The sequence below is a fragment of the Carassius gibelio genome, chromosome A19, assembly GCF_023724105.1.
Source record: "Carassius gibelio isolate Cgi1373 ecotype wild population from Czech Republic chromosome A19, carGib1.2-hapl.c, whole genome shotgun sequence".
Classification (NCBI taxonomy): domain Eukaryota; kingdom Metazoa; phylum Chordata; class Actinopteri; order Cypriniformes; family Cyprinidae; genus Carassius; species Carassius gibelio.
The window spans coordinates 23,455,626-23,525,181 of NC_068389.1; the positions used below are offsets into that span (position 1 = coordinate 23,455,626).

Sequence of the window (69,556 nt, forward strand, 5' to 3'; positions counted from 1 at the left end):
GACATCATGAAACTTCAAGAGGTTGACAGAGGGGTCTTTAGAGGTGCACTCATTGGGTTAGAGAGAAAAGAGCAGTGGGGAGAGGACACAACCCTGTGGGGCACCAGTGCTGATGGGACAGGTGCTGGATGACAATCTTCCTAGCTGCTGCCTGTCTGTCAGGAAACTGGTGATCCACTTACAGACGGAGGTGCACAGAGTTAATTTGGGAAGGAGGAGGTTTGGGATGATAGTGTTTCTAAAACATATTAAGGTGATACAACTCATTTATTGTAATTGACAGGTGTGATAATCAGTGGGATTGAATTTTTACCTCCATCATTAAAGCATGGGCAAAAAAATGGATAGAGATTGTCAGCAAAACACTGGCCAGTGAAAGAGTAGATATGAGAGCTGGAATCCACATCATAAAAGGAGACCAGACCCTCTTCATAATCCACAAACACACCGACCCGCTGCGGCTTCACTCTCAGAGACAGAGAAACTGTAGTATGACCATAGGCCCAATATTCATTCCCATTCCTCAGAACCGCGGTCCAGTATCCATTACTGGGATTCAGCTGGATATCTCCTTTCCTGTTAATAGATTCTCTGACTACTCCTAAATTCCATTTAGTCTTTCCCTTCACCTGCACCTCGAAATAAAATCTCCCTGAGGAGAATCCCACCTTTCCCAGGACACTTACAAGGAAATCAAATCTCTTTGGGATGTCTGGGAGTTTCTGTCTAATGTCTCCATGTCTCACTTGTTTTCCATCATCAGACAGGATGAGGTCTGGATGAGCTGTATCAGGATCCAGAGTCACATCCACTGAGAAAACAGATTTCATGGTGATGCTTTTAATCAGACCGTACTGAAGCTTTGAGAATGTAATCTATTGTAACAAAGACAGCGAAAACTGTACCTGCATACTGCTGCATCCATCTCAGCTCTGACACTGTCTCAATAAAACATCATGAGATTTTTAAGATGTTTTAATATGTGGAATTATAGACCATCTTTAAGGTTATATTTAAAAAAAAAGTGTAGATCATTATGTTTTTATCTGATCAAAGAGTTGACATACTAGTTTGAATGAGTTTGCAGTTTAGAGTGTCCTGAAGTTGAGTCAGAGCTCTGCTCAGAGTCTCCCGACTCTCCTGAGTCTTCACACTGATCTCAGAGCAGCTCCTGGTGTCTGTAAGGCTGCACAGGGATGAGTAACTCTAAAGCAGGAGACAGGAGAAATCCTTCAGCATGGGGAGTGTTATGGTGTCATGTACTGCATTATCACTGTTCAGAGAGATGTTCACTGACCTGTAGGAGAAGGAGGTGATCTTCAGTGTGTGAGAGCTGCTCCAGCTCAGTGTTTCTCATCTTTAGCTCAGTGATCTCCTGCTCCAGCTCTTCAATCAGCTCTTGCTCCTGTTTCTCTGCTGCTTTCTGCCGCTCCTCAATCATCTCCATCACTTCAGTCTGACATCTCTCAATGGAGCGGATGAGATCAGTGAAGAGTTCAGCACGGGCTGCTTTCTCCTCCTCTGTGTTTCTCTGCACAACCAAGTCAATCAAAAATTATCAGCAATGTTTGCTAAGGCACAGTGGCGGATCTAGAAAAATATTGATAGGGTGGCGCGAAGAGGGCAGGAATTTTTGAGGGGTGGCAACATATGGCAGACGTATATATACTAAATTTAGTCACAGTTATCACAGTTTGATGATAAATATATGTGCACACTACAAAAGGACACAGGCTGCCATTTACAAACTTAATCTCATGCAATCAATGTCTTGCATTTGAAACAGTTATAACAAACATTACAAACATATAAGGAATAAGTGACCATACCCCATAAGCACCACCACACTCACTAATGCATACAGTATGCATCAACATGTAATTGAGAGCATTATAAAAGGTTCAGTGTTATCAATATGTCAATTTATCATAAGAAACACAAGATTTTAACAGCCAATGACATTTTCTAGCTGGGGAGACTCAACTGATTTTCTACTGTTTAGTGTTAATCATCATCTAACTCAACCAGTCAAGAGCTACATTTAGCCTTAGAAGTTATATGAATATGGTCTCTGAAGCATAGGTTTTATTAGCTGACAATAATAATAAATAAATAAACATTATAGGCACAAATACAAATGTACTTTTAGAAATTGTTTTTGAAAAATATGGTGTTATTGTTTTGGCAAGCTTAAATTAAAACTTCTATGAAACTGTGTGTGATATTCCTTTAAAATAATGTCTTAGTATATCTTTTTTTAAGTATATTTTACTAAGCAATTTCTTACATCATTTCTTTGAGTTAGACCAAACTTTTATTTTGGTCCTCTAATATGCACTGACGTGCACATGTGTAGCATACAGTACATCATTCATCAATATAGTGAAGAGCTGAAAACACCACGCGTGCTTCTGAGTGTGTGTGTGTGTGTGTAGTAGAGCACACATTCCCAGAGACGTGTATAACAACACCTTAAGGGTTCCCATAAACAGGATTTATTGTTGTGCCCCCCTTCTTCAAATATGATGATGGAAAAAAAACTACTATAGGGGTGAAAAAATAACTTATATCAAATAAAAATTTATTTTTATTATTTACAAATCACAATTGTAGCTCTCGACATTTAGCTGTGGCTATAACTTTATTGTGACTCTAATTTATTTTATAGTCTCAAGCATTCAGAATTCATGCAAAAGGAAACTAAGCAGTTTTACTATGATAAAACCATGGTTTATTTTTGTAAGGGATGTGATATGCACGTTTTTTGTTGAAGAAATTATAAAGCCTGTGTCATCTATAGCAAAAAGGTGGCCAAAAATGAAAGATTAAGTGAATATTTGAAAGAAATGTTTGGTCAGTAGCCTAAACAAGGATTTGATTGTCCTGTAAGTGTAACAGCAGCAATCACATGGCATTTGTAAGAACATGTACATAAATTGTTTATTTTGTATTTGCCTACATTATGTATTTTAACAGTGTTATTATTAACCAATCATTATTGCCTCATTCTTTTTTTATATAATGCATTTTAAGCCATTTTAAAGGCTATCTGTTTTTATAGCAACAACAACAACAACAACAAAATATTACATTAATACTTTGTATATTATTAGAGTTTGGGGATTGCAAATCATTTTAATCAGTTCGGGAGTTCGGAGCGGGTTCGCGAATCATTTGAGTCAGTTATGGGGATTGCGAATCATTTGAGTCAGTTTCGGAGTTCGGAGCGGGTTCGCGTATCATTTGAGTCAGTTTGGGGATCGCAAACCATTTGAATCAGCTCGGGAGTTCGGAGTGGGTTCGCGAATCATTTGAGTCATTTCGGGAGTTCAAAGCGGGTTTGCGAATCATTTGAGTCAGTTTGGGGATCGCGAATCATTTGAATCAGTTCGGGAGTTCGTAGCGGGTTCGCGCATCATTTCAGTCAGTTCGGGAGTTCAAAGCGGGTTCGCGATTCATTTGAGTCAGTTTGGGGATCGCAAATCATTTGAATCAGTTCGGGAGTTCGGAGCGGGATCACGAACCATTTGAGTCAGTTCGGGACTTCAAAGCGGGTTCGCGAATCATTTGAGTCAGTTTGGGAGTTCGGAGCGGGGCATTTGTAATAACGTGTACATAATTTTTTTATTTTGTATTTGCCTACATTATGTATTTTAACAGTGTTATTATTAACCAATCATTATTGCCTCGTTATTTTTTTATATAATGCATTCTAAGCCATTTTAAAGGCTATTGATGGCTTAGGTCTGTTTTTATATCAACAACAAAAAAATATTGTTACAGGATATAAATACTTTGTAAATTATTAGAGTTTGGGGATCTCAAATCATTTGAATCAGTTCGGGAGTTCGTAGCGGGATCGCGAATCATTTGAGTCAGTTATGGAGATCGCGAATCATTTGAGTCAGTTTCGGAGTTCGGAGCGGGATCGCGAATCATTTGAGTCATTTCGGGAGTTCAAAGCGGGTTCGCGAATCGTTTGAGTCCGTTTGGGGATCGCAAACCATTTGAATCAGTTCGGGAGTTCGGAGCGGGTTCGCGAATCATTTGAGTCAGTTCGGGAGTTCAAAGCGGGTTCGCGAATCATTTGAGTCAGTTTGGGGATCGCGAATCAATTGAATCAGTTCGGAAATTCGTAGCGGGTTCGCGATTCATTTGAGTCAGTTTGGGGATCGCAAATCAGTTGAATCAGTTCGGGAGTTCGGAGAGGGGTCACGAATCACAAAAGATTCTTGCTTGTAAATTTTCAAATTGGCCATAACCTTTAATTCGTTGCTGCCAACTGGGGTTGCCGCCCCTGCTAATGCAAGAATCAGTGATACTCTTCCTCATGCTTCAGTGTTTAAAGGGGTTTTCTAAATTCCTAAACCAAAGTATTAAACTTCGTCCTGATGCGTTTACACTGAAAAACTGTGTCATGTTGAGGAGAAGTTATATTACTATGCTTTACTTACATAGTAGGGTTTTTTATATCACAATTTGGACTTATTGTGAGTGATTATTTCTGAATTGAAAGTAAACCTCTTGCAATTCTGAATTTAAAAAATCCAGTTTGTTCCTGAATGAATAGGTGTTTTTGAAAGAGTCGATTAAGTGAATGAATCAAAATCAGTGACTTACAAAGACAGACACTTGTCTGCAGAAAGAGTCACTGTAAAATCCCCACCATTAATACACAGACCGACTGTGTGGACAAACAAAGACAAGCGGACTGATACAAACAGTGAAGTCCCCTGAACAAAACAATTTATTACAGAATTTTGAACTCACTTTTCTGACTTCTGCTGAGTGTTTGATGTCTTGAATCTTCTTGATTCTGTCCTGAATCAAATCAAAGAAGATTTACTATGTCTTGTGACATATAATTTACAATATGTTTTTATTTGTAATTATTTTATTTGATAAAATCACATGACATGATTACTTTAAAATCAGTTTTGTTAATAAGTCTACCTTCTTCTCTTGACTCTCCTCTTCTACAGAAACAGTGTTGTGGGTCTTGTGTTCTTTCACAGCACACATCAGACACACACACGTCTGATCATCTCTACAGAACATCTCTAGAGGCCTCTCATGTTTCTGACATATATAGTCCTCCAGATTACTCACAGCACTTTTAAGTTTATAGTGGTCTATGAGCTCTCGGAGTGTGATATTAATCTTGAGATCAGGTCTTTGGTAAAATGTTTCTTTACAGTATGGACAGTTGCAGGTCTGGCTTTTGTCCCAGTACTTATTCAGACAGGTCTTGCAGTAGTTGTGTCCACATGGAGCAGTGACTGGATCAGTGAACACATCCAGACATATGGAGCACTGAAGCTCCTTAGTCATTAGACCACTGAAAGCTGACATACCTGGAGAAAAAGAAACCATGAAGATAAATCACCTACACTACTAGTCTGAAATTTGGACACACTTGATACAGTGGGTATAAAAAAAGAATCACCCCTTTTAAAATAATCACATTTTGTTACTTTGCAGCTTGAAATAAAGATGGACACAGTTGTTTTATCCAGATGTATTTACTAAGTGCAACTTATGACATCCAAGTGAAAGATATAACACCAACATCAGTGATGAGTCGGAAGGATCCCCCTCCTCCTAAAAACCACTTGTAAACTTTGTAGCTAATCACCTTCTCCACAGCACACAAAGTCATTTGACTTTCAACTGTGATCAGTTGTGTTCATTTTGATTAGCTCAGCATGAAAAGAGCTTTCCTGGAGCATTTCAGTCCTTGGTAGTGCAACTGAAGCAAACAATCAACTATGGGTGGCAAGACACTCTCAAAATATCTCTGGAATAAAGATGTGGATAGTCACAGGTCAGGAGATGGATACAAAAACATTTCAAAATGCCTAGAAGCACAGTGAAGTCTATCATTTAGAAGTGGAAGGTATTTGGTACAACACAGACCCTCCTTGGATCAGGATGTTAATCCAGACTGGATGAAAGTGCCGGAGGAAACTGGTCAGAGAGATGACCAAGAGACCTACATCAACTCTGAAACAGTTGCAGTAATTTAAAACAAACAGTGATAATTTGTGTGCATGTGACAACAATATCACACATTCACCATTAATGTGGCTTGTTTGGAAGGGTTGCAAGAAAAAAGCCACTCCTCAAGAAAGACCACATGTAGTCATGACTGAGCTTTGCCAAAACGCACCTTGAAGATTCTGAGGCACATCAGACTGAAGCTGAATTATTTGGCCTCAACACCAACACCTGGCAGAAATCCAATACAGTCACCATCAATAATAACATTCAATGTTAATGTCCAAACAACAGCATTCCTCTATTAAAAGCATGGAGGAGGTAATATTCTGTTCTGCTGTGTTTCTCTGCATCAGGGACTGGAGCACTTGTCAGGATAGAAGGAAAAATGAATGGGGCAAAATACTTCTTGAGGAAAATCTGCTGGCCTCTGCCAGAAAGTTGTGAATGGGAAGAAGGTTTAGAGCCTAGAATTAAACCCCATTGAAAATCTATGGAATGACTTGAAGACTGCAGTCAACCAACAATCACCATCAAATTTATTTATATTATAAGTCTAGATTTGCAAAGTTAGCAGAAACAGAGGCTGCGTTTTGACTTTTATCCGGATGTTGTCCACATACACCCTGAAAAGACAAGTGTAAACACGTTTCTGTTTGGAATGTTATCCGATCAGCGTGTCCTGGATCAGAGGTAATCGAGGAAGCACTGTGATTGGATTTCTGTAATGTAAACGCAATCCAGCCATTGTGTCTGCATTCGAAGGTGGACAGAGAACACACACTTGTCTTTGATTTGTTAAATATCAACAGAAAATGCTTTTCAACAGAAAACCCAATATTTCAGGTCTGCATACTTATTTAAATATTGCGTAGGAAAGACAGATCTGATCGGTTATCCAGATGAAGTCAGCTGATGTTGCCAAGTGTAAACGAGCTGTGTTCTGATTGACTAATGATCCGATCTGTTTGTTTCGGATCACAGTGATCGCATGTTAATGCTAAGTGTAAACTGACCACATATCCCAACAGACTACGTACGGGCTGTAATTAAAGCATAATGAGGTTCAATAAAATACTTACACAAGGGGCTGATCCTGATCCAACTTAGTGATTATGTTTTTTTAGTAGTGAATTTAAGTAAAGGGGTGCAGAGCCAGTGGTAGATAAGCAGAGTCCATTCAGTCGTGTGAGCAACTCTACACTGTTATTTAACTCTAAAAGAGAGTAATGTAAAAGTTCTCTAAAGATTTTCTTTCTCTTTTTCAAACTTAATATCAAATCAGATCATGAACATTTAATCATTATTTATATTAAAATGTTAAAATTGTATTGATAGTCCAAGAAACAGTCACTCATTGTTAAACACACATGAACTCACTGAGCAGTCTAGACTTGCTTTTGAGATAAGAAACAAAGTACAAAATATAAATAATACCTGACTATAAATAAACATCTCTCCACAAAATAAACTGATACATGGTCTGATCAAGTGTAATTAAATATGATTTTCAGCTGCAGTGTAGGTGTGTGTTCAGTCTGTCAGCCCACGTTTTCTTCCTGTTTCTTAAGTCTTTATGTTGGGTGACAAAATGAATAATCTTGACCACTTCCATTAGAAATGTGTTCAGGACAATCTCTCTGATATTTCCATCACTTACCTGTGAGTATCAGATCCACAAGGATGGTTGAATCATCAGATTTTAAAAGTTGATTGTTTCATCTGTTGTTTCAATGGTATATTGTTGATCAAGTTAGTTTCACTTTCTCTGAATCTCTCACTGAACTCCAGTGATGTCAGAGCTCCTCCTGTATTTATACATATAAATGTGTCTCTGTATTTGGTGTGTTAGATTCATGTGTGTTTGTTTGTATTGGGATGAATGTTTCTTTTAGTTAATGAAGAGGTATCAGCAGAATTTTTTTTTTCTGAAATCAGATCAGATCACACAATCCAAATCTTGGTTTTAATCTGGATCTACAGTAACAACCAAGTATCTGTTCTTCAAAATGTTTGGCAGGATTCCAGCAGAAGTGTGGATTCAGGTTGGATTAAGTAAATAAAGTGCACATTAGGCTACCTATTAAGCCTTTCAGTACAGTAAAGTAAAAAAAATTGCCCCATAATATAATTCCCCAAACAACCTGTAACCGGCAAGTTTGGAAAAAATTAACAACCAATGAGTAGTTTACACTTTAGATTATGGGAAGAAGAAAGCTTTGTAAATGTAAATGATTTATTCATGGGTTTACACAACAGGTTTTGAATACTTTGTAATGTGTAATGCAATGTAAGGGCTGACTGGTGAGATGTCTTGGTTCTGTTCAGCTTATTCCAATTTAACATAAACCCAACTAAACCAGACCATTAGAAATCTGTTCTCTCTCAAATTTCTATCACTTACCTGGGAGTTTTAGATGTGTCCACAAGGGTCTTTGAAATACTGTGCTGTTTAAAAAGGGTAAATAGTTTCAGGCATCCATGCTGTTAATTCAAGCCGTTTTACTTCCTCTGAAAGCTCTCACTGAACAACAGTGAGGTCAGAGTCCAATGTATATATATTATCACTTATCTATTTTCACTATTATCACAAGTCCATAAAAGAAATGTAAGTGAAAAGTCATCTGCTGGAGGGAAATAGACTGACATATCCTGGCCTCTTATGTAACACAGATATAACCTTAGTAGTTATTCTTCAAGACCTGGAATTTTTAAAGTTTACGTCAGTGGGCATTCCCTCTGAAAAGCAATGAATAAATATATTTTTTAATTAATTCCATAATTAATTAACGTGACATTGCCTTCAAAGTAACTATAGATTCATAAACACAATATGGATAAGGAGCAGTCATTTCCATAAGTCTCCAGTAGAGGTCGCCATTCCTCCACAACACGTGCAAGATGTGACGTCACAATGGTCTTGTGGTTGTTGTTGTTTTTTTTTGTTTTGTTTTTTTTTTTGCTTGTTTCTTGCTTTTTTAAAAGTGGTTATTGTTGTTATTACTTCTAGGAGACACCGAGTTTAGTGGCATACGGTTAAATATCCTAGTAATATCTCGCTTTAATAACATTTGTCAACACCTGTGAGATGTTCATGAATGTTTTTGTACACAGCAGATGTGACAGGAGATTTGTTGATTCAGTTTAATCCCTCATCTTTCACGTCTCTTTGCACCTGATAATGCCTGGATGACTCTTATTGTTGTCTTATCTACGCCAGTATCTGCATGAAGTTTATTTGCTATATTTGTCAGCAGATTTGGATGAAATCAAGTGCAAGATAAAATCTAGAAGCCACATAAACGCCAGTGTTGTTTTCTGCAGACGTGATCGAGCTCGGACTCGTGTCTGTGTGCAGAAAAGTAAGTCTTGAGCAGTGTCTTTCTTCCCCGCTAGGTTTCTAGGATCTACAGCAGGTGCATCCGGGACTTTAGTTATAAGCTATGAGTAATACTTTACAGTGATAGCGATGCTTGAAATTTCTTTTGACTTTGACAATTGCAAAATTACATCCTGTGAATGTAAATGGCAGAGATGAAAAGATGAAATAGCAAGGGAAAGAGCATCTGCACTGATTACAGAAAATTACTGTGATTAGGATCACAATAGTCAGCAAAGGAAACGTCGGGACATCCCCTTCATAATAAGCGCAGGAACAGAAAAAAGATGATGTCTGATAAAACAAGCAGGTGATAATGGCTCAGCAGATTTTTCTGCTATTAAAATAAATAAACAGGCTAAATAAAAAAACATATAGCCTACATACATATATAGCCCACACAAAATATAATATAATAGTATAGGTATATAGCCTATTAAATTACCTATTTCATTTAATTTACTTTATCAGTTTTTTTTATTAACTGTCACCCCGTCCTGTATAAGGGACGCCTACATTTACTTCACTATATTACAATTAAATCTAATCTAATCTTGACAAACTATATATCGTTGGGAAGGTCTAAGACTCCCAAATATATATTTTACCAATGTTTTTGTTAAAAATTATGTACTAAACTGAAAACTTCAATCATGAACTATACCAATGTAAGTTTATGTTCAAAAATGTGAGTGACAGCGAAATAATCAAGTAATCAACTGAACTAAAAGGTAGCCTACATCACAAAATAATACTGAACTCACCCAATGAATAAAAAAATTACAAAAATAGCATTGGTACGAGGTCATCCTGCAAAAATTTGAACACACACACACACACGCACACACACACACACACACACACACACACACACATATAACTTCATGTCATGTCTTTGGTTTGATCAATTAATTAAAAAAAATAGATCTGAATTAAAAGGTTAATCAAAAATATGTAACTAACTGAATATGCTACACTCTCAGAATATAAAGTAAATAATTGTACCTTTAGTGGTACAATGGCTTGTTACTGGGGCTGTACCTTCAAGGCATAGGCTTGGGAACATGCTGTATGTACTTTGTTGACCCTCAATAAGGTACAAATATGTACCTTGAGGTCCAATAATAAGCCCTAAGGATATGTTAGTGTAGATTGTACCTTGGGACAGAAATGGACTCCTTCTGTACCCCTATTTCTGACGGTGTATATAGTAAACTAAGTAAACTAAGTAAACTAAAATAGATGAAATTTGGTTAAAAAGTTGATCACCTGAAAGGCACTATCATTTTCACAAAACACCAGTTTAGTTACCACCAGTTAGTTAAAGTTTGGGACATTTGTAAGTCAGTAGGGTAGCCCAGTGAAAGTGAAACAGACAGTAAAGTGTGCTCTACACCACTGTGGTGTTTTCACTGTATTTTAGAGTTCCATCTTTCAGCGTATGACCCTAAAAGCAGACGGGGAAAGAGAGTCAAGATTACAGATGGATTTCATAGTTTTGGGGAAATCCGCTGAGCATGCGCGCTGGAGACATGATCTCAATCATGACGCATCTGAACCACTGAAAGTGCAGAAAGATGCTGTATCAGACACATGCTATCATCACTCCTGATATGTGCAGGGGGATGTTGCAACAGCTAAGGGCGCCCATGGTTACATGATAATAATAATAATAAAAAAGAGAAATAGTCTGAAAAATAACTCACACATGCTGTTTTCACTCCCATAAGACCTCTAGTTCCTCTGAAATCTTCACACCCACAGGCCACTTCCTCCGGTTACACTGATCTATTAAGAACATCTACAGCTCTTCCGGTATCTAGACTTTCTTTTCTGATGCCTGTGCTGCTGCTGTTTGGTATGGTTTTATTTTTCCATTTCAAATTTGTAATGACAAATATTCAAGAAGCCCTTAACAAAAAGCATTATTCTGTAACATAATAATGCATTTTCCCCATAATTTCTTATATGACATTTACAGTGTCATTTTATTTTATTATTTTATTTTTGTAGTATTACTTAATTTAAGTTTTCAATATTAGTGCATAGTTTTAAAAGTATGCAAAAATGAGTAAATAATATAAATATTTTAAGAAGACTATTTGTCCCTTTAATTCATGTCACTGGTTTTATCAATCTTAAAAACTTTCAGTCTTCGGCTTTTTTTGGTCATAGTTCTGAAGATGATTTTCATATGTTCATTAAGGTGATTTTATCATATTGGAAAAATCTTGTCATATCTTTCAATCAGTTAAATGGATCGTTCATCCAAAAATGAATGTGTGATTATGTAAATGAACCCTTTGAGTATACAAAGATTATTTATTGTTCATCTGAATCTTCTGTATAAAAATGAAATGGATTTAACGTCTGATCAACGATGCTTGTTTTGAGATGCCTTCTACACCATCTTCCACCAATTTGTCACTGGAGTTGCAAACAAGTTATGAAATATAATATAATAAAGAACAAAAGTCGAGAACAAGAACAAAAGACAATAAATAAATAATAAAAAAAGACCTGTATTTCACGTCAATGGCTCTATCAATTCATTTTTAAAAAAACAATAGAACTTTTGTTTTTGAAATTTCTCAACAACCATCATTTGAGTTGTGAAATAAAACAAGGAACAAAAGTAAAGTCACCCTTTATGACTAATAATGTCAAGATGTTGAGAAATACTATCAGCTTTTCCTGGAGAAGAAACATTTGCTCTTTCATTATGAACTCTAATTCCATGCAACTCGGAAAAATCAAGAAGATCAGATGTTGGTGGATTAGATCTCTGCTATCAGTGAGTCAGTATGTCGGTCATGCGGTTTCTTTGCTAAGGTGGAGTGAAACCGCATGTAAAGCAAATACATTAGGTGGTTTCTAGAAGGGAACATTGATTTTTGAGGAATGCATCTTTCACAAAAGAGGTCGTTGCCTGCAGCACGAATGCTTCTAAAGGTCAGGTCTGCTCTTGCTTGTCATAAACATATGTTTAGGAACAACACAAGCAAGTCAAATAAAAGTCAAAGACTGATATGGGTACATAAATATGGAATTTTATTTTCATAACATGAGACACAGCATAAAAAAGAAAATGACATATTTAAATGAGCAAAGAACATGCAGCTGAATATAACAAAAAATGGCAAAAAAAATTGCCTACTCAGTAATTTATTTTTTTTAAATCTAAACAGCCTCAATACAAACTAACAGAGGCAGCAAAAGATCCACGTCAATTGGCAATTACCTTTGAGAACTTTGAGAAATTATGTTAAGTTACACTGGTGATCATTGCATTCTTTAGGATATTTTTTTAAGTTAGCACTTAATAAAATGGAAAAATACACCAAAGCGTGCATACTCTTCTACCTTAGTGGTAGTTCTACTTAACAAATGTCTGTTACGGCACATGGTGCCAACACATTCAACATACTCGGTACCACAAATAATGCAGAACCACAAATAATAACACTTTAAACACATTAAAAAAAAATGTTTTTCCACAAATAAATCTGACGAAGAGCCTACGTGCTCGAAACGTCACCACATACGCTATGCGATAGCTTTTTAATAATACATTATTTTTTATACATTTGGAGCTTTGGTGTTGCCGACTTTGCATTTAAATATTTTTCCACAAATAAATCTCAATTTTTTTTTATTCCATGATCAAATATGAACTATTCTTTTTTTTTAAAACAATGGAAAGAAACGATATTAAACTCTTGCCAACAACAGCAAGATGGAAAAAGAACCCTGTTGGTTAATAAAACCAACAGAAATAAAAACTTCTGAATAGCTTGTATTGAGTCAAAGATTAAATATCTATTAAATTACTTTTTAAAATTGTGTAGACATTAATATGTCTAATTTCAAATTGTGTCCTGATTAGGAATGTCAATTCTTTTTATAGTCAAGTCTCAATTTTTCTGTCCTTGCTAAAAGCAAAACTGCCTATGACTTGAAAAAAACAGCCAATCAGAACATCAAATTTTATGTAAAGCGGAACTGTGGACCAATGAGATTTCACTAAGGGTGGAGCTACATCGCATTATGCAAAAGATTACAACAACAACAAAAAATTCTGTCCTCACTGAAAGAAATGTGCTGAATGACTCAACAGTCAATCAGAACATATCTGATATGAAGCGGGACACTGGACCAATGAGGTTTCATTGTGGGCAAAGCCACACCTAATTACGTGACTGTTTCATTTTCTGTCCCTACTGAAAAGCAAAAGAATGCATGACAAAAGACATCTATGATTGTAGAACGAAGACATTTCACTGTGGGTGGAGTTACACTGATTTACGCAACAGACTCCAGTGCAATCACATCTTGTGGTTGTGGCTGAGAACTTGTTGTAACACCTTTGGTGCCAGAATCTTAGTCTAATCACCTAGTCCTTCAACTACGATAAATTAAAAAGCCCCATCCTGAGACTGAAGGGTCAAAATCTCTGCGGCAAGTCTTTGTGGGTCAAGGAGAAATGGGAATCTGTCCATGGCTCGGTCCACCAAACGTACATTGAAAATTGCAAGTAATTTCTTCCTCACTTGCTCCCGTTCGGACCACTGAGGACTGTGATTGGAAGGCGTCCAGTGTCCATGTCCTCTCTCTGGCTGCATGGGAGTGTGGGACGCTGGAGGATATCCACCGTAATGGTCAGACCAGTAGCCCTGTTGGGGTGGAGGCCCTCTACTGTGTGGAAATGAATACTGGGACAAGTTAACAGGTGGGTAAACTGGACCTCCTCCATAGGAGTGATACTGGGGTTCAGCATAAGTTGGGTTTGGTGAGCTGGGCAGGCCCATGCTGTGTTGCTGACCGGCTCCACTGGTGCTTAAGGATTGGTAGGAACAGCAACTGCAGGGTTGGCTATTGGCCAGAACGAAACGATTCCGCCCACTGTTGGATGGTTTGGACTTCCTGTGGTCACAATGGGAAGTTTCAGAAGAATGGCATTCGTAGGAACCCAAGCCAGAATCCAAACGCTCCTGAGATCCATTGGGAAAGGAATCTAGATTTGTTGGCGAATGCCGTCGTTCTTTCTTCAAAGGAAACTTTCTTTGAGTTGGCTGGGGGGCTGCTTTCATGACAAGGACATTTTCATTGGCGTGACACTTCTTGAGAGAGCCAGCATCCAGGGAGAGTTTCTGTTCCATGATTTCCTCCAGAGACGGACTCTGACTGGAAACTGGTTGAGGTTTGTGCGGTGTGGATGAAATTTTGGCTTTGTCTCGGAGTTCATCGGCCAGGGCACGCTGCGATTGCTTGGTTCGCTCTGGATGATGAAACTTGCACTTGATTCCATAAGTGCACTTCTTTCCTGCATTGAAACAGGAGATTTTAATTCTTGTTCACATAGTATGTGCTATCCTTGTGTGGTCAGAAAAGAGATGGAATATTCTACCGTTCAAAGTTTGGGTGTATATAATTTAAAAGTTTCCCTGTCAATCTAAAGTGACAAGTAAAGAAATGTATAATGTTACAAAAGAGCTATTTTTCAAATAAATGCCATTCTTTTATATATCTTGGTTTCCACAAACATATTAAGTCGCAAAACTGTATTAAACATGGATAATAATAAGAAATATTTTCCTAGAAGCAAATCAGCATATTAGAATGATTTCTGAAGGATTGCGTGACACTGAAGACTGGAGTAATGATGCAGAAAATTCAGCCTTGCATTATAGGAATAAATTACGTTTTACATTATATTAACAAAGAAAACCAACCCAACGCTTCTGAACGCCAGTGTATATTGCTTATCAATTCCTTGTATTTGGATTTTCTCTTTAATATGGGCCATGGCAATTAAAAATGTTATGCAACACACTGATAATTACACCAACATGTGACTGCAAGACCAATGCGTCAATAATTAACAGAGAAAAAATATATATAAATATTTTCTTACCATAAGGACAGGGCTGTTTCTTAGGAATACGTGGAGTCTTCCTGAGAAAGTTATCTAGGGTGGGTCCATATCTTCCCAAAGGGTCATCCGGAGGCATAAACCTACACAAAAGCAACGTGAATTTATTCAAATTGGAATTAATTAGCAGCAGGGCTGTCAAACAACTTGACCCACACTGAAAAAAGACCAAATTGCAATGGTGCTTACTTGTCATTGACGAACGAATACATTAGAAGCCTCTCCTCTATAAAACGCTTCCACTCGGGACGTTCTCCTTGCAGATCTCGGTAAGTGTCATTGGATACAATAATGCCATCAGATTCGTACGCCAGCTTCACAATAAAACGGTCATCGTAGCAAACCACACGTTTTCCTGCCACTCTTCTGGATGGCGTGAACACCAAGAGCTTCCTCCGCTCTAACTCACGCAGAATGTGCTGATCTGAGAAAAATATTCATGACATTTAAAATCTGTTGGTGCGTTTTACAGGTATGCCATTTTGTTGCTTAATGTAAATTATTAAAGATTTGATCCATAATAAAAATAACATATTTAGTCATGCATTTTAAACTTAAGGTAACCCCTAAATGCATCTTTCACATTTTAAGACTAGCTTTTCGTACTACTTAATTAAAAAAAACAGCTGAAGAAATATGCTGAAGAAAACAAACAAACGTTAAGCAATGCAATGGCAAAAGTTGTCTGACTGATACATATATACAAAGACAAGGTATTAGAAAAATATCTGTTATTTTAGTGCAAACCTTTGACAGATTGAAAAACTAGAGATTTATGAGGTTTACGTTCATGATATGAAAATAAAGGAAGCAACATACTGACTTCTAAAGGCACTTTTTGGCAACATCAAAATTAAATGTATTGTCTTCCACTATTATATAATGTCCTTCAAGGTAGTTTCTTAGCAAATACTGATTAACATCATATCATTCAATTTATTTGATATCACAAATGATTGATGTTCCATGTTGGAACACAGTGTCTGTTGTGTTGAAACTAAACAAGCTTTAGTTGGTATTACCAGCTGTAATGAACCGCCCAAGGTGTAAAAGATTTATGGCATTTTAATTCGCTTGTGATTTTTATTGGACAAGTGCCTATTAACACATACCCAGTTTATTTCAGGAGAAGCAGGAATTCAAACATATTTACACATGTTGGCATAGTTAAATGTCAACTGTTGCTACAGCATCCCAATTATTTTTTGGATGCAGAGTATTATCACCACAACCACACAGCGTTCTATTATTTTACTCTAATTATTGCAAACATGTTGATCAAACAGTCTGGTATATCTTAACAACCAAAAGCAGTGGTTTAATTATTTCACAGCGCCCTTTATTATGTTATAAGGAAGTTACAGCGGTTTTTAAAAAACCCAGGTATTAGCCAATATATCTTATGACATGCTTCATTCAAACAGCTACGAAATAAAATCAGTGTGGGTTTTTCCCTTACTTCCAGTTCTATATGAGACCAAAGTTGGAAACCAGTGATAAAAACCAGAACTTTTTTCCATTTGGACTTTAGTTGAACCTGGCTGCTAGTATAAAAGGTCTGCAAGTCTCTTTTTAGCCATTTGGTTGCTTAGAGGAAAAACAGGACTTTGTTTATAGGAATGTGAATTCGTCTGGAAAGCAGGAATCGTTCCTGATACGAGGTGCATTCCCTTTTCCTCACCTGTAATGGGTACATCAGCTCGCGGCTGCTCTTTTCTCCAGGAAGGCACGAACACCGTGATGTCGACGTGACCCCGCTCCAGGAAGAAGTTCACTGCCAACTGAATTCCCAGACAGGAGAAAACTTCCTTGTTCCCGTGGCTAAAGCAAAACAAAACAGAAGAAAGTCAAGTTTACTTGTGAATATCAATTAGTTTGTATTTTGCATAATAAAATCATATGGCATGTGCAGACATTAATTCAGCAGATGCTTTTATCCAAATACAGAATATCAAAAGAATCTGATCAAATTAACCTGGTTTAACGTTTAGAAAAAATCTGTTTTAGAGTGAATCAAGCTACATCGGTGGCATAGGATTATAGACATAGATTAGGAGATCGTTCTTCAGGGTTTTCATTAAGATAACAGTTTATTTCCTGTATAAAATGTTTATTACAGTGAAAGTTGTTATTATCCTCCTTTCCTGGTCAACAATGTGAAATAAATAAAAAAAAATGCATCTAAATATACAGCATCTGTAAAATGCATCTAATGTTTTAATAGATGTTTTATAAAGTTGTGCCAGATTTATTTGTTTAACCCCTCACATTGTGTTCAACTTAACATTTGAATTTTGATTATAAAAGTATATATATATATATATATAAAATTCAACAAATTTTTCTCCTCCTTGTTAGTTGTTATGGTGTTCCCGGTCAAAAATGACAGATCTACAAAAAAAATTGCTTATAATTTACTTGTTATGTTATATTATTGCCAAATATCGTATTCAATCTTTTTATTAACTCGTTTTCTTTCAGTTAACCCAGTTTTTGTATTTCTTTTTGCTTATGCATCTCTGTTTTGAAGTGAACATTTTATTTTTATTTTTTTAACTCAAAAAATTTGGTGCATAAGCTCAAATCATTGCAGCCTATGATCAAGGTTTTTAAGCACAGCGCAGCAGTTAAAAATCGATAGAATTAGATGAACAAGTCTATTTTAGTTCAAATCCAAGTCAGAATCTATTAATACTCCCTCCTGAAATAAACAGAAATTATGTCATTAAAAAGTGTCAGATTTATAGGAACAAAAATAGCAAAGGTGAGTTATCCAATCAGACACTGTTGAAATGCTGCCGGGCCTGTTCTGTTACAAAGTGTTCTTTTCACAGACACATTCTCCTGCAGGATAATAAAAGGGAAGGGAGGGGACGGGAAACGACACTGATTTGCATATAAGATTATTTGCATACTGGGGTGATGACAGATACAGGAGCCTGCAGGGGCAAATCTGGACTCCACTTGCAAATGCAGGTGAAAATACAAAGGGAGGGATTTAAAAGCTTATTAAGCACGTAGGTGCTGTGAAATTCATCCAAAAAAATATTAATATAGTTTGTTTTGAAAACATATGATCTAACTACTCCAAAAAATTCCTGTTTTTCTGGTCTGACATTTGGAATTAATAACTCAAAAAAGAAAAGTGTGTAATAGGCAAAAAAATAAAGAATAATATAATAACAAAAGTTGAGTGTCATCCAGTCCACCCAATGAACAGGCATTTACATTCATCTGTTTTTTTTTATTAACATGAAAACCAAGGTATTCTGTCAAGTTGTACACCCTTTCATAAACACAAATCCATCTCTGTTTTCAGTAGAGAAAAAAAGAGAAGGAAATAGACCTGACTTGCGCATTTTCTTGAAATGTATGAGGAAATACTGGGTTTTATCTGCCCTCAACTATGACACAATTACTAAAAGCTTTCTAAAATCTTGCATGTTCAAAAGGTTAAACGTTTGGCGATGCTATTTCTCAAACATAGAAAGTCTCAATTCTAAAACTCTATTCATCTAGCTCACAGTAAACAAACATATTTAGCCAATATGATTTTTATTATCAAAATTATTTGCTACTATAACTACAGTCAAATATAATTTTAGGCAAAAAGAGTTGAACACATTTAAACATTGCTTTAAAACATTAGCCCAACACAGCAACAGACTGCTCAACCGTTTTTGATATTCCATTTGGTGATGCTAACAGCACAAAATTGCACACTTCAGGCTTAATATAGATAAAGATAAAAAGTGTCTTATTAAATGGAATTGTAAATTTTTTTAAAAATGTTTTTGAAAGAAGGCTTTTACCAAACCTGCATTTTATCAGAATAAAAAAAAACAGGAAAAACTGTAATTTTGTGAAATATTTATGCTGTTTTAAATATCGTTTTTCTATTCTAATGTTTTAAAACCATTTATTCATGCAAGTTTAATTTTCAGCGGCATCAGAGATTTCTTCATAAAACATTTTTAAAATCCTAATAATTCCAAATTAAATTTTTATTTTAATTATGACTTATATAAAAAGTGATATCTTGTGATTTTTAAAACTTCAACTGTCCTGTTAAACATTTGACACATACGGAAAGGTCAACATAAATATAATATCGCCTTTAAATTGAATGCAAATCATTTGAATAGCACTATCAAAGTGATAGAAGAGAAAAATGTAAATGTGACTGTAAACACTAGCTTATTGCATGTCATGTTTACAGTAAACTCACCTCATGGCTACGTTAGACCCATCAATAACTATTGGTTTGAGTGCGTCCTCTACCAGCTCTTCTGAAGTGCCTGACACTGCCGGAGCATTAGGGGTGCTTCGGACCTTAGAGGAAGCATCCCCACGTGAAACCAGCACCGGGGAAGCTGTCGGTTCCTCTCTCTCTTCTGATTCCCCAGCAGCCTGTATCAGCTCACCCAAAACCCTGTTGGTGTCTGCGTTGAGGCCGAGTTTAAGGAAAGCGGCACGGACCTGCGTTTGAGAAAACCCCAGCTTGAGGAACAGGTCGAGCTGGGTCTGAAACTCAGAACTTAGTTCGGAGGACTCATCTGGAGTCGGGCTGGACTGGGCCGGGTCCATTCTAACGCTGCTGGAAACGGGTGCGTTGTACAAAGATGTGGGTGCTGTTACCCATGCGTTGGTGGCGTTTATGTCAGAGCTGTGGGACCCTACACTGGATGACCAAAAGGAATCCAAATACAAGTGTAACGAGGGTATGGTGCTGATTTCAGCACTCATCTCTTCTTCTGGAAAAACGTCCTTGTAAGTCACACCTGTGTAGTGAATCTGTAATAATAGATAAGATAAAGCATTCATAGCTAATTAAGATATTTATTTATAACCTCTGATAACATTAGCTACAACATTAGCTAAATACCACATGGTAATGTAGTTAAAATCTGGTAAATATATGAAACAATTATGAATTTAATTATTAATTTAAAAACAATTAAAATGACTATAAGTAATTACTATCCAATAAATGTTTTTTTCCTCCAAGAAATAATTGAATTTAATCTTTAAAAATACATAACTTAAACATGAGTTTGCATTTATATTAAAAACGTATAAAATATAGAATTACATTAAAAATTATTATGTAATGAATCATGTATAAACAAGCTATCAAATCTACAGCATAGGAAAAGTATTTTTCATACGTGAAACTTCAGGCTTCACTGCGTAATTTTATAATAAGCAGGACTCATTACTCATTTATCATTTTAATTTGTGAAATTCAGACACTATAACAGCGACATCACATTATTTCCATTCTCTTTATTTGCGGCGCGTACCCGCATTCCAGCACATGGACGCGCTCACCGCTTTGTTTACAAATATTTTAAAGTTTATTTCTACATAAGATCACTATTTTAGTAGATATTAAATAGTTTACTATTACAGATGTCTATGTCAACTATTAGAAATGTCAATATACGGAAACCATCGCATAGTGTATTTATATGTAGCCTACAAATAAAGAAGTGGGAAAAGTTACAAGCAAAATAAAAGTTTTACGTACCTTTACTTGATCTGTTCTCTTTGTGTTTCGAGCTGCTGTCTTGTAAAAAAAAAACAAAAAGTTAATAAGTACGTAAGTTTCGTTCTGCTTGAACATAAAACAGCAAAATACCGGGGAGAGAATCGACACACCTTTATCTTAGAAACGCAGAACCAGGAAGTAAGTCGTGTGCTGACGTCACGGGGGCCCTCGGCTCTTACCCATACAGTAGACTCCATTTATGTTTCTTCTTCCTCTATTAAAAATAATAAGCTATAATAAAAGACTTTGTTTGAAAAAGCAGAAGTTATCTAAAAAGAAATTAACTTAAAAAATAAGAAGTTGTAAAACTGGTGTAATATTTGTAAAAAAAAAAAAAAAAAAAATGTTTTTATTTAGCTTCACTTTATTTCCATAGAAACTTTTGTCTTTTTTCTCTTTGTTTCGTTTATTGTAATGTACCCACTGGCTGCATTTGTAAATTGGAAAAGAATGCTGTTAACACTACAGTAGGCTACATTATTATTATTTATATATTTTTTAAATTCTCAACTCATTCGTTTAAAAATACATTTTCCATTAGAATCAATTGTTTTACACATCATATGAGAACTGAGGTCATATGAGTACTTTAAGTTCCACTTTTTATTTCCTAGAAAATCCAGAACGCACAAGCAACAACTGATCCGGAGAAACTATACCCTAATGGAACATCGAGAAATACTTTGATTTATTTTAGTAATAGTTCTTTATTAGAAGTTAAAGGTCTTTGATGAACTTAGGATCATACAAACCTGATTCCAAAAAAGTTGGGATACTCTACAAATTGTGAGTAAAAAAGGAATGGAATAATATAAAATTCCCATAAATTTATATTGTATTCCCAATAGAATATCAAATTTTGAAAGTGAGACATTGTTTTGAAATGTCATGCCAAATATTGGCTCATTTTGGATTTCATGAGAGCTACACATTCCAAAAAAGTTGTGACAGGTAGCAATAAGAGGTCAGAAAAGTTAATGTACAGATAAGGAACAGCTGGAGGACCAATTTGCAACCTAATGTCAATTGGCAACATGATTGGGTATGAAAAGAGTCTCTCAGAGTGGCAGTGTTTCTCAGAAGTCAAGATGGGCAGAGGATCACCAATTCCCCCAATGCTGCAGCGAAAAATAGTGGAGCAATATCAGAAAGGAGTTTCTCAGAGAAACATTGCAAAGAGTTTGAAGTTATCATCTACAGTGCATAATATTCTCCAAAGATTCAGAGAATCTGGAACAGTCTCTGTGCGTAAGGGTCAAGGCCGAAAAACCATCCTGGATGCCCATGATCTTCGGGCCCTTAGATGCACTGCATCACATACAGGAATGTTACTGTAATGGAAATCACAACATGGACTCAGGAATACTTCCAGAAAACATTGTCAGTGAACACAATATACCGTGCCGTTCCCTGTTGACGGCTAAAACTCTATAGGTCAAAAAAGAAGCCATATCTAAACATCATCCAGAAGCGCAGTAGTTTTCTCTGGGCCAAGGCTCATTTAAAATGGACTCTGGCGAAGTGGAACACTGTTCAGTGGGCAGACGAATCAAACTTTGAAGTTCTTTTTGGAAAACTAGGACACCATGTCATCCGGACTAAAGACAACAAGGACAACCCAAGTTGTTATCAGCGCTCCCAACTTTTTTGAGATGTGTTGATGCCATGAAATTTAAAATAAACTTATTTTTCCCTTAAAATTATACATTTTCTCAGTTTAAACATTTGATATGTCATCTATGTTGTATTCTGAATAAAATCTTGAAATTTGAAACTTCACATCATTGCATTCTGTTTTTATTCACAATTTGCCCCAACTTTTTTGGAATCGGGTTTGTACAAAGAAGTGACCAAGTATGTTGTCTGTGATTTTATTAACACAATTTAACTGTTTATTATTTTTTATATGTGTGATACTGTTAAATTCATAACAACAACAACAACAATTAACTTATTTATAAATGTATTGCTTTTATACAAATTGGTCTAAGAATTAGTTTAATAGGTAAAGTAAAATAGGCCAAAAGTTATTGAGTAGGCATTAATTCACATGTTCTACATTTGTAAATTTCACTTCCCCTAAACAGCATATGACAGTGAGAAGTGACGGTGTAATCTTGGTGCTTTTTTTTAATTTCTCACTATTACTCCAGTTTATTAGTTCCTCAAAGACAGCAACATATTTTCACACTCTCACATTTGGTTGATGTTATCTTGGGATAAAGAAATGCAAATGTCAAGACAACAACGACAGAATCATCAACATTTTGGTATATGTCAAAAGTAATTTGTTTTGTGGTTTGTAAAAAAGGGAAACCCCTAAGATAAAACTTAAGTCAGACCACAGTTAGTTGCATAGATTGCAACTAGACCTCTCACCTGTTTTCTTGATTGAATATTTTTCTAATTGACATGCAAATAATGAATGACAAAACACTGTTATGTATTGTATGTTTGTATATTTTATTTGACTGACAGAATGTGCTTGAGTGCTGCTTATACAATTGTTGTAATTCACAGAGATTAAAATGTAAATCTATTTTAATTTTAAGTGGTATCTTTATTCTCTTAAAGAGACTAATGTTAATGTTTCCATATTCAAAGTAAAGGAGATGATCGGGGTCTTCTGTGAACTTTGTGGCAATTTACCTTTTTAATAAACTTTTTTTTGGGATGTTGTTCACCTTGGGCATGATGTTCTTCATGCGCAGTGTGAGATTCTTCTTCTGTTGAACCTTCTCCACCTTCTGCCTGGTGGTCCTCGTCCGCAGCGCCAGTTTCTCCTCCTGCTGCACTTTCTCCACCTTCTGCCTGGTGGTCCTCGTCCGCAGCGCCAGTTTCTCCTCCTGCTGAACTTTCTCCACCTTCTGCCTGGTGGTCCTCGTCCGCAGCGCCAGTTTCTCCTCCTGCTGCACTTTCTCCACCTTCTGCCTGGTGGTCCTCGTCCGCAGCGCCAGTTTCTCCTCCTACTGCACTTTCTCCACCTTCTGCCTGGTGGTCCTCTTCCGCAGCGCCAGTTTCTCCTCCTGCTGCACTTTCTCCACCTTCTGCCTGGTGGTCCTCGTCCGCAGCGCCAGTTTCTCCTCCTGCTGAACTTTCTCCACCTTCTGCCTGGTGGTCCTCGTCCGCAGCGCCAGTTTCTCCTCCTGCTGAACTTTCTCCACCTTCTGCCTGGTGGTCCTCTTCCGCAGCGCCAGTTTCTCCTCCTGCTGAACTTTCTCCACCTTCTGCCTGGTGGTCCTCGTCCGCAGCGCCAGTTTCTCCTCCTGCTGCACTTTCTCCACCTTCTGCCTGGTGGTCCTCGTCCGCAGCGCCAGTTTCTCCTCCTGCTGAACTTTCTCCACCTTCTGCTGCACTTTCTCCACCTTCTGCCTGGTGGTCCTCGTCCGCAGCGCCAGTTTCTCCTCCTGCTGAACTTTCTCCACCTTCTGCTGCACTTTCTCCACCTTCTGCCTGGTGGTCCTCGTCCGCAGCGCCAGTTTCTCCTCCTGCTGCACTTTCTCCACCTTCTGCATGGTGGTCCTCGTCCGCAGCGCCAGTTTCTCCTCCTGCTGAACTTTCTCCACCTTCTGCCTGGTGGTCCTCTTCCGCAGCGCCAGTTTCTCCTCCTGCTGAACTTTCTCCACCTTCTGCACCTTCTGCCTGGTGGTCCTCGTCCGCAGCGCCAGTTTCTCCTCCTGCTGCACTTTCTCCACCTTCTGCCTGGTGGTCCTCTTCCGCAGCGCCAGTTTCTCCTCCTGCTGAACTTTCTCCACCTTCTGCCTGGTGGTCCTCTTCCGCAGTGCCAGTTTCTCCTCCTGCTGAACTTTCTCCACCTTCTGCACCTTCTGCCTGGTGGTCCTCGTCCGCAGCGCCAGTTTCTCCTCCTGCTGAACTTTCTCCACCTTCTGCTGCACTTTCTCCACCTTCTACTGAACTTTCTCCACCTTCTGCCTGGTGGTCCTCGTCCGCAGCGCCAGTTTCTCCTCCTGCTGAACTTTCTCCACCTTCTGCCTGGTGGTCCCCTTCCGCAGCGCCAGTTTCTCCTCCTGCTGCACTTTCTCCACCTTCTGCCTGGTGGTCCTCTTCCGCAGCGCCAGTTTCTCCTCCTGCTGAACTTTCTCCACCTTCTGCCTGGTGGTCCTCGTCCGCAGCGCCAGTTTCTCCTCCTGCTGCACTTTCTCCACCTTCTGCCTGGTGGTCCTCGTCCGTAGCGCCAGTTTCTCCTCCTGCTGCACTTTCTCCACCTTCTGCCTGGTGGTCCTCGTCCGCAGCGCCAGTTTCTCCTCCTGCTGAACTTTCTCCACCTTCTGCCTGGTGGTCCTCTTCCGCAGCGCCAGTTTCTCCTCCTGCTGAACTTTCTCCACCTTCTGCCTGGTGGTCCTCGTCCGCAGCGCCAGTTTCTCCTCCTGCTGCACTTTCTCCACCTTCTGCCTGGTGGTCCTCGTCCGTAGCGCCAGTTTCTCCTCCTGCTGCACTTTCTCCACCTTCTGCCTGGTGGTCCTCGTCCGCAGCGCCAGTTTCTCCTCCTGCTGCACTTTCTCCACCTTCTGCCTGGTGGTCCTCGTCCGCAGCGCCAGTTTCTCCTCCTGCTGCACTTTCTCCACCTTCTGCCTGGTGGTCCTCGTCCGCAGCGCCAGTTTCTCCTCCTGCTGAACTTTCTCCACCTTCTGCCTGATGGTCCTCGTCCGCAGCGCCAGTTTCTCCTCCTGCTGCACTTTCTCCACCTTCTGCCTGGTGGTCCTCGTCCGCAGCGCCAGTTTCTCCTTCTGCTGAAGATTCTCCACCTTTAACTTCCATGTCAGAATCAGGCAAGGCAACATCTTCATTGCTACCTGAGTCAGCTACAATCCCCTTCCCTAATTTGCCATTAAAGTTGATGATTGTTTGGATGACTTTAGGACCAGGGAAGTCCATAGCAATTATACCTACACAATGTGGTCTTTTTTCGTCTCCTTTAAGATTGAGAAGATAATCATCAACTTGTTTATTTAGTGTTTTTGCGATTTTTAGTGGCCCTGATTCTCCGTTGGCCTCAGTGTATGTGAGCATCATCTCCTGCTCACACTTTTGTGAAGCTTTCTTGATATTTTCTCTCATTTGTGTTTCTTTTGTATCCATGTCTGCGTTCAGTTCAGTAACTTGAACAGAAAGTCCTAATTCTAATGTTGGACTCTGAATCAAGACTATCTTGCCTCTCACCTGGCCCAAAGTTGGAATCTCTTTGTCTCTCCACAAAGGCCAATCTTGACTTAAAAACTCTGTGACTTGAGCAACAGCACCCTCATCTGGAGTTACTCTAAGCAACAGTGTCTCTTTTTTCTGTTTCACAAGGAACGTCTGCATAGTGATCAAAAAATAATTAAGGGTCTTTTGTTCCTGGTCGGAGGACACGTGCAAGTCAAAAAAACGCACGCCTGCATCCAGTTGGTTGTGCAGTCCCCATGCTTGGAACATTGGATTGGACTTTTTAGAGTATCTGTTGCTTTGGTGTGTTCCAGGGATTGATATAGCTGATAGAAGCATGTCATTTTCTATCTTCTTCATCCATTTGTGTCTGACATACTTATAATTGAGAGTTTTAGAGGCGCCAACATGTTCTTCACACTCACACGTAAGGACAGCCACCCTGCAAGAAATTTTTAAAAATAAATTTAAGTGTGTCTCTATATAAAATGGCACTAATATCGTTTTCTTACAGAATCAATCAAATCAAAAATGTTTTCATGTTTGCCATGCATACTCACCACAATAGAACTTACAATATAAACACAGAAAGGTACTGAAGGTTTCCCATGATTTTTTACTTCTTTCTGCAACAGCACTTCTGAAAAATTAATAATCGATATAGATGAATAGAGTTAATCATATATAAAGCTTATAATCGTCTAGCCTGTAATTTGATCTTGAACATCACAGCCTATGAATATTTCTAAAGAGCTAAAATCACTGTTCACATTATTGAATATGGCTATTGTAAAACATTTTTAAAAAAGCAATCATTAACAGCTGGTTTCGTGCTCTTGACAGCAAATAACAACTTTAAAACCTTGAGTAATCCAAACTTCAGCTCTACATGTTTAAAGTGCAAGAGTTCTCAGTAAAATTAATTTGCATTTTGCCATCATGCCAAAATAAACACATTAAACATTATTTCATATTTGGGAATGTGTTACATCATGATTTTCAAACAACAACAACAAAAATTATTTAAAAATAATTATACTTACTAGAGCAATCATGTGTTGAAGATAAAAAGATAAGTAGTTTGCCCTGAATATTTTTGACCTTGGCATCAGACAGTTCAAGTAAAAAAACAGTGATGTTTGCAGTCTTTCCTTTTGTCATATACTTTACATCTTTAACTGAGGCAGTTATCCAGAATTTGACTACATTTGCCTAAACAGTATCCATTCCTTCACTGTGTACAGATAGCATATGAAAATCATCTTTTATAAAGTTTTTAAGAGCAATAACGAAGGAACATCTTACATGAATAGAATTTTGGCACCTTTTAAATAATGACACGACATTGTATATATGTGAGGAAGGTAGATATTAACTTAAAGGGTACGTGTTTTCAGGAAAAGGATATTTTACAAGGCAGCTTGGGGCATATATATGTTATATATATTTATTTATATATTTAGTTAGCCAAAACAAATTTGATTTGAAATATTTTAATGCTATTCTTTTACAGTTAAGCTCTTTTTGCAGTTTCATAACTGGAAAAAAAAATCAATAAACTGGAAATAAATGCATCAAAAAATCAATAAACTACTTTTAACTATCTAAAGTGTGACAAATACACCAGCTGCCTCCAAAACTAATTGATCGATTGTTAACTGAAATTTTGTTTGAATGAATGAATGAATAGAATGGAACATGTATTCAGTAGCTACTAATAATCCATCCACCGCGCGCGTCTGTAATGACAGGTGTGTGTGTGTGTGTGTGTGTGTGTGTGTGTGTGTGTGTGAGCGCGCGCGCAGGAGCAGCAGGTCAGCGTGGCATTACGTGACGTCATAATGCCCCGCTAGAAGCAGAGTAAAACAAAAACCCAATAAAGGCGTACAATAACACTTTTCAACATGTCTCAAAGAACTCTTCCTTTGCTCATCATAAACCTCGGCGGAGAAATGATCTACATTCTGGACCAGCGCCTCCGAGCGCAGGATGAGAACGATGATGAAACTCAGAGAGGTAACCAACAGTAGTTTCGACCCCCCCATATAGACACAATAGCTGCCTAACTAACGAAATCACGCTTTAGTAAGCTGCCAACAAACTAGTGCGTCAAATATAATTAAAAAATATGTATAATGCAAATATAATGAAAAAAAAAATTATAATTGTTTACATGCTTGATGTGATCTCAGCTGCTGTCAGAAGGTAACTGACAGTGAAAAGATTCATGTACCATGCATAATTTTCAATTACCCTACACTAAACTACATCCTGTGGTAAGACTCCTGGAGGGGAACTGCTTGAACTTCTTCAGATGTAACAGAAATGTGTCCTTAATGCAGGTTATTTGCAATTTTGCAGGCCGTTGGACAGATGATGACAGGAAAAGAGGTACATTATTATTATTTTTTTTTTAATGACAATACCCAAATAAAAGTAATTCAAAAAATTCACACTTCATATAATGTCTTTATTTCATAATCAAACCCATAATTAACTATTGTACAAAAATCATGATGCAAACAGCAGCTTCTTTTCTGTTTTCTTTCTTATTTCTGTGATATTTAAGATTTGACTCCTGTCTCAATGTTTGTTTGTTTTCTCACTCATCTTTCTCATGTTCTTTCTATAGTAATGAATGATATAGTGGGCACTATGTTCAATAAGGCTTTTCTAGGGGAGCTCTTGCGGCCGCAGGATCTGTACTCCCACCGAGCCCTGCGGACAGTTTTGACACGGATAGCACATGCCTCTATTATGCGTCTAAACCCGGCCAGCATGGATAAGGTATGAACTCATCCTCTCCCCAGGCAAAACAATTGTGAATCACATTCTTTTTTCTTTTTGCATTGAGTTTTCCTATAGAGTGCGTGTAATTAAATACATTATTAGCTAAAGATTTAACTTAATAACTCAAAGTGATTTAGAGAAATAGCACACCAATAGCATTTAACAATTTATAATGTAACTATAAAACGGTGCTATTTCTACTTGTTCCAGCTCAGATAAAAGTTAGTTACATTCAGTAATATTAAATAATATTTCTTACTTGAATCAAACCAGTTAAATTAGACCACACGTAGCACATTGTTTCAGCTCATTTGGCACAAAAATGTTCACAATTTATGACCAATTTCCGGTTTACATTAGTGTTGTTATCTTTAATGTAGCTGTACGATTTGATGACTATGGCCTTTAAGTATCAGATCGTTCTGTGTCCACGTCCACAAGATTTACTGCTTATCACCTTCAACCACACGGACACCATCAAGGAACTGGTTAAGGATAATCCCAGCCTAATTAACCAGATCAGTGAAGCCCAGAGACAGCTTATTGAGGTAAAATTCCAGTCGCTTACCAAGAACTAGATTGCTCCTAGTTTCTAAATGTGGTGTAAATCTTGTGTAATAATATATAATTATATCTCCCTATGAACTGATCTCTATTGAGAATCTATCACACATCAAGTTGCTTTTCTTCACACTTGACGAATTTAAAAAAAGCACCTCTTTCTAAGGTATACACACCCTTATCCGATGGTGAGTTTCAACTCCTCCGACATACGCTGCTCGTTCTCTTTCAAGATATGCAAATCAGGGTGAGCAGTTTGTTAGTGACAGCTTATTGCCATAGTGTTTGAACTGGATCACTGCCAGATCATACGGTTGTATGCAAATCAGTCATGGCATTTATTTTGTAAGATCATTCAAGCGTAGCCATTTGTCATGCAGTCGTAGTGACACTTACTGATTTCATGAGACTTTGTGATATGTTCTTTCATCAGGTCTCGATTTTCTTGAACGAAAAGATCCAGAACCCAAATGGCCATTTTGTGCTGCAGACCTCGGGGCCGGTGCCTTACGGATCTGAGGCTCCTGGTTTAATCAGGTGATGCAGATGAAATAACTTTTCACTGGGAAACAAAGAGGCTTTGTGGAAATAAGATCACATTGTTACTGTCATACAACTCATATGCACTTCCTTCAGAATTTCTTTAAACATTCTCGTCTCACAGGTGGTTTAATGCTAAAGGCCGAGAGGTGAGGAGAACTAGGTTTCCCAGTGGAGGAAGCTACAAGAGTGCTACACACCAGGGTTCATTTGACCTCTCTGGGGACAGGATCACACTTTTGGGCACCAACATGTAAATATCAAAATTAATAGTTAGGAATTTCAACTGCTTTTTTTCCAATATTGTAAACTTATATAAATAGAATGTAGTAAATATATTGTATTATATATTATAAATTTAAGAATATTTCAAATGCAATATAAAAATTAATTAACCATTTCATTTAAAAAGATACTTATTTAATATAAAAAAATATAGTTATATTCAGCAAGGATGCATTTAAATAATCAAGTTACAGTAAAGAATCTTACATTGTTACAAAAAAATATTTTCCAAAGTTCCAAACTTTTTACTCAAAGAATTATGAAATATCTACATTATATCTATATATATATATATATATATATATATATATATATATATCATGGTTTCCACAAAAATATTAAGCAGCATAAATTACATTTTAATATATATTAAAAAATATATTAAAATGGAGAACTATTATTTGAAGTTTTTATAATATTTAAGAATATTACTGTTTTACTGTATTTTTCACAAACGTATGAGAGATTGTGTGTGTGTGTGTGTGTGTGTGTGTGTGTGTGTGTGTGTATGAATCTCTGTTGACATCTGTACAGGTACAACACACCCTCACATGAAGACATGGATCCATCAAGCACCTCTAACAGAACAAATAAACCAAAGCAGGTACACCCTTACTGTAGGCATCATGCCAGATTCCAGAAGTCCTGCTCATTTTGAGGAAAAACTAATAGTCTAATAATAATATTATACTATACAATATAATACTATTATATTGGTAACATGTAGATTTATTGAAATGTTTATCTTGGATAAAATCTCTGGGTGTCATTGTGTGTTTGTGTGCAAATCGGAACATGATGTGGACAGACAGACACTGCGCCCAATCCTCTGGCCACAGAGGAGCTCAACCTGCTCGCTAAACTGATGGGTGGAATGGAGGTGCAGAAACTCTCAAATGTGGATCCTGGTTTCAAAGTGAACCTGTTAACCTTAGACCAGGAGGATGAGGGCATGTAAGCATTACTAATCCAGGCATAATCCTGCCAGGAGCCACACAGATCCCCGAATGTGTGCTTCATTTTCTTATGTAGGCTTATACTGAAATATATAAATGTCAAATATAAAATATATTACAAACTATTAAACATATATTATAAAACACCATATATGATATAAAATATGCTATAAAATAGTAGCTTTCTCTCTATATATTTTTTTATTATAGTTAACTAAATCCAAATAGTTGTTATAGTTTTTATATTACTACTATTATATTATAGTTTATATATATATATATATATATATATATATATATATATATATATATATATATATATATTATATTATATTATAGTTAAATAGAGAGAGAGAGAGAGAGAGAGAGAGTTATTATAGTTATGTAAATCCAAAATGTAACTTAAATGTTAAAAAAAAAATTACTTTTATTTCAGCAATTAAGTTGTTTTTTTTCCCCAGCTGTTTAGAATCAAAACTAGTGATGCCTGATTCATAAAGGTCTGAAATTGTTTGCAATTCAGAAGGCATGATTGAAAATCACAGGTAAAAACATTTATTTATATAACCAAATCTCTCAAAATGTTTTTCAGTGGAATTTCAGTAGGAATGGAGCATCAATCATCTGGAGTCATAAGCATACAAGCCACACAGGTGCCGTCTCATGCAATTTACAAATCTGCTCATGTCCTTGTCTTTCTTTATTTTGTTGCCCAGGGCTGGGAATGCCCTATGCTATTAGTAAAACTATGATTTACTAAGAAACACAAGCATTGCTCCAGGGTGAGCTTAACTTGAGAGCTTTTTGGCAATGATTTTATTTTTTGATTCAAATGTGAGTTACTAGGAAGTTAACACCAAAAGAAGCAACCACACATTTGTTTCTGTTAACTCAGGATTGTTTTATGAGTTTGCACTTATCTCTTGTCAAGTGTCAAGTGCCCTAAAAAAATTTAATACGTGCATACTGTGTTTGTGGTAATCCCAAACCACATCATTAAATTTTTTTGTCATTAGTGACTCAGTCATAAGTTTACTCCTTATGTATTAATACCAAACTCTAAGTTTCAGTAAATGGCTCAATATAAATCACTTTTTTTTTTAAAATGTTTACCTTGGTATTCTCAGGATCAGCTGGCCAGCACTGAGCTGGCACGTATAGCGGGAGAATTTGATGAAGGGAGAAGCCCAACAGAGGAACCCGGGAACAAGGGGGAGGACTTGCTGGCCATGATGGATGAGCTGTAAAGGTCACTCTCTGTAGATTGTGAGTCAGGAAACATTTGGTAGGTCTGAACTGTAACAGAAAAAAATGGTAGGTTTGGAAATGCCTGACATTCATACAAAAACTTTAAAGCAGTTGAAAAATAAAACATCTGAGTTTGTCTTCATAAAAAACTCATTGTGTCCATAATGTCAGTTTAATATGTATGATTGACATGCAATGACTGATTTAGCTTTGAAAATGAAAGCATTTTGAGTTCCCTGGAAGAGAAGGCGTTTCTTTCTGTTGACAGAAAACCAACATAGATTTAGACAAGCGTCAACAGTATAACCTTCAATATAATTTATACATGTTGGTGCAAGTTCACATGGGTTAGATTTATTTTTCAATTGTTTTCTTTTTTCTTTCTTTAATCACTGAAATTCTCTATATTGTTTTCAAAATTGTCAAACTTTTAACAAGGTACTTTTTTATGTATAGATACTGTGTACAAAATAGTTTTAACTAACATAAAAATCAAAAAAATGTAAGTGTGTAAGGGAAGAAAAAAAAAACATTTTATTCAAATAATTATAGGGAGTTAAAGCTCAACAGAAGTTTGGGATTTTTGAATGTTTAACATTTTTACTGTTTTATTGTTTCATAATTGTTTTACTGCTCAGATTTAGCACTAAAACACATTACATACCATGTAATACATGTTAAAAACAGATATTATACTTTTTTTTTCAGACAGTATTTCACATATCAAACAAAGCTATTCTCAAATTAACCGCAGATGGCCAGCAGTGAACCTGTTTTTTTTTCTCCTTGAACTACAGTTGAAATCAGGAATAAACCTGAAATGAGAACTGAGAAATAGCCACTGGAAAAAATTACGACAAATAACTACTTTTAGCCCCTGAAATGGGGAACAAAGGGAACCCCGTCAAAAACAAAAACAAGTAAATTCCTAAAAAACGCGATTTGTACAGGAGGAACCCTCGAAACGCGACTACCGTAAATTAGTTTTGGGCTAGTTATAATGAACAATTGAACGGGTTTTGTTGTGAAAACCTGGCAACTCTGCTACGATACTGTTTATCCGAGACATCACAATGGTCACCACTCGCTACTGGCTTTCTTTTACTGTCTATGCTCACTAGAGGGAGCGCGCGCGACATTAATCCGGTACGTCTTGATGACGTCACGTTCCTCTGCGACGAATTTGACGAAGCGCGGCGCTAGAAACTAGAATGTAAACATGATGTTTTGGACATGTTAGACAACACAAAGGAAGGTAATAAAATGAATGTTTTTACTGCAGGTGGCATATGTGATTCAATAAGGATTTCAGGAAAGCAGTACTATAGCCAAACTATGATTGTGACTGGAAACAGATCATCACACACACACACATACATATAATTTTTAAAAACAAAAATAATATTCTGTTGAAATGTTATTTATATATATATATATATATATATATATATATATATATATATATATATATATATATATATATATATATATATATATATATATAATAAAATACCGTGTATATATAAAATGTTTGTTACTTATGTTTTAGTGCTTTAAAATGTCTTTAAATACTTTGTTTGATATTTTGTTATATAAGATTTTAAAGTCAACTAACTGTTGTTTGACTAAAAGTTAATTTTTACTTACATTATTTACTTTTCATTCTGGATTTCTCTTTGTTAGACAAGAAACCTAATTTGCATATTTTCCATGCAATGTGTGGTTTGTCTGTCAGCAGAGCCTCTCAAAAATATGCACGTATGCACATGCTCAGAAACATCTAAATAAAAATTCTGAGCATGTAGCTCAAATTGTAATACAAATCATATATTTGTACAGAGCTACCTTTTTACAATTAATTGGCAGAGAATCATTGTTATAATTTTCATCAAGTTTCTCTTTTTGGTGCCATAAAAATAAATAAAATACAAAAAAAAGTGATTCTTAAATTATTCACACTGCAAGACAAATTACTTTGATTGTTAGTGATTCTCTGTGCACAGGTGAACATGGACGTCGTGAGCCATTCCATTCGTGAGCGCACCATTGCTGAGAACAGTCTGGTGATTCTTCTGCAGGGTCTGCATGGCCAGGTGACCACCATTGACCTGCGAGATGAGAGCACAGCGAGGGGACGCATTATTAACGTCGATGCTTTCATGAACATCCGGCTGGAGAAGGTTCTGTACAGGGACAGACGTGGATTCATGTCCAGTATGGACGACTTGTTCATCACTGGCAGAAATGTGCGTTACGTCCACATCCCAGACCACATGAACATCATAGAGACAATAGAGACCCAGCTCGCAAAAATACACCGTGTGCGAAACTTTGGAGCAAGCAGTGGACGCAAAGAATATTCTAAGAACAAATAGATTTTCTGAGAAACTAATGTTTGTCAAATAGATGGTTTTGTAATGCACAGTTTTATTTTTCATTAAGCAATGCAATCATGGAGCGAAAAAGGAATATATAGTTAAAATGTTGCTGGTTGGTGATCGAACAAGCTCTGAATAGTGTCTCTAGGAAAAGTGTGGGCAAAGTTATTTCTGTTTATTTTGTTTTGCTCTAGTGGTTTGAAAAAAAAAAACAATAAACAGTGAAATAACCATGATCGACATGTTGATGCTTGTGCTTGTTTAAAACGTAACTTTTAATATTTGTTTTGTCTCTAAATTGTGATGTCAGTATTTCTTAACCACAATAATTGTCTAAATGCAAATATTGGTATTTTACGGCCTTTATTTGTGCAATTCAAAAACATTGTTTGCTGTGTAATTACTGTTTCTGTTAATGTTTTATACTGCAAAATAAGATCAGAATTGGTGATTAGTTCATATGATCATATAAATATTTAACAGAACAGTCCTGGATTGGACGGGAATCTTCTAACATGGCAAGCTTGTTTGTGGGCAATGTGGCAAGAGACATCTTATTTTGTAACAATATTATTTAGCTTCCAGAACGCTGTGTATATTTTGGCATTGCGTATGAGGTCGCAGGATTTTCTGTGACCACATAATCATCATCTTTGCAATGACTTAAACCTCATTCCTGTCTGGACACTGGAATATTCTGGTAAACAAATGAACAAACATTACACAATATGACAATTACCACATGCTGCATATGAATAAACTTTTAATTCTTTTAAATCTGGGACATTTGGGGGCATGCTCAACTCAGTGTTCAAGGTGTTCAATCTCACTGGGCTTTCCACATCCTAAATTTCCCCAGCATGCACCTGCTCAAATGAGTATGTTGCCCACATTATGGTCTTTCATCTCCATCAGACTCAACTCATCTGAAGAGCATGGTTCACTGTACTGTTAAAGATAAAAGGTTGTAACTGGCTGTTGCTGTTGCTTGGGATACCATACAGTTAAGAGTCGCTTCATGTGTTTAAATCCTTGTCAGATGGGAGCACAAAGAGCTCTTTAAATCCAGCTGCAGCCCAAAGCAGCAGGCGCTGTGACCACTGCAGACATTTCCTGTTCCACCCCACAGGGTTAACCTTCAACAGACAAGAGAGCTTTCTGGCATGCTTGACGTGGCCCGTCCCGGAGGGTGGGCGGTCGGCCTTATTCAAGCCTGCACATGCTGAAAGAAACATGATTTAGGGGAGTGCTTGAATGTTTAAAGTGAAGACAAACAGAAACAGAACATTTGCAAATAAGTAGCTATGCAGTTGCTAGGTTTTTGTGGGTGGTTGACAGGGTTTTAATATGCGATTACTAGCGTCAGAAGTGTCCAACCTTAAGTTTCTGTGATATTCTGATTTTCATATGATTAAAAGTATATGGTGATATTTTTATATGGTTTATATGTTGATATTTTTATTTTGATGGTGATATTGAGGTTTTGAGGTTGATGTGATCTTTTAAGTACTCTTTTAGGGTACCTGGCATAAAAAAATATTTCTGAGACCACTATATAATGTATAAACAATGCTAGACCATACATTCAAACTATATTTAAGCTGCTACATTTAGTACAGCATCTATAGTCTGTCTGAGCTTAAAGAGGTGTATGTTTTTCTGTGGTTTACACACCCACACAACACACTCAGATATACATGTGTGTACCTGAGGAGGAGGTTTACACTGATCTGGTGACCAGCGGGTGTGAAATGTGGCCTGGATCGCACTGCCATCCCGTGGGTGTAAATTCTAGTCTCATGTTGTTTGCCCCTCCTTGACTCTATTTTCCCCTCGGACAGGAAACACCTCCCTCTGCCCAAACTGCTCTCCAATGCTCTGGTCCCAGAGAGAGAGCCACTGTGTAAGTGTGAGCACAGAGGTCTACTTCTGCTGCTTCTCCTGATGTCAGGCACAGACACGTTTGAGTAGACAGACAGAGAGAGAAAGAGAAAGAAAGAAAGAGTGTGTGTTTGGAGCTCAAGCACCTCACTTCATCTGCCTGTGTATGAGGTCACTGCGCCTCTGGATACGAGACTCATCTTTCCTCCACCAGGACGATCTGGATAGAAACGATGGTTCGTTAGAAAAGGTAAGAAATTATATACTTCACTTTTATTAAAAGGATAAAACATCGTTTTTATTAAAAGGATAAAACATCAAAACTATTTGGCTTGTGAAATTGTTCAGATTTCAGATAAAAGTGTAATATGACTGGATTAGTTTACCTTAGAGCTTGCTGTTACTTTTAAGATTTTTGTCTACAAAAAAAAAAACATATAATCAGTTGATAAATCCCACAGATTTATATTGAAGGAGTGACTCTAGTCACATCAAACACCATATAAAAAAAGTTAATATCAACATATAAACAATATAAAAATCACCATATACTGTTAATCATAAGAAAAACAGAATATCACAGAATTAAGGTTGGACTCTTCTGCCTATACAGTTACTAGGGTCTCTTCTGACCCTAGTAACCACATATTAAAGACCTGTCAACCACCCACAAAGCAAACAAAGCAACTTTGTAGAAACAAACTAGCAACTACAACAGAAATTGTACAGCAACACATTAACAATTGCATAGCAATGTCCTAGCAACAACCGATAGCACCCTAGCAACTGCATAGCAATGCCCTAGCAACTACTCACAACACCGGGAAGAGACAACCTAGCAATCACTCATATCAACCTAGAAATTGCATAGCAACTCATTAGCAGCTGCACAGCAATGTTGCAGGTGTTTGTTAGTGCATTGCAGTATAGCTGCATGAAAACAACCTAGAAAACACTCACATCAGCCTAGAAATTGCATAGCAATTCATTAGCAACTGTATAGCAATGCCATAGCAACCACCCACATGACCCTGTCAACAACCCACAACACCCTAGCAGCTACATTGCATTGCAATGCACTAGCAAAGACCCACAATATCTTAGAAACTGTATAACAACACCCTAACTAACCCTAATCATTCACTTCAGCCTAGAAATTGTGTAGCAATCATTAGTAACTGGATAGCAACACCATAGCAAATACCCACAACATCTTAGAAACTGCATTGCAACACCCTAGCAACCACCCACGACACAGAAGCTGTATAGCAACAACATATGCAATGTTATAAAAAGGTGGCAACTCTTTGCAAACCAAAATTCTTACATTTTATAAATGACTGTATACTTAAAGCTGCAGTTGGTAACTTCTGACGCTCTAGCCGTTAATAAACAGAACTGCTTGCGTCTTGCGGAAGAACATCGTAGCCGGAACTACTTCTCTCTGTTTATGTCTATGAAGAATCACAAACGTTACTGGGTTACTCCGCCGCGGTATCCCCGAAGCAATCTAAAATAGTCCGAATATAAACACTTATTATAGCTGTACCCTAGTGATTCAGGACAAGCTAAAAACACGGTTTGGAAAGTGGATTCATGGTGTACTCGCTTATTATATACATTTTCTACATTTTGAACACAAACAAAGTTACGGACCGCAGCTCTGATTTGTTATTTCTTACCGTTAGCGGATGACTTTCTGCAAATGGCAATAGGAGCACTGGGAGGAGCCAGAGGAGCTTGATTTTATTCACAGATTATCTGTCTCATATTCTACTGTCAGGACATAATGACAGGTTTAATAAATATAAAAAAAAAAAAATTTCAAAAGTTACCTACTGCAGCTTTAAACCTCTTGGAACATACTATGAACAAAAACACTTAAAACATGTATTATAATATTGTAAACAATGTCACTATATAATACCTCTTGAAAAAAAGATGCTCTTAAAGTTTGGATTTTAGAGATGATAGGAGAATATGCAGAATAGCCTGCGCTCAGCGGGTTCTGCTGCTACATGCCCTTCTGCAGGTTTGCTCTTCTGGGAAAGGCTCTGACAGGTGCCTGATGGTATGTTTGAGATGTTTTGTCCTGTGTCGAACTGCCGATGACTCACGGCTGTGGGGCAGAACACAGAGCATTTGGTCTGTCTGCTCTGCTGTGTCACTAAAAGGAATATTTTTTTGGAACATTTGGTGTACGTCCCACACTAATTGGTACTTGGAGCGTTACTTGACAATGTTTACAAGCTTCCGGTGTAATCTCATAGTCCTGGTATCCTAGTTCCTGTTTGCCATTTGTTTGTGTGATAGAATGTAGTTTGTGTTTGCTAAACCACACGGGAGGGGCTTCACAGGACTGCAGAGCACAACACAAAACTGAGACGCCACAAGACAAGAACACCTGCTTGCATTTAAACATTCAATTCCCAAAAGTATTTTATTGCTTAAATTTACTCGTATGCTAATAATGTTTATATAAAGTATAATAATTTACAGTGGGTCTATAAAATAACCCCCTTTTTCCCCTTTCTTTTTTGCAGCCTGAAATGAAGATGGGTTTTGTTTTATCCAGTTGTATTTACATATTTTGATATTTTTGTCTAATGGGATTTCTGATGCAAAGAGAACAGATGTACATTATCTTAAATGTGTGTATTTATTATTATTGACATCTGAAATGATAACTGAAATCATTAAGTTAATGAGCTATGAGAGATCAGCAACCTCTGAACGGCAAAATATTACTTCAGGCATCTGTGAGGGAATTAGTAGACATTTTGACCAATGAATGTTGCATAAATACAGCCACAGTCAACAGAACATAATGTGCTTCACTCCAGTGCACTTAAACGTGTGCCCTCGTTCTGCCAAGAGCATGGCAGATAGGGATCAGGGCGGCTGAGACTTTGGGACTTGATGGCGTAGATTAAAGTTTACTGTAATTACAGGCCCCAAGAGGAAACAAACAGGAAGACAAAACATGGCACCTCTTCCGTGATCTCGGCATGGTCTCAGCGTCTGCGGCTTTTACGGTGTGGACGCACACATGGAGTCACCGCATTTATAGTCACATGCTTTTATTGTTTCCTCACTTGGGCCGGAGGAGATTCCAGCCAAGGAAACATCCAGGACTCGTCCGGCTCCAGCTTGGGGAATCCAGATGTTCAGCTTTAATTCTCCCCCTCCTCTTTTCCATCTCGGAGAGAGAGTGACACAAGCTGGATCCTTCCCAGTTTCCCAGGGAAGATTCCCACGCAGACCCTGAGCAGCATGTGAATGTCTTCACAGTATCTCGGTTCCTGTGAGAAAAATCGGAGAAGTGGTCTGGGAGCAAAGAGGGAGATCTGAGTCAATGCAATAACAACAGCAGTTACATATGGCCTGTGTGGAAAGAGACTGATATAATGCTGCTTAATGGCACAGTTAGCGCAATTTCAGCCTCAGTGTCCAAAATAAATAAGTTAGAGCCTATGTGTCTAGTTATGCATAGAAGGGCATGTTGTTTTAGCTGTTCTTGCAATGCTAAAGCAAGCATCTCTGTTGGTTTTTCAAAAGCCCTAACATTAAGTATTAATCTTTGCGTTGTTTGTGTAACGAACATGAATGATAGTCTACCTAAAGTCAGGGGCAAGTTGCATAAACGTAAAATATACTATAAATATAATGTCTCTGAACTATATGCATTTTGTTCTAACACAGGGGTCAAGCTGAAGGTCAAGGTGAGAAAGTAGAGAAGAAAGCGAAAAACACGATAAAGCCAACATGAACCCCATACGCAAAGACATGGGGCTGCTGAGTAACAGCATGGCTACGTACGCTCATATAACAGGTGAATAAGAGCATTCAACACAAACAACTCATTACTGCCCAGGGTAAGAAATCAAGCAGTGGAAGGCACATGGCTAAGCACTTTATATAGATTTGGTTTGGTTTTGTGTGCCCAGAACATTGTGCACTTCTGACCCCAAGAACAAAATAACAACCCATTCCTTAGTGTTCAGTGTGTTCAGTTTGATTTGGCCTCACACAACTGACTTCATGAGTAATGGCTTAAATGTTCCTAAAATACTTTTCTCTGGGGTTTAAGATTTTTCTTTAGTGTCAAATCAGTCTAGAAAACGTAATGTTTGAAGTTTACTTGAAATCGCAACTTCAATTTACTAGAAATTATGAAATGTGTGCGTGTGTATTCACTTGATCAAATGTGACGGTAAAAACATCTGTACTGCTACAAAAGATTTCTATTTCAAATAAATGTAATGGTTTAAGGAAATATTCAATTGCACTGTTTTCAACATTGACAGTGTTAATGTTTTCAGAGCACCAGATCAGCTAAACAGAATGTTTTGTGAAGGATAATTAGAACAGAAAACATATATTTTAAATTAAAATAATATTAATAACATTAGTATTAAATTAATAAATACAGTTTTTACTGTATTTTATTGATGTTAAGTTATATATATTTATTAATATTGTTATGAAATATGACTTGGTCATGCTCTTGACAGTTTTCCTTTCCTTTGAACACAGAGAACATGGAGAGCTTCGCGCTGTACTTCGTGTTGGGTGTGAGTTCAGGTCTTCTGCTGGCCCTGGTCCTCCTCATACTGGGCATCGCCTGCCGACCGCGTTCAAAAACAAAAACAAAAACACCCTCCTCACCCGACAAGAGACGACTGAAAGAATCCAGCGGGGAGGACGAAGACAAGGAAGAGGACCAAAGTGAGGAAGGAGATGACGAGGACCTACAAGTCCCAGTGGTTGCAGTGAGTCCCACGAGCGATCAGACCCTGCTGAACGGAACCATTAAGAGTGTGAATGTGTTCGCTTCAGCGGACGAGCTGGAGAGAGCCAGGAGACTGGAGGAGAGAGAACGGATCGTCAGGGAGATCTGGAGGAACGGACAGCCGGATATACTAGTCACCGGCACAGGCACACTCGGACGAGTTCACTATCTCTAGCAGTGTTTTGTCTTCTGGACGCAGTGGGTTCATGTAGCTATGGAATGCACCTGAACATTTATCTGTGCAATAGATTTGGGTGTAACGTACCTTTAAACTGGTAAGAATTGAGGACGCTTTTAAAAATAAGGCTGATTTTAAAAACATTTAAGTAGTGCAATGGAAAGTTTCCATGGATGTTAAAGGTTGTTCACTGAGCAACTAATGCCAGTAAAGAACCTTTATTTTTAAGTTTAATTTTATCTGCATTATCTGTTTTGAAGTTGTTTTCACAATACCCTTGCTTGTCTTCTAAATAAGTTTTGATTCAATTTTTTTGTTTTTGCATTTTTATATCTATAAATACATTTTAGCACTTAATTTTTGTATATATATATATATATATAATGTATTTTCTACATGAAAATAAAACCAAAGATTTTCACCTAATTTAGTGCATCATAAATGAAAAAGTGACAGTTGTGTCGAGAAGATACATTCCAAAGGAAGAGGGGGCCTTCGCCTTCCATTAATGTCTGCTCACTTATTAGGGTCCACACCAAACTCACAGTAAAATTGCTTTTAATAAGCCGTTTATGGTCTTCAGAATTGATGTTGGCGCAATGGATAAGACACATGCCTTTGGTGTGAGAGACCCAGGTTCGAATCCACTGTGAGACACCGATGTGTCCCTGAGCAAGACACTTAACCCCTAGTTGCTCCAGAGGCATGCGACCTCTGACATAGCAATTCTAAGTCAGTTTGGATAAAAGCATCAGCTAAATGAATACATGTAAATGTAAACACATTGTGAATTGAATCCTTAAACAGCTCACATCACATTGTGAAACCTGTATACCTCTTCATAAAAATCACTAAAAGGCTGCAGCTGTTGAGAGCAGCTGTTCCAATGACAAGGCCAAAGCAATTCAAAACAAAATGAAGACGGGTTTTATTTCAAATTCACCATGGAGACTGAAAGCACAGTTAACAGATTATAAATGTTAACAGAACGTTATGTCACAGCATTACAATAACGTCACAAAGCAGAAAAGAGCACAGCCGAGTCCCCCAGTTACATCCTTACAGCCCAGCGTACAGAGATCAGTGGAAGAAAAATCTAAACATGCAGCATGAACTATTTTACTATTTGTTTGATAAACACAATAATGCAATAAATGCATCATTAAAAGCTTCATCTTGCATGTTCTATTATTATCTACCGTTTAAAATCTGATCAATAATGAGCTTTTTTTGTTGCTCAAAATTAAAAAAAAAAAAAGTTTTATGCTTCACAAACTGGACTTTTTTTTTTGTCATTAGTGGCATAATTTAAGGTAAGAATATGAATTAAATTGGATGAGAATCAATGGGTTAGGAAGAATGAATCTGTACAATTTTAACAATTTTCTGGAGAATATCGGCCCAGGACACAGTGCATTGGTCCACAAGGGATATGCTCCAATGAGACTGAACCATACACCAAAAGGGAAGAAATATAAAAGATTTCAGCATGTATACATTAAACTTACATGCAAAAAAAAAAAAAAAAAAAGAGGGAAAAAAGGAATCATAAAACTACAGTTAAATCTAAGGCACAAGTGCACAGATTTATTGCACTTTTTAAATGAAAATGAATTAATTTGGTGAATGGCTGAATTTATATTTTCAAACACCTCCAACAAACCCCGAAAACAAACATGAAAAAAAATGATTGAATGAAATGTATGTTTCTATAAATGACATGGCTCTACCGTTTGGGGCTTTTCTGTCCAACATCTGAACACACAAGGATGCTTTGCTCACAAGGGCTCTCTATGAGCTAGAGACAGAAGAACGGACACAAATGATGCGGATCAGTCTATGGCTTGGATGCAGGGTTTTCCCCAGACTTGTCGTCGTCTTTGTCTGTGCCTCCATCTCCCATGTCTCCCTCTTCAGCATTGCCCTGGAACATGTCGTGGGTCCACTTGGGGCTGCCGCTGCTCTTGCGAATCATGAAGGTGCCCCTGCCGCGTGGGTAATTCCCTCTGCCGCGCCCCCGAGTATCCACCCACTTCATTTCCCCTTCCTTGTCCCGGTCATCATGCTGCAGTTGAATGAGAGAGACGTATATTTAAACTCTCCTAGTGGCCACTATGCAGCTTATACTGTCCCAAAATTGCTCATTTAAAGTGACATACGAATCAACCAACCACCAGCTTTTGTTTTGAATGTGTCATTTACGGGGGCACGTGCGTTTCTAAGATCATTTTTGGCACACCTGGAAGTATTTCCGACTCTTGGGGGTGTATTCGGGGTCCCTCTCCTCCTCTGGGGGCCGTGAGGGGCCACCCATATTGGGAGGGTTATTGGTGTTGTTGCCTGGGTAATTTCCCCGGTTCCATCCTCTTCCTCTCATTCTCGGCTGCAAAGAACAAATACAAGGAAAAAGCATATAAACTAATAATAGAGGAGAAACACCTGAGATATAGGAGACCGAATTCAGGACACAAATATAAAAATGGACGGAATGGAAAGAGTAAAAAAAAAACAAAAAAAAAAACAAAACAAAAAAAATTTACTTTACAATGTGGAATATCATGGAACTTGTAAAAATTTGGACGAATAAACAATCCAAAACTTCACTTAATTTTACCATTTCACTTTAAAAAAAACGATCGTCAGATACCCACTGAAACTGAAAAGTCTTTACTTTCAATCCCAAAAGTAACAATTTGAATAAAACAAAATAAAAAATAATTATAATTATATATACTACAATTGAGAATACATTTGTATTAAATCATGAAACAAAATCCAGAAAAATATATACTTCTCCTTGCTATAATTAAATAATTAAATTAAATAATTTAAAACTTAAACCATTGACACAGAATTTGTGAGAAAACCAAACCCTAATAAGCAGCATACCGAGGTTTCTTTGAAGTTTGACATTAATCCATGATAAATACATCAAGAAACAAATTCCATCTGTATCTCATCAATGATCAATAGGTCAATGTCACAGAGAATTATAGGATACTTACAACAAATCCCCGATCGTATCCCCCATGACCTCTGTCATATCCTCCTCGGTCGTACCCTCCTCTGCCCCTCTCATAACCCCGGTCCATGTGGCCCTCATAGTCCCGGGGGCCGCGATCCATGGGCCCTGGGTAGTCCCTTGACCCCAGACGGGCCTTGTTAAAACTCCCTCCTCCCTCCATGTGCTCCTCCGGATGGTACTCCTTCACTCTGTACACACGAGGGGAGGGAGAGGAGGAGGAAGATGAGGAGGAGGAGGGAGAGCGGTCTCGCTTCTTTTTGCTTTTCCTTTAGAATAAGGGAGAAGAGTTAAAAAAGGTTAAAGTTAGGTCAAGGTTTTAGGCTGGACTTAAATTCTACATCAGAGCCACTTTGCCATCTGTGGGAGCTGTATGAGAATTAACCCACAATGTAACACCATCTTTGCACTATTATGTTAAACAGAAGGAAAAACTGATGTGACACTGTGACCTGTTCGAATTTGAACAGTCAGCTTCATATTAAGAAAAAACTACCTACATTTGTACAAAGTTGTAAAAAATAAATAGACCACATATGACAAATTATCTACAAAATGTAAACTGAGTCTGTACATTTGGCTGAATCAGAATTACAACATTTTAATCATAGAATTACAGGAATTTGAGGTATGCAACATTTAAAACAATGTTTTAAAAAAAGGATTATACAGAGCTTCCTCCCAGACACGAACTACATAAAGTGTTTTATGAATAAAAGTTTTAGACTGTAAATGAAAACTGTTAAGTTAAATCAACATTCAATCATCAAATCATTATAATCTAGAAAATGAGCACAAGATTAAAACAACTTGACCCAGACTTTTTTTTGAGCACCCTTCAAACATTACTGACGAACATACTTTGATTTCTTGTGTTTGGAGGACCTGTCAGGGGAGAGTTCATGGCTGGGTGTGCGTGAGCCAGCTGAACTCTTGCCCCCCTCTCGTTTAGGGTTCTTTTTACGGCGCTCAATATCCAACCGGAGGTCCAATGAATCGCCGTCATGCCTTTTACCATGATCCTGTAGAGACACAATAATGTCCAAAAGAATTAACACATTTTCCAGAATTATTAATGTAAACAACTAAAAATAAGTGATTTCAACTAAATTTCAATCTTAAAATGATAGTTCATCCAAACAAGAATTTTGACTCATCATCTGCCTCATGTGTTTACAAACCTGTATGACTTTCTTATTTTTCATAAAAGATGAGGTCTAACAGAATTTCCCCTCAATAATCTGTTTTCCAATCAATGAAAGTTAAGTCTGACTATTTTTTGGACTTCTTTCTATTGTTTTCTGTAGCTCGACAGCAGTTATCCTCATTCATTTTCTTTGCACAAAAGCAACATGAGAGATTCTTAAAGTTACACAAACTTGAAAATGAGTTTCACTTTTGTGTGAACTAACCCTTTAATATGATTTAAATATGAATTTATTATTAATTTAGGGTTAAACTAGGCACAAGAAGAAAATACCACACACTGAAGTGGCAGATGCTTATGGTAATGAAAGTTAAATACCAGCAGAAAAACTAATTGTTGGCAATCTTTAGCAATGACTTCAATTCAATCCTCTTTTTTTTTTGTCAACCTCTATGACTTTACAGTGTTGGCTGATGTTGGCCAAGTTTTCATGAAACCAATGAAATGTGTGCAATTTTAAGTACGAATGTGTTCACCCACTGAAAATGTGACAGACGGCTATTAAAAAGTGAGACTCTGACAAAAAAACCTGAACCGAAACAAAAAACTCACAATTCTTATGAGAAAGCAGCATGCTCCATGCTTTCCCAATACTGATTAGTTCTGAGCCTCACTTTTTTTGGTTTTATAAACACATTTGCGAGGAGATATACTTACTATTGCATTGGTTAGTGGTCCAGTGAAAGGCTTGGACACAGGATCAATTGTCACTTCCTTTTGATTAGCCATTTTGTATGGTCAAGTATGTACCCACGATTAATCATATGACAAACGCTGGAGAATGAGAGCGTAATGCTCAGTAATACAAGACTGAGTTTGGGGTTCTTGTGCATTAGCATTATACATCTCATAGCACATTTCTGCTTTTTCAGCTGGTACACATTTGGGCAGGAATTTCAGATTTGAAAACTCTCTCTGTCACCTTGTAGCCGCTTTCTTCGAAATCCTCAAACAGGTGAGAGTGCTTCTTAAAAGCACTGGGAGACACATCGATTCGCCTGTGGAACAGCATGCAAAAAAATAGAGTAAGAGAGGAACAAGCTATCTTATCCATAATGATCCACAAAAGCATTTGGAGATACATGAGTGGAATGCAGACCAGAACACAAATACACCTACCTGTGGATCTCAGGACTCTTCTTCGGCTTCATCATTTCCTTCTCTGCAGCTTTTCGTTGGTATAATCCAAATCGCTCATTCAGAGTCAATCCAGATGACTGGAAATGTTGAGCTGCATTCAGAAGACAGAAAAACAGGTCATTTCTTGCATGCCACCATACTCAAATGTTCAAATATGAAGCCAAATTATTTGAAGTTCACCCCCCCAAAAAAGGTCCTAGGTCTGCATCTTGAAGCACATAGTGAACAATTAAAATGAAGCATTGCACAAGCGGTTTAGTCTGGAATTACCTTTAATATGATGTACTATGGTGACTATATGTTGAGCAAATAGCTCTGATGGGCTCCTGCGAAGCTGAGCAGACTGAACATGCTGGAAAATCGAGCGAAACTCCTCATGATCTTTTTTACCAGGAGGCACAAGATCCTGTGACAAACGTCTTTCTTTAGCTAATGCACCTGATGAGCTGAGGGAAAGCAGAGAGAGTCACAAATGACATTAAAAGAATGATAATAAAATAAATAAATTGAAGACATCTTTACATGTAAATTCAAATACATACCTTTCTCCATCATCAGTGAATGCCTTTATACTAAAATTAAACTTGGGGTCTTTCTTCGCTGAGGATTTAGCTGGAGGAGAGGCCTCTCTTCCAGCTGGAAACAGTGGCCTGCCTCTATTCTCCGATACTCTCGATGGTGATGGAGAAGATGGGCTGATCCTGCTTTTTTTCTTTTCTTTCTTCTTGGAGGCCTTCTCTTCTTTTCTAGAAGCATGCTTGCGACTGCGATAAAGTTCCTCGTCCAGTTCCTCCTCAACATCTTCATCCCTTCTTGACGAATCTTTGTTGGACAGATAGATGGAGTCATCCCATTTCCCGAAGCGCTCTTCGGTCAAGTCCCGCATTGTGACAATGGTTTTGTCCTTATACTTGGATTCCTCTTCAGTCTTCCTGTCTTTCATTTCCTGGCGATACTCCTCTTCCTTGGCATCCAGAAACGGAAGTCCTTTGTCCGTCTTTGAGCCATCATAGCCGGATTCAGATGCGTCGAAAACCATTCTCAACTTACTGCCACTCTTCTCACTGTCAGCGTCTCCCAAGCTTAAAGTCTCACCCCTGCTATTATCCCTGTCTGATAAGGGCTTTTTCTTTTCTGCCAAAAACCTGAGGTGAACGATCACAAGTTAATCATACTTTCTTACAACAAGGAGCAGATTGTATTAAAAAACATTTACATTTTCCAACCAGCATAACCTTTAACAGCAAGATAAGAAAGGTTACTTACAACAAACAACAGTTAAGACATGCGCAAACTTATGGCTCAACTTTTCAGCAATGCAGACACGACTGACCAGGATGGGTTTTTATTCCATACTTACATCATTATAACTTTATCTCCTAAATTATGGGATTGCAAACAACCTCATAGCACAGGTAAACGCCCATTTGTGACATTTGAGTTTGAAATTGGTTTCCATTATAAGCTCTATTCTTCCAAGGATCTTTGTCGCTGTACAAGGACTAAACACATTTGAGAGAATGATGATTGATTAAAAACTGCCTGGAGGACAAAAGAAAGAGGGAAAACATAAAAATCGAACGCAAAAAAACATACTTTTTGAAAGCGGTAGAGATGGAGGCCGATTTGTCTTCGGTCTTCACCTCTTCCTTTGTGAAGAACCCGAAGCCAGGAGAGGTTGACGTCTTTGTCAGTGAACTTTTACTGGCAGGGCCGATGCTTCGCCACATTGGTCCACCATTGCCGGAACCTCCAGAAATGGACACTTTGACCTCTGTCTGACCACCAGCAGATGGGGCATTGCGTTTGGGGCTGGTCTCGTATTCAGCTAGGCTTTCCCACTTGCTACTGGATTCCTCTGGGGGGCTTCCTGTATGCTTGGATGACTCTTTGCTGGCTCTCTTGCTCTCCCCTGGTGAACCCCTCTCTTTGTGATCTTTAGAATGGGGTCGTCCAGCGCTAGAGTTGCGTCGATGTGGGGACGAGGAGCGGGAGGAAGAGCTGGAGCGCCTGGAACGCACAGAGGATGATCTATCGGAATGGCGTGAGCGGCTTCGGCTTGCTGATCGTTTCCGTGGCGTGTGGGAACGTGAGCGCCCCCTCCTAGGGCTGTGTGAGTGGTCGTATGGCTGCTGCTGGTCTCTATTGCCGTGCCAGTTGTTGGAACGGTAACCATAGTTGTTGCCACCTCTATAATAGTTACCTCGTGGGTAATAGCCACGCCCTCTGGGCCGGTACTGAAAGGGTCTCCGGTAGCCACGGAAACCCCGGTTATACCCACGATTGTTTTGGTAATCTCTGGAAGGATAGTTCCTCTCCCTGCTGTGCGATCTGGATCTTGATCTAGAGCTAAAGGATGAGATGGAAATTCAAAGTACAGAGAGAGGAATACAGGAAGATAAGAGAGAGAAAAAGAGAGGAAGATTGCAGTTATGATTCATGACCACTTGCTGGCGCTACAGAATCAATAATCACACAAATGGCAAATGAGCAAGTCCTTCCCTTGACAAAGTGTTAAATCATTTCCTATAAATTATGCAACGGATGCGATTCTTACAACCCTTTTACCACTGACTAAAATATTACACTGCCTAAAATTATGTCTTAATCACAAACTTCTGAAACTACAAATATAAATATTTCACATTAAAAAGAAAATCCAACTTGAATTCATTACCTAAACCTGGTGATGCATAAAGTTAGATGTATTTAGAGCTTAACTACAAGCTCCATGGTCCAAATTTACCAGACTAAACCAAACATTTGCTAGCATGAAATGTCTTACCTTTTGTGCTTTTTCATTGGAAAACTGATTAAGAATATATTTTACCGAGAATCATAACGACATGCTAAGCCACATGCAGTGGAAAGAGGTAGTCAAAACTAAGAAAAGAAAACCGTTTCTAGCCTAGCGCACACAGGAGACGTGTGGATTGTTAGAAAAAGGGGTGGATTGTTAGAAAAGAAGAGAAAGACTTCGAGGAGGAGCAACCATCAGGAAACGATGTTATCTTATATTCGTGCTATTCTAATATTCATTGACTTTGAGTCAAGGGTAGAACAAAGCACTCAGAGGCAGCTGTTTCTAAACGGCACTATAACATTATAGCAGTTTAAAATAACCAGATTTCCTGTTTTAAAATGCTATTTTAACTAACACTTTGTTGCAAAGGAAGAGGCTGGAATCTGTTCTATCTGTCTACCTGTAGCGACGCTTTCTGGACCTCGAACGGGAATGACTCCTCGAGTGAGACCGTGTGTAGGACCGTGATCTAGACCTGGACCGGGACCGGGAAGCAGAATTCGGGGGCTTGGACATCTTTATATTCACAGGATCTGAAAAGAGAAAAATTGCATGAACACAAGGCTGTCACTCTTATACAGGAATACAGAAATGTGGAGAAAAGGCCCCTTAAAATAAAAATTAAACCTTTATGAAAAAAAAAAGTCTCGCTAAAAAAAAAAACACGTAATTTGCCTGTTTGTCATTTGCAAAACAGATTTAACAATATTTATTTTTATGTTTAAATGTATTGTTCGCACAAAAATGAATATTTTGTCATAATATACTCACCCTTATGCTGTTCCTAACCTGCATGAATTTCTGTCTTCTGTAGAACAAAGAAATTCTCACAGGTTTAGAACAACATGAGGGTGAGTAAATGATGACAAAATATGAATTTTTGGGTGAAATACCTCTTTACATGACCAATAACTGATATGAAGAATTGTAATAAATGGTGGATGGTGCAAAGTGCTGTTTTGTTTACACAAGTGCAGAGGATGCTCACAGAAGCCTGTCGTCTCCCTATGATGATATGAATACACTAATTTCATCCCCAGCTACTCTGAGTCACTTAATTAGCATTTTATTGTTAATTTGACAAAACTACCATCATACCACATAAACAAGTTCCTCATGGCAAATTGTCGAAATAAGTTTATTTAAATGTGAAGAAACTGTCAAAAAATGTTAACATTTAGCAGTCTTAAGACTCAATGTAATAATGCTACTACTACAAATAAATATTAATAATTATTTATTTTTTAAAGAATAATCACATTTGTTTTCTTTTTAACAGCAAACCTAAAAAAAAGGACTTTTCATTTGATCAGAATAAACGGAATTGTTTTATGCCTTCCTCTGATTAACAGAAATTAAAAAGAAAATTTTATATGGCCCTATTGTTGTTTAAAAAAGGACACTATACAAAAAATAAAAGACTTAAAGTACAGGCCTTAATTTCTGTAAACTGCTGTTTACTGTTAATTTTTTTTGAAATTTCAATAGAATTTGTATAAAAACTATATTCACTGAAATTATATTTAAAAAAAAAAATTACATAAAAAAATATAATTGAGAATCGAATCGAGAATTATGAATCTAAATCGAATCGAGACATCTGAATTAATACCCAACCCTAATGAAGAACCAACAAACTTTTAATTGCCGTTTTGCTACAACTTGTTTTTGTTTTTTTGCTGATTTCCCCCCCTTCCTTGTGAAACTGTTCCTGGTCAAAAATAAGCAGCCTCAACGTGAATTTGCAGTGGTGTAAAACATTTCTTCAAAAAAATAAAAGAGGTCATACTTAATTAAATCTTTTATAAAATCTTTTTATATAATATGAATTAGGGATGTCAACGATTAATCGATGATCGATTAATTGTCGATAAGAGATGCAATCGATTAAGGCTATCGATGGTCGGTTAACCGATTCAATGTTGGGCTGCGTGCGGCTCATGCGCACTCAACACGTGCGAGCGGCATTCATTAATTTTGTTCCCTAAATAACCCATGATTTAAGTGAAATAAGGGAACAAATTAATAAATCGAACGAATTCTTAATTCATGAAATCTTTAATTTCCCTTCCCATGTTTACCACAGTAAGAGATGCGAAAACAGTTATTAAAAGCGAAAGATAATAAAATAAACCTGGGAAATTAGAGGGTTAGACTATGAAGATTTAGGAAAAGAAACAATGCCTAAATATACTGAATTTGTGGAAATTCGTGACCAACCGGCAAACCAGAACAAAGCCGCGTAAATGAAGACTATGGGGTCCAAAAGCATGGTCACGATCTAACATTTTCCAGTTAACCTATTATTCCTCTAATAAACAAAGCTTTTATACCACACTTGTCATAATCAGATCTTATCATTTCTAAATAAATAATTGCTGGATTCAAAACAGCGATTAATAGGCGCTGTGACCGACACATTCCTGGAGCATTCACTGCTGTCACTAAACGGTGACGCCGAGCATCGTTCACAAGTTTCTGCATGGACCTGACTAGGGCACAGGTTCTAAGCCCTGGGACAAAATAGGATGCTTTAAGGAAAATTTATAGCCTACTAAGTAATAGGCCCAACATAAAAATAACAATTTGTTTTCATGTTTTTTTTTTTTTTTAAATAGGCTATGCGAAATATATCCGACTTAAATAGGCTAATTAAGATTAACGGATTTAAAACAGAAGTGTGGGCGCTCCATAAGTTCACAAAAAAAAAAAAAAAAGGATGACAACGCATTCTGTTTGTTTGCTTTATTTTACAAGATCACAAATCTTCTGTTTTTATTGTGAGTGTGCACAAATGAAAGTAAACACTTTTGCGGAAAATATATATTTTTTTTAATGTCTCAGCTGTTTCGATCGCCCCGGAGCCTGCTGCACACGTATATTCTAGCGATTCAAACTTACATCGCAGTCTGTTCATTATCAAAATAAAATGTCAACTAAACATTAAAAGGTTACACTGGTCAGTTTAAATAGGCCGTAGTATACCGGTCCACTCTGCTGTTATGCCAAGGACGTTTTTGCTCATATGAAGAGGATCATCTTTTCCGTCTATATGCGAATGCGTTTTAAGTACAAGCCTAGTTTACATTATAAATAATAGTTTAACATTCAAATACATTGCGAATATGGAAACATTTCGATTTGTGCCGAATGAGACATGAGCAATAACCTCCAAATAAATCTAGCCAAAGCCGCGCTCGCTCATCCTCGTCTGCACGCATGAACTGTCACGATCTAATGCGCTGTATGCCGGATTTTTAAAAATCTGACATTTTCTAGGACAGAATCCAGCAGGATCAAATTAATGTGAGCAACTGTGTTTTGGTGCAGCAGCGCCGATGTAGTTCACTGAATGTGCAGCGCAGTCACACGCGCTCCACATTTCGGATAATTTTATACAATAATGTCAGTTGAAAACATTGCAATTGTGCTTTAAAATACAACAACGAGCACCACAAAACCATTTAAAGAGGCGCGTTCAGCGTTCTCCGTGCGGGATTGGAAACTGTCAACAAAGTAAAATGACCTCAAAAGTATGGCGCGCTCTCTTCATTTTATCAAATGATCATAATCGCATCTATTCATTTTATAATCCTGCTACTAGCATTTTATTCAGACTAAAACCTCTTTAATTCAAGTGAGAGCGTTTTGTGTGTGTGTGTGGCTTTTGCACATCCTGTCATACCGCTGACTGCGTGCCTACAATAGACTCATTTTGCAGTATTATGGTTAACGATTAATCGATTAATTGATCGTTAATTTAAACGACGATCGATCATGGAAATAATCGAAATTTGACATCCCTAATATGAATATATAATATGAGAATCTGTCCTGTCCTTTATATTTGAAGAAAAATAAGACTTTAATGACATTATAGTAATAAGTAAATTGCTCTTAATGGTTGCATTTTGTTTTGTTCACATGTTTGATTTGGGCATAATCTACTTTTTAAATGTTTTTACAACATAGTATCGACTATTTATAGATTACTGTTATCCCTCCAATAAACTACAGCAGTACTGATCACGGTCTCCTGAACTAACTCCTCCTTTACTGTAACTGATGCAACTCCAATACATTATTTTTTCTTAAAACATACGTGCTTGGTTTCCTACCTGATAAACAAGGTTTTTACCTTGACCCACTATGGATGAATTCGGTGTACAGTGTTGACCAGATAAATCAAACATTAACAGAAAACAACTCTGAAATAATGCAACACATGACACCACAAAAAAAACTGACCCAATAGTTTCAGATTCATAATCATAAACATGCAAAACCATCACACTTCCTTATAATATTGTGCATATTTTGCAGAAGTCCTTTGCAATAACCAAATGACGCATTCAAACACTTTATTTGTAATATATACAATAGACTCTTGTTTTCATTTCTGAAGAATATATAGCTCAGATTCAGAATTGCTTACACTGGCTGGTTAACTATTGAGATTTTAACAACTCCAGGTCCTTCTTTTCCAGTGCGTTGCATTTATCTAGTAACATTAGATGCCCATGTTAATTGATATGAAGTATTTCAGTGTGGGATAGAGATCAGGGTGTGCCATGCAGCATGAAAGACTTGTATACATAATGTCTATGCACTTGGCAGTCAAATAAGGAACAGGAACAACTGCAAAGCAATTTTCACCCAGTCTTTTGGGGTAAGAAAAAGTCCGACCCAACCGGTTCAACTGGTTTCTAATCTATTCAGGAAATACTAGGGGGGTAATGTGCATTGATCAAATCATCAGTACAGAGGACACTCAGTGACGGTGTCTCAAAACCTAGTGAGCCGTCTATGTGGACGGCATTTTAGACGAGAAGTTCAATAGCCAATTTACTAGGGTTTGAGACACACAAAATACCGTCTAGGTATTGTTTTGCTGTCCAGCTCACTAGACTGAGACAATATTCTTGAGAAGGTAAACTCTCAATGCAAAAGCCAAGAAACAGCCATTTTATGACACATTCAAAAACACGTTCGTTTTCACTTCTTTCATGGTAAGGGTGGAAATAAAAAACGAGTTCAGTACAATAGTCCCATCACAACTGTTACTTCGATTTGATCTAACGTTAGTCATTCGCATTGAGGATTGTTTTATGGTTATAACTAACGATATTATAAATAATATTTATCCACCTTAATGAGGTCAGAATAAGACATACAAATCTGGCTGAGCAATTACCTCGTTATTTACAAAATAAAAATGAAAAATTAATTATTATGCTACCAAAATACACAATGTTATCGTAAATCCAAATAAATTGCTGCTGTTAGCCACTATGCTAACACTAGCCTCGTTAGCTCATTTGAAACGACTTGTAACGCACAGAAGCGGACACAATGACAACAAAATAACACGAAAGAACATTTTAAGGGGAAAGACCAACAGAAAACAACATTAGAGTGTTCAAATGTATTAAAAATAAATAGACTCACCGGAGAAGCTAGTCAGATGTGATTAGCACGCGCTCAATTAGGCGCTGCGCACACGCGACGGAGGAATAGCGTGTATTATACGCCAAACGATGATCGATATACGTCTGATTTTAATTATACTGATCTATTTCGCAAATATAACCTGTGTGAGTTCAGTTATGTAAGGTTTCTGAGTAATGAAAGCGAGAAGTGGCCATTTGGGGGCCTCAGGAAACGCAATATGCTTTCGAAGTAGTTCAGACCCAGAGCTTCCTTCCTGATCAACACATGCGCGCGCACTCAGAGTGTTAAACACACCCCCTACTACTATTCTTCTTCTTGCTGTTTTCTTGTTCTCTTGAATGTTAAGGAACCAAAACTATTAATGTTTATTTTCAACTTGAAAACTGCCTTATATACACTAAACCCATTCCTCAGTCCCTTTAGAATTACTTACATTTGAATATAAACACAATCTTTTCTCTTCCCCTTTCATTAATTTTCAACAATGTGCTGGATATTAATACAATATGTGGCCATTTTTATTTCTAAGTTCTGCTGCAGCATCTACACATGGTAAAACAGATGCAGCGCCTCCATTGCAGACACCTGTTGAAAGCGTCTCAGAGTGACAGCTGTAATCACAGAGAAATCTGTCTAACACCAGGCACTATTACACAAAGAGATGCAACACTACACAGTCTGCATAAACCAGTCTCTCTCAGATATGTCTGCAAAAATACTACTGTTACAGGTGCTTGTCTGGACCTATTTGCTTTTTTTGTATAGTCTTAGTGCACATGGTGTTACATTATAAGCCACTGGCAATGATTTCTAATAAAAATTATCTTATTAAAAGACAGAGATAAACTGGCTGGTATTAAGAGTGCTGGCAGCTGCTAATGCAAAAAAAACAACAGGGCCAGAAAAAGATTCTGGTGCAGATCTGCAATCTGTACATCAGAACTAAATCACCAATCATATCTTTGAAATAAGTAATTATTTTACACACACACACACACACACACACACACACACACACACACACACACACACACACACACACATCTATCTAATATTATCAGTATGTATCATATTCTAAATGGCACAATCCAAACTGAATGAAAGCACAGCATGACTCTTGCAATCCTGTCTGTCACATTGGCAAACTGTTTGCATTCCCAAACCGATCTGGAGGTGGAGGCAGGGGGGTGGGCCGTTTAATGTTAACATTGAGACAGTGTAGTGTTAGCTTAATTCATGTCCAGTTAAGTCTTTATTGCTGATGAAGATTAAAATAGATGAAAAGTTATTTTGCATCTCATCTGCCTGGATACTCATACATAAACACATGCAAAACACTGAGCTAGTATAGACAGAAAGAAAAGTAGCTTTTGCGTCACAACCAAATTCAATATGAGCTCATGCCATGCTATTTTTTAATAGATTAACAAATGTTCGGTAGAAATTATTTTTCAATTAAAAAATCAAGGATGTGCTGTTTCAGTATCTTTATATAATATCTTTTAAAGGCATGTTTTCTTTTCCGTTTTTTATTTTATTTTTGCCATGCATTTGGTCTTGATATTGATGAAAGAGGCATGTTTGCCATTGTAGGTTTGAGTACAAAAGGGTGTTAAATGTGTCAATTTCTAAGCCTTTACAGTTTTAGTGATGCCATAAGTGTGCACAAAGTTGCACCTCAAAAATGATCACATTAAATCCCTCTCAAAACTATTCTGAAACATGCACAGGAGAAATATGAGAAAAGCAGGAAAAAGGCAAGCCTGCTGTAAGTAAAATAAATTCAGCATTTAACAAATAACAACACTTTCAGTTTATGCACAGCACAGATCTAGCTGTGTGAAAACAACTTCAGACTGTCACTTCAGATTAGATCTACTCCACCCCTAGTCATTACTAAAAACTCACTTCATTTAATAGCTTTCAATGTTCACTACATTTTGTAGTATACTGCTAGCTTTCAGCTAGCAATGGCCAAAAAAATGAATTGAATGAATTCCTAATGACACACAGTAAACTGGAAACAAATAATCTCGATTAAAACATAGAAGATTTGATTAATGTTTTTTCAAAGTTGTAAAAAGTCCATTCTAAAACCCCAAGGAGGAGCTGCAATGGAGACTTTATATATCTCTCCTTTCTGGAAATAACATATGGTGCAGCTGCAAGCAGCTATATAAAGCCATTAAACAAAGCAACTCGGTGTGAAGCAAATAGAAAGGTTGCAAATAAATGCAGTGAGCACATTTATCCACACTCAAATACACACTTATCATCAGCTACCAAAACAGCCCCACAACAAACAACTAGAACATTCTCATTTGCCTTCACACCTTGCAGTGACTCATGGGAAACTGTCCAGTGAGGACAAATATTGTCTTGTGCGCCAAGGGTTTATGACAGAGCATACTGTTTAACAGGCCTTTAAAGGTCAAAGGTTAGTGGCAAATATGAACTTTGGATCCAAGGCTCCTTTAGCCGTCTTAGCTAATTCAGACTTTGCAATGCAAAATTGTGTTGTGAGATTAAATTACAAGCAGTGTGCAAGCACTATTTATATATTCGTCAGCTTTTATTTGCACGTTTTCAATTTTTCATTTGAATTTTAGTTTGTTTTGCAATGTGCTTTTGTCTTTTTATTAGTTTTTATTAGTTTATTTTTCCTATTTAGCTTTATTTTATTTCAGCTTTAGTTTCAGTCGTTTTCAGTTAATAAATAAGATGTTTTCACTATGCTCAAATATGCCAAGATACCCTAACCCGGATATTTCAGTATGAACTCAAAATTCTCCCATCTTTCAAGAGTAAATGATCCATCTTAAATATAATTTTCTGTCTATTTTTATTTCACCCCAATAAATGATTTGAAAAGTCTCCTGAGCAACCTTGGAGAAACCCATTATTTTCCAAGGGGTTATTCAAATCAAATGCAAACCTGAGACCAGTTTTTGTGGCATGCTCTGTCACTCACTAAGATCCCATTCGTTCCTGTCATACCAAATGAATTAAAACCCAGCTGACAGCGTCTGCTATCCTCATAACTCACTTTGTATCTGTTATCATGCGTCTAAAAATACGGTGCCTGAGATAAGCATTGGACTATCAGGGCCAAGAACACATCAGTGGGTGTGTAGTGGTGAAACTTCAGGTGGACGCTGCCAATGTGTTAAAACAATGTGAATGGAGCAGTTTCTTTTCTCTCTCTAGATAAAAGGATATTAATAGCATACTGTTTTCTTCATACATGCACCTAAAAATAAAAATACAAAAATTGCTGAAAATGTATGCACCTCATGTCATCCTGGATGAATTTGTTTTTTCATCTGAACAGCTTTGGAGAAATTGACCATTATACGGTATATCTTGCTCAACAATGGATCCTCTGGAGTGAATGGGTGCCGTGAGAATGAGTGTCCAAACAGCTGATAAAAACATCACAATATCTTACAAGTAATCCACACCACTCCAGTCCATCAAATAACAAAAAGCTGCATGTTTGTTATAAACAATTCTATAAGTAAGGCATTTTAACTTAATAAAAGTGAGTCCATCCCAGGTTTTTCTTTCACATCAAAATCCAATAATTCATCAACATTTTTGTTTAGAACAGTTTTGGGCTGTTCACTTGATCTGTGCATACTTCTCTCAATTCAGACGAGACGGCTTTTCACTAAAGAAAGCTATATTATGGCTAAAGAACTCCTCTATTTTAACCAGAAGCAACGCAACTTTTTACATTTTTACATTTATATCTCTGAATGATGTCCACAACTGGGTGTCCATATATGCACAGACATTCTCAAGGAGAACTATAAGATATGGAGTTTGTGAACTTCATAAATACAATATGCATAGGAAAATTAGGAGATGAATTGTTGAGCAAACATGGGTGGAAGGCTGAGTTTAGATTCTGTGCTGCGCTCTTCTGGCTGAAACGATCCACTGCACAGAAATGTTATACTAAAATGTTTTTTAGTTAAAAATTGATGTGTCGTGCCCTTTCCACATTTCTGGTGTTTTCAGAAGCAGACAAAAGGTGAACTGACACACAACCCCTTTCATAAAGATTTATTCCACAGGTCTGTCATAATCAGGCAAATATACATTAACATATAGAACATCGCCCTCTTCTGATGCTCCTCACGTTAAATAACGCAAAAATTCAAGACACACTTCTACTTAAAAGAACAATAACAATACATCATAACAACAACAACAATAACAATAACAATAATTAATATCAGAATGATAGCCAAACATTTTGTATTTCCAAGTTCTATCATATAGTGACTCTTTTAAGGTGCACCACATAATTGGCAGGTGACTTTTTAAAGAAACACAACAATTTTGCACCATGACACACAGTGAAATACACAGAGGCTTCTCGCAAATGTTTTATATGTATATAAGTATCTTTTGAAGGTTCTCCTCCACTTGCTCAAAGTGCTGTGTTTCTAAAGTTGAAGCAGTCTGTTTGTTGGTTTGGCACACGTCGGGGTGGAAGCAGCGGTAGCGTAAGGCTTCTCTTCTCTTTCACAGGACCTCTGCACGGAAAACAAGACAAACACATATAAAGAGTTTGATTGAGCCTTAAAAGTTTTGTTCACGTAGAACATCCACGTCGTACCAGGCAACTGAAACAGAAGTTATTGACACTGTCAAGCTCCCAAAAAATAACAAAACAACAAAAGGTTCTTTGCCCAAATCTACCACAAGGCTTTAAAGACAAAGAAATGGAAATCGTTCATTTTCATGCAGCGAAGAGAAGCTTTGTGATTCTACTATCCACTGGATCAATATGAGATAAATTATGTCAGAATTGTTATTTTTAGGTGAACCATTTCTTATAAAAACTCATCAGTATATTATTGATGAAATTTCAGTTTATATGGATTATACTTTAAGAAATATGCTTCTGACAAAGCATGTTATATATGAAATTACTAGTTATCAGGGTATCTACATGTTTAAGGAAATGAAAGATTTTAAGATTTATATATATATAAATGTACAATAAAACAAAATGTTGTCAATAAAAAAAACTTTTATTCGCTATATTTCTCATATATTTATTCACCATTATTTACTAAAATACATTCACATAGAATAATAGGACGTAAGTGGTTAAAAAATACATATATATAAAGACACTTGCTCTACCTTACATTTTTCTATATATTTATTCACAAAAAAATCTATGCATATATATATATATATATTTTTTTTTTTTTTTGTTTTTTTTTTTGTTGTTGAAAGATTAAAAACCATTTCAAAGCTTTTTACCAGTATCAGTGTATCTGTGTATTTAAGATAATTAAATGCAATACCTTTTCAGTGTCTTTGAATTAAATCTAATAATTGTGTAAAAAAAATAATTCTATATGTATATAATATATATATATACATACATATATATACATACACCATACATTTATATACAGCTGTACTTTTTATGACCTTATGTACAGCTTATACTTTTTATGGTAATATGGTTATTTCATCTAATCTAATAACATCCACTCTTACCTGCCACATGTTGAGGTTTCATAGGCCCCGCCTTCATCATGAACGGTTCCCCTCCCTCAAAGGCCATGATTGGATCAGCAGCTTGGCCCTGCCCACTGTTTCCACTGCCACTGTGATTGGACAGCTTGATGATCTCCTCAAAATCTGCTGCCTCTCCATTGGAGGACAGTCCATTCTGATGCTTAGTGGGCTGGACGCCATTAATGATGGGTGCCACGTCCCAGGACACAGAGCTGAGGAGGAAACATGGGTATTATTCTCATCTTTCAGTCAGATAACATGCAAAATATCTCTTTGTACATTTTGAATCAGGCTAAATTGTGCAACTTTACCTCGTCTTCACGTCTCCTTGTGATTGGTTCAAATTTGTCGCACCACTATGAAAAGTTTCTAAAGGATTTTTCTGAATTACTGCAAGACAAGAGAATAACAGCATTATATTTTTCATTTAAACTTAAATCTTACATTTCATTTTAAGTGTAACGTCGCATGCACACTACAAATGGCCTTTTACCGCTGTCAGAGACTCTGCCGTTCACTTGAGCTGGAGTCTTAACGTCTTTCTGCAAAGAAACAAGTACAGCAAGTTCATTTTCCTTTCTCTGTGTGTGTGAAATGCATTCAGACTTAATAAAAACACAGATGTGTCCCACCTGTCCTGCATCACTTTTACGAGTCCTTTTCATGATTTCTTCCAGACGCTAGAAAGATGAACACAGACGTTAGTCAAACCCACAGGAATGGAAATCACTTTAACGTCTCATGTGTTTCTCCTAGAAAACAATATATTCTTTTTTTCTCATTAAATGCATTTGAGAGTCTCTAGTTTTACCTTCTTTCTCTCCAGCCGCTCCTGTTCCTCCTTCTGGAAGTGTTTCTCTCTTTCTATCCTCTGTCTCTCTGCTTCCTCTCTGGCTTTGGATTCAGCCTCCTCTCGCTGGAAAAGACACATGAAACATCATTACCCATATATCCATTATACATCTCTAAATAAGCCATAATTACCCTACAACATGAGACCAAGAGATGGTACTGAGGCAACATCAGTGTTTTTATTATTAACAAAAACTAAAACGAAAATATAAACTGTTAAAATTGTTTTCAATAAATGCTGACTATACTTAAAGCTGAAATAAAATATAAATATTAGATGAAATATAAAAAATTAAGAAACTCAAAATAAAATAAGTGTTAAAATTGCTTTAAAACACTTTTTTAGCTATATAGAAGAATAAAAAATGAATAAAGAAATGACAAAAAAAAACATAAATGTATTACAATTACTTAAAATTAATAACTCAAAAGTAAAAATTAAAAACTAAAATTAAAATGAAAACTGAAAGTAAATACATAATAGATCGAATTAAACTTAAGCGATTTTTAAATTGAAGCACTAAGTTACTGAAAAAAATCATAGCAAAATAACTCAAGTTAATTGAGACAAAAATTCAAAAAGACAAAAGTCTTTTAAGACAAAAATTCAAAATATAAAAATAAAAGCTATTTCAAAATTTAATAAATACTTTAAAAGTATATAAATAATACTAAAATAACATAATGATCACATCAGTAGTTGGCCAAGTAATGTATTGAATATAAGATATAATATGTAAAAAAATTAATAAATTAAATTATATATATATATATATATGTTTGCAACTTCACTATTTCAAACAGACAGAACGTGTTTTAATTTAACTTTTCCACCACAAGGTCCCTCTGTTTGATTCCTTTTTAATATTTTTTAAACACAGTACCTTTCAACTGCATATCAGAAAATGATATACATTGTGAATCATAGGCATAAATCCATTAAATTACATCACAAAAATGCTTTAGTTAAATTGTTTAAAGCCAGATGTGGCATCAAGTTCGATCTGTTTATGTACTGTACATCTGTGTCCTCGCTCACAGTTTAGATCTTGAGAATATCCTTTTTTGCTGCTGCTCAGACACCACAGATGAGCTTTGAACGTCCAGAGAGTCTTTAGGCCTGTCCTGCATGATCAAATCAGACCAGAACACAGGCTTCGTCTGTGATGAGACGAGAGTCGTCTGGAGGCTCACGTGAACCGCGGGAGACTCATGCTAATGTCCTTTTATCTGACTGCGCCTCGGTCACCTTGATGCCTTGAAGGTGTTTTGTATTAAAATGATTTTACTGAAGACTAATGGATTTTAAAATATTTCGGTAATAGGCAAAAGAAGGAAATCAAAATTTTTCAGATTTTGAATTGAAATAATACAAAACATATAAATGTATACTAAAACATATGACACAAATATATAATTTAAATGAATATTATTGAAGCCACTGAAAATGGAAACTAAAAGAAGCTTGAAAAACTTGGTAACTTTGTCCTAATGGTCTGGATTAGCCCTGAAGCGCTGCTCACCTGTCTCTGCAGACGCAGGTTTTCCTCCTGCTCGGCTCGGGCTCTCTCCTGCGCCTCCCTCTCCTCCTGCAGACGCTGCTGCTCTGCCATGAAGCGCGCCTCCTCTTCCCTTCGCCTCCTCTCCTCCTCCTCACGTCTGGAGTGCTCCTCACGCAGTGCTCTGAGTGAAGAGGAGGCAGTGTAAGTTACCGCTAGTCACTCTCAGTCAACACCTCTAAATCAAAATACATTTTTTTATTACTTGAAAAAAAAACTGAAATGAAATATAATATAAAAAATTTACACATTTCTCATGTTCATTTAGTTTCATGTACAAAAAATAACCTACAACTGAAATAATAAACTACAATATAAAGATATACAAAAATTATAATGATAAAAACACACAATTTACTAAACTAAAGTGTACTAAAACTTTACCTAAAATTAAAATGAACAGAACAAAAAATATCAAACTAAAAACTAATGCAAAATATGAATAAATATCATGATAGTATTTAAATGATACTAAAATATTACTGCTCAGAGGGAACACCTATCAATTGTTAGAGTGGTCTGATAAATGTAAAAGTCATGTAAATCACAGTTTAATAATAAAAAATATATATATTTAATTCTAAATATCTATTATATTTAATTATTTATGTAAATATAATCAGATATAAAATATTTAATCTGCTAGAATTAGCAGAGTCTCTAAAATATAATTTTAAAACCTCATATCTGATAATCATAACAACTGGAAAGGTCCTGGAACTTCACTGTTTAAAAAAAAAAAAAAATATTTACATATAGATTTATTTTACTTTATAGTCTGTAATTAATATTTTCAATTAGCTTTTATTCTATATTTAAAGTTATTTTTATTTTCATTTTAGTTTTAGAAATGTAGTTATGTGCTTTTGTCATTGTTGTTAGGTTTTTTTTAATTACTATTTCTTTTGTTTTAATGTAAGTGTTCATTTCCAGTAAGTAGCCTACAGTAATATTAGCCCTTCAAAAAACTTATTTCAGTCAGTTGCAAAGTCAGCTCATTTTTCATATTTTTCAAATATCATATATTTCAAATTTTCTAAATACACAATATTTTCAAATATTCATATTTTAGTTAGTTTCAGCTTTATTTCGATGAACAAAAATGTTTTTAATACTTTTAGTTTAACTAATGATAATGACCCAGCTGTGATCATTTTAAATGTCAGTCAAGCTGTATCTTTCTAAGCGGCCAGTTTTTTTTTTTTTTTTTTGTGCAAAAGCTGGTCTATGCAATATGTTGGCTATGCAAGACTAAAGAAGTCTGTAACCAGCTGACCTGCTCTTCTGCTCCTGTTCTCTCCTCTCCTGCTCCTCCCTCTCTCTCTGCTCACGGGCCTGACGTCTCTTCTCTGCTAGCACACGGGCCGCCTCCTCGGGATCATTGGTCCCGGCTGAGGGCTTGGCGATCGGAGGGCCGGGCTCAGGAGAGAGTGATCTGGAAGTTGTGGCTGCCACATTGGCCACCTCTGGTGTCTGAGGAGCTGCTGTGATTGGTGCAGATGGAGTGAGGGGCGTGGCCGGTGCAGACGAGACGGTGATGTCAGGAACACTGAGGACAGCTAAACAGAAAAAAACAGGAGAAAATTCCATCAAGAAGAGTAAAAGCATATGTTTCATTTATACTATTAAAGTCTTTAAAAACCATTGCTGTCACACTGATTTATCTGAAAGCAAATGCATCTCATCGCCCGTCATCATGACATCACACTCACTCTTTGTGTCTTTGGGAGGGTCAGCCTGACGGGGCTCCTTGGCTTCCATGGAGACAGCCGCAACGGCGGGGGGCTGCACGCGGACGGGAGTCTGAGCCCGTTTGGGCCGGGTCTTGGTGCCAGGAGTCCTGGCTGAAGATGACGGCGGTTTGGGGGACACCGCTGGATTAGGGGAGAGAGGGCGACTCCTGGGTGTCGCAGGTGATGGAGCTCTGTTTTTAGCTTTGATATTTGGGCTAAAAAGAGAACACATCCCAATATAAACCAATACAAATTTGGTTTCAACACCAAAAAAAAGTTTTGTTTAATTTAATTTCCTTTTTTTCTTTCAGTTATGTGCTTTTTTTATTTTTAATATATTTTTTAATTTACTATTTAGCTTTAATTTCATCTTATTTTAAGTAGATGCCAAGGCAACATTTCTTATTTTTTACTTTGCTTAGTTTAGTTTTATTTTGTAGTTTGTTGATAGTGATGGAGCTGTACTTTTGGCTTTGATTTTTGGACTGTATTTCTGGTAACACTGTAAATATAACTTAGTTATTTAGTACTTTTTTATCTTGAATTTTTTCATATTTTCATCTTTTTATTTAATTTAATTTGAAGGTGTTTTTTGTTATTGTAATTTTGTAATGTGCTTTTGTCAAAACTTTTTTAATATTACTGTTTAGTTTTTATTTTCAGTTTTAGTTTAAATTCAGCTTAAGTTATTATTTAATTCATTCTTTATTTCCAAACAAAGCATAAACTGACTTCATTACATTTTTCAGAAAACAATACTTTACTAAACTGAAAAAATAATAGTGATGCTTGCCGTAGCAATAATGTAAGAGTACAACCATACTGCTTTAATTTACTGCTAATTTATCACTTTTTCCACAAAGCAAAAAAAGCATGTGCTGTGTGTGTGTGTGTGTGTGTGTGTGTTTGAGAGAGAGAGAGAGAGAGAGAGAGAGAGAGAGTCACCTGGCTTCCGTTTTCGTTCTGGTTATGGATTGGGACTGTCTCTTCTTCTCCACTTTTTCTTTAGACAGAGCGCATTTCTCCTTTTCATTCTCTCGTTCTTTGTCTTTCTTTTCTTTCTTCTTCTTCTCAAACTAAAAGTAAACAGTGGTCGATCATTTCCAAATTCAAATCATGACAAACTGGATTTTTAGAATTAATGCTTTTATTTATAAACACTAAATGGATCAAAGGTGACACTGATGACGTTTATATGGTTACAAAATATTTTCTCAATATTACTCCTTTTGCTATATAAAAACAATAAGAAATGAAACCACAAACTTTTGAACGGAAGTACATATGAGCATTATTATATGAATGTTTCTGCTTTTGTGAGTGAGTTGTTGGGTGCATGGGTTCACCGGTGTAGAGTTGCGTCTCAGCTGGCGTTGTGTGATATCTGGTGTGCTGGCTGAGACCCTCCAGCGTTCAGCGCTGTGCTGGTGAGGATGATGATGGGAGCACGGCGTCAGAGGAGATACAGATGCAGAGCGGGAACACTGATCTGTATTCAGAACAAGAGATGTTTAGACACACTCACTTGTTGTTGCTGTACAAAACACTACAGACTGAACTGAGATCATACACTACAGTCCAAACGTTTAGGGTTGGGAGTCTCTTATGCTCAGCGAGACTGCATTTATTTGATCAAAAATACCATCAAAAACTGCAATATTGTGAAATATTATTACAATTTTAAATAGTTGTTTTCTAATCTAATACATTATAAAATATAATTTAATTATGTGATGCAAAGCTGGATTTTCATTTTATTTAATTTTCATAAAACAGTCTTCAGTGTCACATGATCCTTCAGAAATCATTATATATATATATATATATATATATATATATATATATATATATATATATATATATATATATACATACATATATGTGAGCATTATGTAACATTTCTATAAGAATAAAATGCCCAGATACTGAAATGGAGTAAAAAAAAAAAAAAAAAAAAAAAAAAAAAAACCATCTCAAACAGGGTATAATATATTCTTATCTAATAAATACTTACAAATTGTATTATTCTAGCTTTTATTCAAGGCAGTTTTACACAAAACTGGATAAAAATACAACATAAAATATTTTCAAAATCATAATTGGATATTTTTTATATGCAGGTATGTAATGAGGTCATGTGGGAACAATGTTGCATCTTACTGTTTAAAATACATAATGAACATAACAGCACATTCAGTTTCATAATATTACATACCGTGCAATATGCAGTTAGTCTCAATTACATCAAACAAAAATAGTACATACTAAGCTGTGAATTTAAATTGCATCATGTTAATCTGAGGCTAATAAAATATACTCATTACATGGGTGTGCGTGTATTATGTGGTGTGTACAACCATTACCTTAGGCTCCTGACATGTTAAATGTGTGTGATGTGTAACTCACGGGGGTCGCTGCTGTTCTGGAGGGTGGCGACGCTCCGGCTGCGAGCCAGAAAGGAAAGGGTGGGGGTCATCAACCTCTCTACGATGCGGCTCTCCCACGGGCTCAGACGCAAGCTGCGGGCTGACACAAGAGGGCGCTGTTAGCATCGACACATGAGGACACATACTACAGGTCACTCAACAGAGGGCCGAAGTAAACGTTCATCCAATCGGCTGAGAGTAACATCCAGTAACAGGATGACTGACCAATCAGAGCAGCTGTTACTGGAAGCAGAATCCTCAGGCCCTTCGCTGAGTGAACGCTGACACCGATTTCACGATCCGGAAATGTTTGTGGACTTCTAATTCACATTACCTACACAATTGTGAATTCTGATTGCAGTACTTATTTAAATTCACATTCACACACTTTATTTGATTATTTGCTCATTGTAACTTCAAGGGAGCTGAAGTTTCAATTTAATTAGTGAATTTAACCAGTACTATAACTCATGCTGGTTAAATCAAGAATGCAGAAACTAACGCATGTTAGACTTTGATGCTTCGTTGAACTAAGTTTGCTCTTTCTTAGCTCATGAGATGTAAGGAGCTCATTTAAGTACATTTCTCTAAAAATGTCTTGTGACAACTAAAAATCACCAGAGCCAGTCACTGGCATACATGTAGAGTACAGAGTGATTATTTATGTATACTACCTACCATTCAAGAGATTGGGGTCAGTAATAAAATTTATATTTTTATCTTATATTATTTTTAAAAGCATTTAAAAAGCTGACCCCAAACTTCTTAATGCTGTAGATGGCAAGACATATGAGCGACTATGAGTTAATATTGAGATCTTTTGAATGCAAACTTTAGTATCTGTGGCAAAGTTAAACAGTTTGAGATATTATTGAGATCTAGAGGAGACAAATCTGAACACTTTGCTCTTCATTTGATCTCATTGCTTTAGATACTTTATAGACTTCATTTATGAATTTTCTTTCAACGCACAGCACTCTTATACCAGAATAAACGGTTCATGGGTTCAAAGACGTGTTAAAACTGGTTTTATTCTGGGAACTATGCATGCTGTTGTGTTAATAATCTGAGAGCACATTAAAATGAAGTGTGTGCTGTCACACAGATGACTGAATGACAGTTCTCATGAGAAAAACAAGTTATGTGATGAAGAAATGAATCTGTGGTCTCGGTTTTCACTCTCCCACTCAGGCACAAACACACTCTGGATGTCATATTTGCAATCACACAACATTAAAACAATACTGTGTATAAAACCAGACCCTTGTGCTCTTTATAGCAACAAGGTGGTGTTCAGACCTGACACACAAGAAAATTTACAACACTTCGTGACGGCTGGTCACTGGCTGTTGCTAGGCAACAGCTGCTTTTTTTCTCCCCCACTGCGGCAAATTGTGCTGTTGCCTGAACTACTTTAACAGAAGGTTGATCACGATCTAGAATATAAACTCTTGCTTCGAAACAATCTTTATACTATATGTTCTAAAAACTGAGACACAATGTGGTATTTCCAGGAAGCATGATGCAAAAAATCACCTAAAATTGCATTAGACTTCAGCTAAAGCATGTTTAACCCAAATATTACATCTCAGAAGAAAGTGAACTTTGAGATTAGTGGTCTTCTCTAATGACAGGGAAATAAGTACAGACCATGAGCTAGCTCCACGGTTATCATGCGGTGCACAATGCTGTAATTATTATGTTGATTTATACACATTTGCATAGCCACAGTTTTGCTGACTTATCATTGGTACGTATTGCTGCATGTGGATGTCAGCATTGTAGAAAAACCATTATTTCCTTGGACAGGAAACTTCAAATGAGCATTCTACTGCCATTTTTGCAGGTTCTATAGTGTGTAAATTATGCATATGTAGAGTATCAGGATGGCATACTAACTTTTGATGTGTAGAATATATGATTTTCCATTTTAACCTCTTGTCTTTAATTTGACACTCAAGAAAAATTTGGAAAATAACCTTTATTTCCAATGACTGGACTAAACTTGTGGAAATAAAACATAACATACACATACTGTTAAAAATATGACATACTCCTTTTTGAAGTGTTTAGCACTCAACATCACTTATTTATATTAATTAATAAACCAGTAAAAATGATCACATTGATCACATTAATGATCTAATTTCCTAATCTCCTAATTTAGTTATCAGTCCTTTGT

The 69,556-nt window shown here is 36.9% G+C and overlaps 8 protein-coding genes across 13 annotated transcripts in view; 3 read left to right on the forward strand and 5 right to left on the reverse strand.

The window, feature by feature from the left end:
• Positions 1 to 7,790, reverse strand: part of LOC127934992 (E3 ubiquitin-protein ligase TRIM39) — an 8,741-nt gene extending 951 nt beyond the window's left edge. The window contains exons 1-7 of the mRNA XM_052532571.1: positions 7,658 to 7,790; positions 4,954 to 5,354; positions 4,771 to 4,836; positions 1,298 to 1,531; positions 1,068 to 1,206; positions 906 to 938; positions 1 to 811 (exon numbers count right to left, since the gene is read on the reverse strand). The exon at positions 1 to 811 is cut by the window's left edge and continues 951 nt beyond it. Coding sequence (XP_052388531.1) covers positions 264 to 811; positions 906 to 938; positions 1,068 to 1,206; positions 1,298 to 1,531; positions 4,771 to 4,836; positions 4,954 to 5,352 — 1,419 coding nt within the window. The 5' untranslated portion in view covers positions 5,353 to 5,354; positions 7,658 to 7,790 and the 3' untranslated portion in view covers positions 1 to 263. The remainder of the gene's footprint in view (positions 812 to 905; positions 939 to 1,067; positions 1,207 to 1,297; positions 1,532 to 4,770; positions 4,837 to 4,953; positions 5,355 to 7,657) is intronic.
• Positions 7,791 to 12,406: 4,616 nt separating this feature from the next.
• Positions 12,407 to 20,988, reverse strand: LOC127935461 (endoribonuclease ZC3H12A). 2 transcript variants are annotated; one of them, XM_052533347.1, is made up of 7 exons: positions 20,970 to 20,988; positions 20,839 to 20,877; positions 19,537 to 20,102; positions 16,990 to 17,129; positions 15,498 to 15,732; positions 15,291 to 15,391; positions 12,407 to 14,699 (listed from the first exon to the last, which is right to left on the reverse strand). In XM_052533347.1, the coding sequence occupies exons 3-7, from the start codon at positions 20,052 to 20,054 to the stop codon at positions 13,792 to 13,794; spliced, it is 1,902 nt and encodes a 633-aa protein (XP_052389307.1). In that variant the 5' UTR covers positions 20,055 to 20,102; positions 20,839 to 20,877; positions 20,970 to 20,988; the 3' UTR covers positions 12,407 to 13,791. The 2 variants fall into 2 exon arrangements, with proteins under 2 accessions (XP_052389307.1, XP_052389306.1); XM_052533346.1 differs by having other exon boundaries at positions 20,839 to 20,976.
• Positions 20,989 to 23,313: 2,325 nt separating this feature from the next.
• On the reverse strand, positions 23,314 to 26,461 carry LOC127934993 (golgin subfamily A member 6-like protein 6). The gene is made up of 6 exons (XM_052532572.1): positions 25,513 to 26,461; positions 25,086 to 25,448; positions 24,906 to 25,025; positions 24,555 to 24,614; positions 23,844 to 24,083; positions 23,314 to 23,663 (listed from the first exon to the last, which is right to left on the reverse strand). The coding sequence occupies exons 1-6, from the start codon at positions 26,383 to 26,385 to the stop codon at positions 23,505 to 23,507; spliced, it is 1,815 nt and encodes a 604-aa protein (XP_052388532.1). The 5' UTR covers positions 26,386 to 26,461; the 3' UTR covers positions 23,314 to 23,504.
• A 1,402-nt stretch (positions 26,462 to 27,863) lies between these two features.
• On the forward strand, positions 27,864 to 32,421 carry LOC127935475 (protein OSCP1-like). Its single transcript, XM_052533376.1, has 11 exons — positions 27,864 to 28,041; positions 28,387 to 28,416; positions 28,658 to 28,812; positions 29,196 to 29,363; positions 29,543 to 29,623; positions 29,810 to 29,913; positions 30,041 to 30,169; positions 30,736 to 30,805; positions 31,010 to 31,155; positions 31,750 to 31,810; positions 32,285 to 32,421. Exons 1-11 carry the CDS (start codon positions 27,930 to 27,932, stop codon positions 32,402 to 32,404), a joined length of 1,176 nt encoding a protein of 391 aa, XP_052389336.1. The 5' UTR covers positions 27,864 to 27,929; the 3' UTR covers positions 32,405 to 32,421.
• A 1,993-nt stretch (positions 32,422 to 34,414) lies between these two features.
• LOC127935493 (U7 snRNA-associated Sm-like protein LSm10) lies at positions 34,415 to 35,019 on the forward strand. Its single transcript, XM_052533409.1, has one exon. The coding sequence runs from the start codon at positions 34,415 to 34,417 to the stop codon at positions 34,778 to 34,780; it is 366 nt and encodes a 121-aa protein (XP_052389369.1). The 3' UTR covers positions 34,781 to 35,019.
• Positions 35,020 to 36,671: 1,652 nt separating this feature from the next.
• Positions 36,672 to 42,060, forward strand: LOC127935491 (protein eva-1 homolog B). Its single transcript, XM_052533407.1, has 3 exons — positions 36,672 to 36,914; positions 40,367 to 40,496; positions 41,201 to 42,060. Exons 2-3 carry the CDS (start codon positions 40,430 to 40,432, stop codon positions 41,629 to 41,631), a joined length of 498 nt encoding a protein of 165 aa, XP_052389367.1. The 5' UTR covers positions 36,672 to 36,914; positions 40,367 to 40,429; the 3' UTR covers positions 41,632 to 42,060.
• Positions 42,061 to 42,538: 478 nt separating this feature from the next.
• LOC127935456 (thyroid hormone receptor-associated protein 3) lies at positions 42,539 to 55,538 on the reverse strand. Of its 2 annotated transcripts, none has more exons than XM_052533338.1 (11): positions 55,255 to 55,538; positions 50,207 to 50,339; positions 48,600 to 49,352; positions 47,546 to 48,148; positions 47,274 to 47,449; positions 46,983 to 47,094; positions 46,786 to 46,861; positions 45,518 to 45,678; positions 44,640 to 44,925; positions 43,874 to 44,017; positions 42,539 to 43,699 (listed from the first exon to the last, which is right to left on the reverse strand). In XM_052533338.1, exons 2-11 carry the CDS (start codon positions 50,320 to 50,322, stop codon positions 43,472 to 43,474), a joined length of 2,655 nt encoding a protein of 884 aa, XP_052389298.1. In that variant the 5' UTR covers positions 50,323 to 50,339; positions 55,255 to 55,538; the 3' UTR covers positions 42,539 to 43,471. The 2 variants fall into 2 exon arrangements, 1 of the variants encoding a protein (XP_052389298.1); XR_008148091.1 differs by having other exon boundaries at positions 43,558 to 43,699; positions 43,806 to 44,017.
• Positions 55,539 to 59,310: 3,772 nt separating this feature from the next.
• The window catches only part of LOC127935458 (MAP7 domain-containing protein 1-like), a 34,390-nt gene continuing 24,144 nt past the window's right edge, over positions 59,311 to 69,556 (reverse strand). For all 4 annotated transcript variants that reach the window (XM_052533343.1, XM_052533341.1, XM_052533342.1 and 1 more), the window contains 12 exons: positions 67,355 to 67,474; positions 66,295 to 66,437; positions 65,894 to 66,024; positions 64,928 to 65,163; positions 64,492 to 64,774; positions 63,180 to 63,339; positions 61,616 to 61,720; positions 61,437 to 61,484; positions 61,298 to 61,346; positions 61,116 to 61,194; positions 60,784 to 61,016; positions 59,311 to 59,801 (listed from right to left, as the gene is read on the reverse strand). In XM_052533343.1, the coding sequence (XP_052389303.1) occupies positions 59,791 to 59,801; positions 60,784 to 61,016; positions 61,116 to 61,194; positions 61,298 to 61,346; positions 61,437 to 61,484; positions 61,616 to 61,720; positions 63,180 to 63,339; positions 64,492 to 64,774; positions 64,928 to 65,163; positions 65,894 to 66,024; positions 66,295 to 66,437; positions 67,355 to 67,474 (1,598 nt within the window). In that variant the 3' untranslated portion in view covers positions 59,311 to 59,790. The remainder of the gene's footprint in view (positions 59,802 to 60,783; positions 61,017 to 61,115; positions 61,195 to 61,297; positions 61,347 to 61,436; positions 61,485 to 61,615; positions 61,721 to 63,179; positions 63,340 to 64,491; positions 64,775 to 64,927; positions 65,164 to 65,893; positions 66,025 to 66,294; positions 66,438 to 67,354; positions 67,475 to 69,556) is intronic.

What these genes read in the sequence shown, in the direction of transcription:
- LOC127935461 (XM_052533346.1), bottom strand. Translation starts at nt 20,934, where the DNA reads ATGTTCAAGCAGAACGAAACTTACGTACTTATTAACTTTTTGTTTTTT. An exon ending in AGAGAACAGATCAAGTAAAG is followed by an intron (nt 20,103 to 20,838) that starts GTACGTAAAACT and finishes CTATTATTACAG; the next exon opens with ATTCACTACACAGGTGTGAC. An exon ending in GAAACAGCCCTGTCCTTATG is followed by an intron (nt 14,700 to 15,290) that starts GTAAGAAAATAT and finishes GTTTCAATGCAG; the next exon opens with GAAAGAAGTGCACTTATGGA.
- LOC127934993 (XM_052532572.1), bottom strand. Translation starts at nt 26,385, where the DNA reads ATGAAGAAGATAGAAAATGACATGCTTCTATCAGCTATATCAATCCCT. An exon ending in AGAGGACCACCAGGCAGAAG is followed by an intron (nt 24,615 to 24,905) that starts GTGGAGAAAGTG and finishes ACCAGGCAGAAG; the next exon opens with GTGGAGAAAGTTCAGCAGGA. An exon ending in AGAGGACCACCAGGCAGAAG is followed by an intron (nt 23,664 to 23,843) that starts GTGGAGAAAGTG and finishes ACCAGGCAGAAG; the next exon opens with GTGGAGAAAGTGCAGCAGGA.
- LOC127935475 (XM_052533376.1), top strand. Translation starts at nt 27,930, where the DNA reads ATGTCTCAAAGAACTCTTCCTTTGCTCATCATAAACCTCGGCGGAGAA. An exon ending in GAGGCTCCTGGTTTAATCAG is followed by an intron (nt 29,914 to 30,040) that starts GTGATGCAGATG and finishes CTCGTCTCACAG; the next exon opens with GTGGTTTAATGCTAAAGGCC. An exon ending in TAAGCATACAAGCCACACAG is followed by an intron (nt 31,811 to 32,284) that starts GTGCCGTCTCAT and finishes TGGTATTCTCAG; the next exon opens with GATCAGCTGGCCAGCACTGA.
- LOC127935493 (XM_052533409.1), top strand. Translation starts at nt 34,415, where the DNA reads ATGGACGTCGTGAGCCATTCCATTCGTGAGCGCACCATTGCTGAGAAC.
- LOC127935491 (XM_052533407.1), top strand. Translation starts at nt 40,430, where the DNA reads ATGAACCCCATACGCAAAGACATGGGGCTGCTGAGTAACAGCATGGCT. An exon ending in TACGTACGCTCATATAACAG is followed by an intron (nt 40,497 to 41,200) that starts GTGAATAAGAGC and finishes CTTTGAACACAG; the next exon opens with AGAACATGGAGAGCTTCGCG.
- LOC127935456 (XM_052533338.1), bottom strand. Translation starts at nt 50,322, where the DNA reads ATGTCCAAGCCCCCGAATTCTGCTTCCCGGTCCCGGTCCAGGTCTAGA. An exon ending in TTCACTGATGATGGAGAAAG is followed by an intron (nt 47,450 to 47,545) that starts GTATGTATTTGA and finishes GCTTTCCCTCAG; the next exon opens with CTCATCAGGTGCATTAGCTA. An exon ending in CATAGTACATCATATTAAAG is followed by an intron (nt 47,095 to 47,273) that starts GTAATTCCAGAC and finishes TTCTGAATGCAG; the next exon opens with CTCAACATTTCCAGTCATCT.